At 42.2% G+C, this 72,089-nt stretch overlaps 3 protein-coding genes across 3 annotated transcripts; all 3 read right to left on the bottom strand.

Annotated features, from left to right (window-relative positions):
- Window positions 1-3,771: 3,771 nt before the first annotated feature.
- On the bottom strand, window positions 3,772-7,470 carry LOC135556227 (forkhead box C1-A-like). Its single transcript, XM_064989245.1, has one exon. The coding sequence runs from the start codon at window positions 7,207-7,209 to the stop codon at window positions 5,794-5,796; it is 1,416 nt and encodes a 471-aa protein (XP_064845317.1). The 5' UTR covers window positions 7,210-7,470; the 3' UTR covers window positions 3,772-5,793.
- Window positions 7,471-34,264: 26,794 nt separating this feature from the next.
- LOC135555094 (forkhead box protein F2-like) lies at window positions 34,265-41,323 on the bottom strand. The gene is made up of 2 exons (XM_064987458.1): window positions 39,847-41,323; window positions 34,265-34,989 (listed from the first exon to the last, which is right to left on the bottom strand). Exons 1-2 carry the CDS (start codon window positions 40,817-40,819, stop codon window positions 34,820-34,822), a joined length of 1,143 nt encoding a protein of 380 aa, XP_064843530.1. The 5' UTR covers window positions 40,820-41,323; the 3' UTR covers window positions 34,265-34,819.
- Window positions 41,324-53,614: 12,291 nt separating this feature from the next.
- Window positions 53,615-55,439, bottom strand: LOC135555093 (forkhead box protein Q1-like). Its single transcript, XM_064987457.1, has one exon. The coding sequence runs from the start codon at window positions 55,172-55,174 to the stop codon at window positions 54,137-54,139; it is 1,038 nt and encodes a 345-aa protein (XP_064843529.1). The 5' UTR covers window positions 55,175-55,439; the 3' UTR covers window positions 53,615-54,136.
- Between the last annotated feature and the right edge of the window lie 16,650 nt (window positions 55,440-72,089).

Here is a 72,089-nt window from a genome sequence, read left to right as displayed (position 1 = left end):
TTGTTTGTTAAGTGGAACTCTGTAATTGGATTTATCTCTAATAAAACATAGCAGATTGAGATTACCATCAGAAAGGGCCCCAAATACTGATGCGGTATGAACATTAATCTAAAATGTTGTTTGTTTGTCTTTTTCCTGTAAGATTATTTGTGTGCTATTTCTAAAGGCTGACTGTCACCAACTGATGAGCGAATAGAGAAGCATGAGATCGTCTCGATTACCTGAGAACCCGTACAAAAGCCTTTAATTGTTCATTTTCTTGTCACTTGGATAGCCTATATGTCTAGTTTATAGCAATACTGTATCGAGTAGCCTAAATTCATAGTTTACTGTTCGCTGTTTACATAGTGATAATTACTGTTTCGTGTTCTCCTTTTCTTGCCAACATATTGACTCATAATCATAATCCTTGAATTGGTGTTTGGCATATCGGTTTACGACAGTTGATAGGTATAAGCCTTGCTCAATTACACTATTGTAATAGAACCTATCGTGTCTTAGAACCACTAAACGTCCCCACGAAGCAGTGGCAATCTTCACCGTCACTTCTGATTTTTCCGATTGGTTTAGAAAATGGCGCGCCTTCAAGCGTTTTGATCTCCCCAGCTCCTTGGCTCCCCCGGATTTTGCACCGAGGCCTGCCCGCATAGGACGGGCCTGGGCGATGAGACAGACGTCACACTCCTGTGGTTAGATTTATCCCCACCACGACCTTAAACAGTGCTTGGTAAATTATGTCTTAATGTATCAGACGTGTGAGACAGAGCGGAGATTGAATGACCGTAGATTATTTTTTGGGACATGTTCATGCATTGACGTGTTATTGAGTGGCGTAGCCTACAGCTTTATCTTGAAGGCGGCCAGAAGTGTTGGGTTTGTAGGCCTTAACAACTTAATTGAAAGGCGAGGGGAGGGTCTCAGCGAAGCGTTACACATCCTCTCTGTGTGTGTGTGTGTGTGTGTGTGTGTGTGTGTGTGTGTGTGTGTGTGTGTGTGTGTGTGTGTGTGTGTGTGTGTGTGTGTGTGTGTGTGTGTGTGTGTGTGTGTGTGTGTGTGTGTGTGTGTTGTGTGATATTGCTGTTGCCTGGCAAATTGATTTGATAAACTCTTGCCCCTGACGCTCATACAGCCCATGTCAGTCTGTGTGCGCATTGAGCGAATGGTCATGACATTCCAACAGACATTCTCACGTTCACTCATTGCGTGTTTAATTACGTGTTTAGCTCATTGTGGAATGTGCAACACCTAACAAATGGTCAAATACAGTTTAATAGTCATGGGGAAATTGTGTTGTTGTGGTCATACTTAGGCTACTTTAATCAAGGCTATTGTTAGAATATTGCCTGCGTGGTCAGCAATCTTTTCCTATACTAGGCTGTTTGTTTTAACCTAATTCTTTCATAACTATAATGCATAATGCATAGTTTGAAAGTTCAACTCCTTTATTTCATATCTGTCCAAATTCCTTTATTTCTTGATAAAATTATTTTTCTAGGATTAAATCAAGAGTTAAAACAAGTCCGGTTATCGTTATTGCAGCAGAACTCCTCGCCTTGATTAAATATTATCTGTGTCCATAAAATGAGTATTTAGCAACCCATATTTAATTAACGTGTAATAACTTAATTTTAACCTCAATATTAATAACGTGTTCATTTGCATAACGGCTTATTTTATCTGAAAAACTGATCACATGGATTATTTTTGTCATAAAGGCAAGCACTCCCCTCACTATCTGTCAACCTAAATAAAGTTCAAATCAATAGTAGACCTACAGAGTGTATTATTTCACAACACTTGAACCTTCTTTAAAGATATGCCTGTCTCCACAAAATAATTATGTGGAGACAGGCATATCTTTAAAGAAGGTTCAAGTGTTGTAAAATAATACATTATTTTTGTGTAAACGCCTAGGCTATAGTGTAGCCTATTAGCTAGTGCTGTGCATGTATGTATTTGTGCGTGTGGAGGAGGGTGGCCAAGTAACCTAATCGATTAGTCATCTCTGTCTTGTCAACAGTAATAATCCATGATGTATTCTGAGGTTTGTGTAAACAGCGCGGGAGAGTGTTTTAGGCCAGAAGTGGTAGGCCTATAGGCACTAGGCAGCTTCAGAAAGCAACCGGTGCTCATATAGTGGCAGCACGTCGCTTCGCCTTTTTATGAAGCATTGTTGACATCCTCCCCATTGACCTCTACCTCTCGCTCTGCCTTTTCCGTCCCATGAAAAATTATTCCGCGCGCTGATTGAATTTTATTCCTTCCTGACCTGGCCCGTTCGTGACAGCGCCATCCATCTTCGTGCGCCGACTTGAAGTTCGTTTGTTACTTCGAAAGAATCTGATGAATTTTATTAGCGCGATTATGGCAACATTTGAACTATCTGCCTATTGAAATATTGCTCGGCCACTATTATATTTCAATCTAATTATATGTGTATTGTTGTGATACAGCCTATGCCAATGCATAGATCTACATGTATAGTTGTTTATTTTGTGTTGTCGTGATAAACACGGTACAGCCTCTAACCAGTAGACTACAAGGAAGTTGTTTTTATTAGGCTACTGATACACCAATAGTTTATGCGCCATAATAAAATGTGGATAAAACCATCCAGGTTAATAAGCAACATTAGCAGTGTTTATTACTACAGACTAACAGCCTGGAACAGGTCGACGGACTGGAAAGATTTTGGTTTGGGCTGTCAAGCAGCCTAGATTAAGTGGAGCATTTGTGCTGCGGTGTAGTGTTGCCTGTTCACTTGCTCCATTCTCGATCCAATAGTTTCCCAAATGCAAGCAATCACAACAATGACACATTTTCACTGACAACCAGAGATAAGTCAATCTTCGACCCAGTCCTGCCTCCCCGACTTGCCCTACAGACACACCTGCATTACATTTGGGCTTCAGCAAAGCGATGATGTCAGAGAGTAAAACTATCTCCTCTCCTCCACTGTTCTTTAATCCACAGAGCCCGGGGCCGACTGGCTGCTGGTTCTGGCTCAGCGCGGAGGTATGTGATATAATGCATATAGGCTAAATTCATTATTGTCATATGTTTGACTGAGCCCCAGGTTGTGTCCCAAATGGTACCCTATTCCCATATATAATGCTCTACGTTTGACGCCCTGGCACTAGGGAATAGGGTGTCATTTGGGAGGGCCCCCAGTCAGTTACTCCGTGTAATAGTCAGACCCAGGGCCACATGCTTAGAGGCCGCAGATTAGGGAGGGAGGGAGAATATTGTCTTTGACACAGTAAGCAAGCAGATGCTTTCTGACATCCCTGTACACTCAATTAACGAGCAAATTGCCCAAGCTGTAGTGACTACCAATTGTTACTCTATTGGAGCAACTGATGTTAGTTTTTTTTTTTTTAAGGAAACCACTACAATTTTGTTGTGAATTTGTATTAACTGCAAATTTGTTGTATCTGCAATTCAAACAGTCAAGCTACAGTAATATCTTAGCAGTGATTATTTTAAAACATCTTACATGGTACAAATTGGTGTGTATTTAATTAAAGGAAATAATAATAATAATAATAACGATATAGTAATGCAAAAGAAGATAACACATTTTCACCAGATCTTGTCCTAAAGCATTATCAATACATTTTCTTGAAACCGACATACACATTTTTTTAACAATATCTAGATTAACAATTATACTTTTAATTCCTAATTTAAATGAATTCAAAGTCTCTCTCTCTCTCTCTCTCTCTCTCTCTCTCTCTCTCTCTCTCTCTCTCTCTCTCTCTCTCTTCTCTCTCTCTCTCTCTGTGTTGTTGGCAATGTTTTATGTAATCTTTAACAAGTTGCTGCAGCAACCTAACATCTGGCAAAGATAATATTTCAGGTATGCGTGGTATAACTAAGCGTCCGTAAACACACGTGGCCACTCCAAACAACAGCCGGATACCCTGGCACCGGGGAGCTAGTAGCCTAAACAGCGACCTAGCCCTCCATCAATAGCCGTGTTACAACGTTTGGCTTCTGGCTCGCCCTGCACCAAGGACCCGTTAAACTAAAGGAGGCCTGGAGGTCAAGATGATGACAGAGTATTTCATCTCAGGGGGAAAAAAAGCCAAGCCAAGCTTACATATGTTGTCACCAAATTGACTTCACATCCCTCCTCAATATAGCCTTATGATTTTAGAATATAAATTACTACGGTATCTTAATTGCACAAACACAACATTTGTTTGTGTAGTTATGTATCTCTCACTCTCTTACCTCTGTCCCGTATCTCTATCTCAGATTGTGTGCTGTAGTTCTGTGGAACATTTCATTTCTGCTGACGACACAAATATAGGCCAAGGCAGACGAGTAGGCCCAGTAGCCTACAACTTATTTTAGATTTTTATAACAAAGCAAAAATGCCCAAATATTGCAAACCCTGCATTCAAGATAGTCCTAAATGTAGAAACAAAACGAGCATTTTGCTCATCATTATTTTGATTGGATGTTTTGGACCCACCAATCGTATTTCCCCCTCTAGCACATCCCATAGCCTAAGGAGAGGTATGTTGAAACATTTGTTATGTTACCATAACAATAGCCTATCCTTTCACAGGAATAACTAACAATTACACGGAGATATATCACAAACCCTGAGTACTTGCATAATACACTACAAGCCCAGGAACAAACATATAGCCTATATTACATCCTTTCGGATTACAGTGCGTGTAATACATCAGAACAATCGGATTAGTCGCTGTAGCCTTGTGTGTGTGTAGTATTGCTTTACGTTGTAATAATACTGGGACTCATACAATTGTCACCTCGTTGAAACGGTTTGTGTTTTTACAGGGATTTCTCAAGAAAATAAACCAATGCAACTCACTACAGACTGCAACGTTTGCTAGCAGAACAAAACTGCGTGCTGATGTACCCCAATAGGCCTCATTATTGTAGCAGGGCCATAAGGCCATCACAGTACATCAAGACAAGAAACAGAACGCCTTAATTACTCTAAATAGCCGCCGTAAATGTAGTCACACTGTGTGAGGTGTTTTGTACCATCGTTTCTGTTTTATATAATTAATTCGAAATACAGAAGACAAACGTCCCCTGCAGTTTGTTTATGTTTAGGCATACCTCAGTCTTTTAAAATGACACATGATTTGAACCATAGGCCTATATACAAATGACGTCTATGTACGAACAGAAAATGCAACATGACACCTAATTTTGCAATAATAGGCCAAACTTTTATTTTACATTGCCTCCCTTATTCTAAAGCCAGGACAATATAGGCCTCTATGGCGAGCTAATAAACACGTCAGATTTAAATCAAATAGATTGGCAATTTATTAGACAAACAATGCAATGCCTTCAGAATACTTCTAACAAATGAGACAAAACATTTAATAGAATAGTTCGGTATACAAGTTCCCCTCATTTGTTATAAAATAACAATTCCTTGGACAATTTTAGGCAGCTGAATTTGGAAACTTAGTCCAGAACATCCAACTAGAATCCCTTACTTTCTAATAATAAATTACTATATGCAATTTACAATCAATAACACGTTTATAAAATGGTGGATGTTAAAACAACAATCTTTAAAAAAGATCCCGAAGTGAGAGAGAAAAAAAACTTACGTGTTTTTTGGTGATGTAACACACCCCTCTGTCTGACATACACACCAGAACAAATCTCATCTCTCTCAATATGTTTAGTCCATTCTGTGAGGAATAATGGACCAGTATGAGGAAGGTTTAAGTACAAAAGATGAAAATATATATTAAAGTTATTCGTAAAAAAAAAAACATGGTTTTGTTGTTTTTAGAACTTGCTGCAGTCATAAACGAAAGCTCCGGAAGTACGGTAGATGGATTGACCGGAGGGGAAAGCCATTTGACAGCTATTATTCCCGTTAACCGGGGAGCTATTCAAACCGATCCGTTGAGACTCGAACATCTCTCGCACCGAGTGGAAGTTCTGTTGCTGTGCCGGGTAGCTCGTGCCCAGATGTCCCAGGTCCCCGTACCAGGACGCGAGCCGGCCCTGGTGCGCGTGGTGACCACCATCCTGTCCCACGCTCAGGTTGCCATGCCCGAGCGGGGATGTGGTCGTCGTGGTGATGGAGTAATCGGGCAGTGTCTCGTCCACCGTGGTGGAGGGCGCGAGGTGGCCGCCCCGGTCTCCGGCGTACAAGCTCATGGCTTGCATGTTGCAATGGTATGTAGCGTTAGAGTTCGTGGAGATGGAGTTCTGGTTGCAGTTTGGTGAGTTGTAAGCAGACGTCTGGTTGGGGGAATAGTTGAGCGATAGAGAGGGGGTTATACCTGTCCTAGAGGATGCGATAAGAGGGGACGTGAGCTCCGTGGTGCCCTGGGGCGACCCCCGAAGTGAGGTCATGATGTTGTCCACGCTGAAGCCCTGCGCCGCCGCCTGGATGTGATGGTGATGCTCGGGGCCCTCCATTGAGAGGGACCGGGCGGAGGGCACACTGTGAGGGCTGCCGGTGGACATACTACTACTGCTGCCAGGACTCTCTGTTTTGGGCACAGGTAAGCCTGGGGACTCGGTCTGTGGAGGAGTAGAAGTCCCGTTCTCCGTCTTTATATCCTGGATGCGCACGGGCTGGGAGCCTTGCACGGGCTGCTCGTTCTCCAGGTCAGGGGCTCCTCTCCTTGACGAGTCCTTGCCTTGCCTGTCATCCTTGTCCTTCTGAACATTACTCTTCTTGAACCGTCTGCGACGCCTCAGGAAGCTGCCGTTCTCGAACATGTTATATGAGTCCGGATCCAGAGTCCAGTAGCTGCCTTTACCCGGCTTCTTATCGTCCCGGGCCACTTTGACGAAGCACTCGTTGAGGGACAGGTTGTGCCGGATGCTGTTCTGCCAGCCCTGCTTGTTATCTCGGTAGAACGGAAACCTCTCCATGATAAATTGATAAATCCCATTCAGTGTCACCTTCTTATCTGGTGAGTTCTGTATCGCCATGGTGATGAGGGCGATGTAGCTGTACGGAGGTTTGACCATGTCCTTGGGCTGGTGCTGCGGGGTGTACGGTCCGTACGCACGCGCCATGCTGGCCTGGTACTGGTCTTGGGCCGGGTGAGAGTACATACTCATGGGAGCAGACATACCGGTGTATCCTCCACCGGTCGCGGCCCGGTAGTAGCTCTGGTCACTGCTAATGTAAGGCACAACGCCAAGGGAGTTAGGACTGGAGACGGAGTAGCGCGCCTGCATTCTCTCCTCCTCGCCTTCCCGTAAAGTTTGAAAGAATGAAGAACTCTCCCAAAAGTTTCAGCCAGACGGGGATGGGTAGCTCCGGTTTCCTTCGCAGTCTCCTTTGCTTTATTTTCTGTTTGTTGCGAAGGGAGTTTGTGGAAATATGTTTAGCCTACGCCACGGCTTGCCAGGGTGACTGGAGTGAAGGCTGCGCACAGTCTACTGAGGCGAACATTGAGAAAACTACAGCTCAAGCATCCGTCACGACAGAGAAACTTGTTTTACTCTGTTCACATTTTGGCCTGTGGCTGCTCCTCCCCGAATGCGTTCCAACATCCAATCCGATGGGAGCTCGATTCGAACGTGCACGAGGAAAAGCAAAGGAGAGAACTCCCAGCTCACGTAAGATGATTTGAGGGACAACGCTATAGTATTGCTCAATTTGCCAACGGTTTGTGCAATATTGAACCAATATTGCAATATTGAACCATTAACATAGGTCTATTTAAAGTATATGGCTTAATATTCATATTATCTGTTTTACATACATATTCACATACCGTATATGTTTGTTACAATGTGTAACCTAGTGTGTAAAATGAAAGCGTGTAGGGTAAAATGTACAATTACACGAAGTCTTCAATCATTTCACCTCATTTGAAATTAATTACTTGTTTATACATTTAAAAACGTTTTCTATATATGTTTTTGTATTACCTTGCTATAAATCTATATTGAATATAAAACCAGAAAGTTTATTTTAATTTGGTTTTCTCTTTATGGATGACAGTATAATTTTACTATAATTTTTCCGTGCCAATCTCATGGATTACAAATGAAATTAATCTATAAAACATTATATAATCAATAACAGCAATGCTAATTCAACTACACAACTAACTTGAATTTATGTTATTTAAAGCACAAAATCAAATGTTGGCTAAAAGACCAGGGGTATTTTAGGCTCCCAAGTGGTGCAGCGGTCTAGGCCCTGCATCTCAGCTCTAGCTGCACCACTACAGAACCTTGTTCGATCCCGGGCTGTATCACAACCGACGTGATCGGGAGTCCCACAGGGCAGCGTACAATTGGCCCAGCGTATTCCGGGTTTGACCGGGGTATTTTTAGTAGTTTAATAGAGGTTAAATAAAATCACATGCAATCACTGCCCTGTAATCTTTTCTGATGGGCACAGCACAAAAGAATGAGAGGTGTCAGAGATTCCACATGATGTAAATGACTAACCTGGAGGAGGGATGGATGCCAATTTTATTACCTTATTACTGTCACTGCTTCAAACGCTTTTAACAGGCTTTGATGATCATTCTTAAACTCGGCCTGTATTCTTCCTATAGCCTATAATGAAGAATGCATAGGGTCTTACCACCGGCCTACCACATATTAGCCTACCGATATCAAAAGGCACACTAGATTTAATCGACAGCAACATGCTGATATGATATCAGTGCTCTCCTCTGCTGTTTGGGTCCGTGATGCTGAGTTCATCAACATAAGCCACGATCTAAATATTTCAATACAAGCACGGATTTAGTGTCAAAAGGTGTTAACAACGACATCACTGTATTAGGAATTGCTCACAGGCCATCCCTTTATTAGGAATTAGACTACCTATTGCCTATATGAGTATTACAATATTTTGTTAACAAACAATAATTGTTGTAGGCGTACGTGCATTTTGATATAACTATCTCAGCCAAATTAACTTTTATTCTAATGTAGGCCTGGGTTACTATTACTCAGTTTAGGCCATGTTTGGGGGATATTATTGCAACTGCATTTTAGACGTCTCAATATTTTTTTTATTAGTAGGCCTAATAGTATCATTAGCCAAATAAAATCAAATAAGCTATCTGTAATAGACCATCTACATAACTGTCACATCTGTGTCATTCTAGTGTTGGATCTTGATGGTGGGAAGTAGAGGCGAGATACGCCCGGTGAAATGTCTCTAAACGTCTGTGAGTGTAAGGTTTACTGTTCATTTCTAATTGTTCATTTCACTTTTGTTTACAATCCGTTTCACTTGCTTTGGCATTGTAAACATGTTTCCCATGTCAATAAAGCTATTTGAATTGAATTGAATTGAGAGAGAGAGAGAGAGAGGGAGAGAGAGAGAGGGAGAGAGAAAGAGAGAGAGAGAGAGAGAGAGAGAGAGAGAGAGAGAGAGAGAGAGAGAGAGAGAGAGAGAGAGAGAGAGAGACATCCTAGGGTTGGGGCTAACAGAGCCGGGGATGTTTACCTAATTCACTGACTTTACTTGACTTTTAATGGGACTACCCGCCTAGTTAATAAACACACTGCCATAGTGTTCCCGAGAAAAATACCGTGATAATAGGTCTAATATTATAACTGTTGATTAAAATAAATGACTTGCTGAAATATAGAAACTTGGTAAATTAATGTTAATTTCTTAATTAATTAATATTTGGTTCGATTTGTCATAAATAATAGGCCTCGGCAAGAAATAGGTAGCCTTACAGTACATTATTGTTTCCTATAACATACAAAGCTAGGGTCAAATTACGTCTGAGCAGCAACATAATCATTCAAATAAATGAATAGCTCTGTATTCATTTAGAATAACAATTATATTCGAAGGTTAACATGTTGTTATTAATAGCAATGTTTGGGGGGCTATGCATTATTTGCATGGCCTTTATTTGAATTAGTTTAGTATTCAAAAACTGCATGGCGCATTTAATATTAGATTCAATAAAAATACAGTTATGGCTGCAAAACATTGTATTTTCTGTGTAGAATCAAGTTGACTTATTTTTAATTCACTTAAACAATTTGACAAGATATTTTCAATAATTTCCTTTACTTACAATTCAGACGATTGTGTATTGGTGTAAATTGTAATATTTCGATGGCATCGACAGTATTTTCTCCGTTATATTAGTTTGGGGATCCACATATCAGAAATAGAATGTGGCCGAGAAAGCATACACCACATCCATATTTTTATGTAAAAGTAAGCTAATGTGCTAAATGTGTTACTGTTTTATGATAAGAAAGATTTAAATTCAGATTAGCCACTGGCGTAGAACTGATCGTTTTTCAAATCTTGAAGTCTATGGACAGCTTTTTGGAACTTAAAAATCAATGGAACTTTCCACTCACTGACTGCTCTGGTCTCGGCATTATAATTGTAGTGATATATCACATTTTACGAGCCTGTTCCCTTCTCACATTTTAGGACTAAACGGGGGAGGTGTTCCCAGAACGAAACAGTAAAAGCTCAAATAAATAGACGTGGTATGCTGGTCTAGAATAGCCAAAGAGGGCAAACAGTGTAAGAGAGAAATATGAAGAAAAAAATACCAACGCGACGCAGTCTAGGCTTTTGACCTCGTCGGGATTCTTTCATAAATGCTGAGGGAGTCATAAGACCATAGACATAGCAATACGACTTGGAGGAAACTGTTCAACACAAGCCGCTAGCTCAGCCACCTGCTACAGGGACCAGTGGTTCGTGGGTATGCAGCGCCCCCTACAGACATTGAATGCCATTGGCTTGCATGTCAGTGATGGTCGATCAAGGGCGGCGGTGCTATCGTTTACATAGTTAACATTACGTTTTCGATGTGAACTTAATATTACATGTATAGGTTATGCCATTTCTCTTATTTGAGATAAACAAGATTTAGCTACTGTCGTGTCTAGGCTTAACACATGTACGCTACCCTTCTATAAAATTCGAATCCTGAAGAGGGTGAACGGTTTGACAAAAGGAGACGGGTTTTCATAATAAAAAAGTTATGGATGATGACAGGCGCGAAAATCTGATATCAACTTTGGAGGGGACAATTACATGAAATTTTCTCAAGAGCAATTCCTGAGGGGGACACCAAAAGTACTGCTGTAAAACAGCCTACGTTGTAATATGTTAAATGTATATTGAGGAACCATAATCATAGGTACAGTAGTTAACTGAAGGGTTGTTCCAACTTGTTCAAATGTTTAAATCATTATAATACTACTACTAATAATAGTTATAACACTGTTCCTTATCAGCCCAGTATGTACCTGGTTAAATAAAGGTGAAGTCAAATAAAATAAAGTTCCCTGGCGACAATTTAGCTTTTGCAACAAGACCATTAAATATATTATAGACAATGGTAGAAGAGGGTGTAGTTCTGTTCAGTTTATCGCTAACATTATCACAGGGACTTTGAAGTACTACAGCTGCATGCTGATCTTGGAATAAAATGACGATAGCAAAGATCCCATCTTTGACTACGCCACATAAATGGAATAGGTACTAGCTATCTTGATAGTCAATGTTTGCTTTAGTTTGCGCGCTACCTCTGCAAATTCAGCTAGTGTGTGAACCCTGCCAACATAAAAAAAACATTGATATGGCGCGATTGACTGGATTAACCTCACGACAATTACGTGCATTGAGAGCCTTTCGGACAGTAGATAAGAACCCTCTATTACCTTGACAGCTGAAGAACTGGCAGTGGATCAAACCATTGTGAGGCAAAGGGCGGGCGGGGTCGCATTCTTTTGAAATTTAAAAACGCGCGTGTCTATAATCAGCACAAGTGCTTTCATTGCGTATGATTAATATTATTGAAATTACATAGTTATGTTTTAAGTGATATATTTGGGGGGGACAAATCATATTTTTCCCAGGATGGGGGGGTCGTCCCCTCTCGTCCGCCCTGGGATTTCCGCCTATGGATGATGATGACAGATTTACGGGGTAAAAGGAACGAGGATTGTCAGAAGCTTGATGCTTTTCTACTCTCAGATTTCAATGGTAAGGAAAAGAAAGCATAAAAAACAACGATTCGAGGCTAAATTCATCAGCCGTGTCGGGATTCGACACAGGGTCGAGTATGTTCGATCTTGGTAGAAAATGCCTCCCGAATTTGCTACACTTGTTAATTCCTGGTGGCACATCCTCCAGGAACTAACACATCCTTGACTAATTGCTATAGTGGGTAGAGGCGCAGCTACCCGCTAGCACATCCTCGAAAAAATCACTTTCTTGACATATAAACATATTGCATGTAACTGTTTGTAACATGAAATATGTTTAGTGGACTTCACAGGACAGATGTTGCTATTCGGTTTTGTGATGAAACAAAGGTGTGGTGGAATTTATTCTGCCACTGTGTTTTCTTGTCTCGGCCTTAGGTCTATACGTCACAGAGCAAACAACGCAATCATCACAACACATAGGTTGTACTATGAAGTTTTTCTAATGGCTTGGCTTCCCGGGTGATTTTACCCAAGCACCACTACTACTACATTCACCTCGGTCACACAACTACATGAAGCCCCCCTCTTCAAGAGAGACCCAGTTAAGTACAGTATCTCATAAGGTCTGGATGACTGGCCTACTGCAACCTGTGAGTCGTCACTGCCCCCATGTGTTTTAATTCTCGTATTGCATTCTATAAAAACTTCACAGGTCACCCTGTAAAACTCTCTCAGCACTTTGGCACCCTGTAATGTTACACATGCACGCGCACGCACGCACACACACACACACACACACACACACACACACACACACACACACACACACACACACACACACACACACACACACACACACACACACACAAACACAAAGTGTCCAGTCTCCACCCACCCAAGAGTGCTCTGGAGCACAGCCTCCCGCAATGCGTTTGGGACCACCACTTGCCACCTCTACTCTCCCGTAGCTGACTCCTTCCATGCCCGCAACAGAGGTCCGGCCCATCACAACAACAGGCTCCATCCACTTGCCCTTGTCTTCTTCTGGGGGATGTGGAGTCTTGCTCCCCTGTCCATGTTGGTGGGCTCCTTCGGAAGATGGTGGTGGTTGGGAAATAGAGCCAGGGGTCCGCACTGCCCCATCTATGCGGACCCCGAGCCGTTTCCCTGAGATCTGGGGGATATGGGGCAATTCCGGCGCAGATGGCCTGGCTGGCCACACCCCGAGCAGACCCTGGGCCAGGGCGTGTGTTTCGTGCCACCTGTAACGACACAGCAAGAATGAGTTCAGCCATGTCAGTCACCCAGGCAGGCTTTTCTGACTCTGGGCTGCTCTGACCCCCAGCCTGCACAGTGGGTTTGTCTCCCTGCACCCCGACAGAAGCCCTAGCTGAAACCCCAGCCCACACAAGCTCCCTCTCCGAAGCCATCTCCAAGGCTATCTGCAATGACTCAGGATGAGCCAGCTGGGTCTTATGCACAGCTCTGTAGGAGAGAGCACCTGTATGAACTGGTCCCGTGCTAGCTCACTCTGCACGGAGGGGGGCATGTGAGCATATGCCCGCCGAGAGAGGCTCTCAATGTCATTAGCTAACACCCGTAGTGGCTCTCCAGGCTTCCTGCGTATATTACTCAGTTCAGAGCGCAGCAGCCAGGACTGTACACACTGTCCAAGCGCTTCCTCAGTGCTTCCACTAAATCCCCATAATCACGTCTAATCAATATCAAACAGGACAGAGCATCATCCGTGAGGCATAAAGCCAACTGCAGTGCCCTTTCTTCATCCGACCACCCCCTAAAATGTGCTAACAGTTCAAACTGAGCATGAAAAGCTTCCCAATCCGCCTTACTGGAGTACTTTGGGGTCTTAACAGATACAACGCAATCGGGAACTGGGTGCCACCATGTTTGTTTACATTCTGAGCCCCAGATTCCTTGTATCGTAGCGTTGAAGTCACCCCTTCGGTAAGCCCAACAGAATCCGTGCGAAGCACAGTTGACGAAGCACCCATGCCCGCTTCAGCTTTCATCATTCTAGCGGTCTCCCTCAAGCCGCCTCAGCGCTCCGATGCCCTGGCAATCTCCACAGCCAGATCCTCCGACGTCCATGCACATGCACCTCCATCATCGTCCCCTACCCCCACCTTCACTTTCGGACTTCCTCTAAGCATTTTAAACCCTCGTTCTCACGTACGTTAGCTAGCCCCAATTGTCAGCTAACTAGTTGGCTAACTTTTATCTTCGTTTTTACTTCTGACACCAATGTAATGACCGAGATAGATCATAAAGGAACAATTGTACAAACAGAGGTTTGAGTTTATGAATTTACGGTTATCTTGACAATTATCTTGTGAAGACAAGACGTAAGAGAGAGAACAATGGCTAAACATGGTCTTACCTTGCAATGCTCCACCCTCCCCCCCAAGCCTCTCCACCAACCACCAGGATGCCGGCATCAAAACATTTCAGGCATTCCCGTGATTGGCAGAAATCAGGTTGAGTGGCATGCTGGACCCCATGGACACTGGGTACTGGTAAGTACAACACAACCAACTAATAGAATAACACATAACACACATTAGTCGCTACAGTACCATAGCTAAGAGCTGTTCTTATGCACGATGCAAAGCGTAGTGCCTGGATACAGCCCTTAGCCGTGGTATATTGGCTATGTACCACAAACCCAGAGGTGCCTTATTGTTATTATAAACTAGTTACCAATGTAAATAGAGCAGTAAAAAGAAATGCCCTGTCCTATTTGTGGTATTTATTTTTTTACTGCTCTAATTACGTTGGTAACCAGTGTTTAATAACAATAAGGCTTATATGGGGTTTATGATATGGGGGTTTGTGATATATGGTCAATATACCACTGCTAAGGGCTGTATCCAGGCTTTGAGCTGATATACGCTGCCATGTTCATCCTTGGGACTATAAGGTTCTATCTGACATTTTGGTAAAAAATAAGTTATTTACATAGTTACTCTTTAGGTGGTCCTTTACGTGTCAACCTTAATGGATTATAGTTTTGAGATCTAAGGGTGGGGGGAACCAGTGTATTCTTCAAGCATGTCAGGGAACTCCTGTCTTATACTGGAGAGTATATACAGTGTGGAGAACAAGTATTTGATACACTGCCAATTTTGCAGGTTTTCCTACTTACAAAGCACGTAGAGGTCTGTAATGTTTATCATAGGTACACTTCAACTGTGAGAGACGGAATCTAAAGTAAAAATCCAGAAAATCACATTGTAGGATTTTTAATGAATTTATTTGCAAATTATGGAGGAAAATAAGTTTTTGGTCACCTACAAACAAGCAAGATTTCTGGCTCTCACAGACCTGTAACTTCTTCTTTAAGAGGCTCCTCTGTCCTCCACATTAATGGCACCTGTTTGAACTTGTTATCAGTATAAAATACACCTGTCCACAACCTCAAACAGTCACACTCCAAACTCTACTATGGCCAAGACCAAAGAGCTGTCAAAGGACACCAGAAACAGAATTGTAGACCTGCACCAGGCTGGGAAGACTGAATCTGCAATAGGTAAGCAGCTTGGTTTGAAGAAATCAACTGTGGGAGCAATTATTAGGAAATGGAAGACATACAAGACCACTGATAATCTCCTTCGATCTGGGGCTCCACGCAAGATCTCACCCCGTGGGGTCAAAATGATCACAAGAACGTTGAGCAAAAATCCCACAACCACACGGGGGGACCTAGTGAATGACCTGCAGAGAGCTGGGACCAAAGTAACAAAGCCTACCATCAGTAACACACTACACCGCCAGGGACTCAAATCCTGCAGTGCCAGATGTGTCCCCCTGCTTCAGCCAGTACATGTCCAGGCCCATCTGAAGTTTGCTCGAGAGCATTTGGATGATCCAGAAGAAGATTGGGAGAATGTCATATGGTCAGATGATACCAAAATAGAACTTTTTGGTAAAACCTCAACTCGTCGTGTTTGGAGGACAAAGAATGTTGAGTTGCATCCAAAGAACACCATACCTACTGTGAAGCATGGGGGTGGAAACATCATGCTTTGGGGCTGTTTTTCTGCAAAGGGACCAGGACGACTGATCCGTGTAAAGGAAAAAATGAATGGGGCTGTGTATCGTGAGATTTTGAGTGAAAACCTCCTTCCATCAGCAAGGGCATTGAAGATGAAACGTGGCTGGGTCTTTCAGCATGACAATGATCCCAAACACACCGCCCGGGCAATGAAGGAGTGGCTTTGTAAGAAGCATTTCAAGGTCCAGGAGTGGCCTAGCCAGTCTCCAGATCTCAACCCCATAGAAAATCTTTGGAGGGAGTTGAAAGTCCGTGTTGCCCAGCAACAGCCCCAAAACATCACTGCTCTAGAGGAGATCTGCATGGAGGAATGGGCCAAAATACCAGCAACAGTGTGTGAAAACCTTGTGAAGACTTACAGAAAACGTTTGACCTCTGTCATTGCCTACAAAGGGTATATAACAAAGTATTGAGATAAACTTTTGTTATTGACCAAATACTTATTTTCCACCATAATTTGCAAATAAATTCATAAAAAATCCTACAATGTGATTTTCTGGATTTTTTTTCTCATTTTGTCTGTCATAGTTGAAGTGTACCTATGATGAAAATTACAGGCCTCTCTCATCTCTCATTTTAAGTGGGAGAACTTGCACAATTGGTGACTGACTAAATATTTTTTTGCCCCACTGTATATTGGTCAGTAGCCTACAGAGCGGTGTGCAAGAATTAAGGCTACTGCCTACATGAAAGGCTCACTCTATGATTGAACTCGACATCTTTCTTCTCAAATCCGCAGGACATAAAACAATATAGAGGTAAGATGGATATCGGTTTGGAGTTATGACATGTATAATTCTTAAATTTTAGTATACACTTTTCATATTAATTTGAAATTGCTTTTCTTTTTTGAAGAGTTCTCACAAAAACAAGCTTTTCTCTGTGTAATGTCAATGGCTCACTGAGCATATACCAAGCATTTTTTTCAAAGCCTTTTACATATAATTAAGCCCTGTCATGCAAATTTTGCTTTGTGCAAGACTAGGAAACATTTTTGAAGACAAGGACCACAATGCAAAGTTCTCAAATGTGGTTACGAAAAAAACCTGCACCGCTGTTATGGGATTTTATGAATAATGACTAAATTATGTATACATTTAATGCAGGATTATAACTAACATAATTCTATGTTGTTTGATGAAGAATGTTTGTACATAGGCAAAGAGGAAGTGTTAATAGACAACTTGTGACCAAAGTCAAACTAACAACAGGAAAGATGTTTGGTCCCCAACCAGGGAGAGGAGAAACCGTTGATGAGAAGTACAGTATATAAACCAATGTACATGAAATGATTGGCAGAGCTCTCAAGAATAAACATCGCTGACTATTTTTGACTGGTCGCCGTCTGTTTCATTTCCCCCAGAAACTTACAAACTCTGGGTACAGACTGAGTATTTTAATCGAATTGGTTAATGAACAAATAAGAACCAAATTCATCTAACAATTGGTCCTTCGAGCCGGATCTCAATACCTGCCTCTGTCGTCCCAAGGAACTGCTGAAAACCGTGCAGACGGGATACTTAAGACGGGATACTAAATGGGTATTGTTCGATAGGACAGTCGTCTTGTACAAATAATAACTAACAGGATAACTTAACCTATTCAACACATGGATAGTGTCCAAAAGGGAGGAGAGGGAAGCCTAATATAGCGGAGTGAGATACGAGATATTGGTATACTTTAAAAGTCCTATGTACGGGTGAGACCTAATATCTGATCGAAAGTCAACTCTATAGATAAAGTTTCCAGAAAGGAGAAACACACATCAAACGTCACATACACATAGTGTGTAAATATACCATAGAACAGAACTATAGATACACATTGGTTAAAGAGACAATTAGATTGTGAGCATTAAAGACACACACACATAGTCAGGCAGAAGAGCAACAATAGTAACCAGGTAACAGTAAACAGCACACACATAGATCATAGAAATATATACACATATATAGTGATAAATACCGTAGCGACTAGTGACTGCAAGGATTTATCAAACATGTAGTAGTAAATCGGTCCCGGAATTCATGGGAGATGAGCGCTATATGGAGCAAAAGATAAAAGAAACATTGATTTTGGTCCAAAATGGAGAAAGAAGTATGAATTTGATGTGCGTCTGGATGTAGAAAAGCTAGAATTGCTTATAAACAGATACATAAGAGAAATGGAGATGAGACAGAAAAAGGTCAGACAGGTAGTAGGAAAGGATTGGGTGGCTGTAAAAGGAGACTGGACCCCAGGACAGAGGGCAGCGGTTGTTTTCCAGTGGTCTGTAGATAGAGAGCAGAGAGAGAGAGAGAGAGCAGACAGACAGGAGTCAAATATTTGATTGCTACTCTGGGGGAAATTGCAGGAAAGAGCAAGAAAGATTTTTAAAAGATAGTAGATAGACCCCGAGGACAGAAAGTGCTACAAAGGCGATAAAACAGGACACATGGCAGAGGATTGTATGGTCCCACCAAGGAACAGTCGACAGAGACAGAAAAGGGAAAGTAGGCGAAGGAGAGAGAGAGAAGTGGTAGCAGCAGGAAGGCAAGTGTAGAGAGAGAGAGACAGAGACAATGAGAGAGAGAGAGCAGAGAGTGAGTGAGTTACATGGAATTGTTGAAGTTTTTATTTTTAATTAAATACATTAATTATTTTGATAAAGGAATGTTGTTTAATATAGCAAGAAACACTTATTTGAAGGGATGGTATGACTTATGACCTCTATCATAACTTTCCTCTGTGGTCTGATCAGCCTCATTGGAAAGCCATTTGGATAGATAATGTAAGGTCATTGGTAATACTGAGTTTAAGGTAATTTAATACGACTGTGAAAGGCTGTGAAATTGATATTATAGTGTCATTATATTTTCTATGTTGAATATTGTGTGAAAATTAGCTAGGATAAGTTTTAAATATGGTAGACTCATGTTAAGTATTTAGGACATATTTTGAGTGTCACGCCTTGGTCTTAGTATTTTGTGTTTTAGTTAATTAGTTGGTCAGGCCAGGGTGTGACATGGGTTTATGTTTGTTGTATTCTTAGTGGGGTTTTTTAGTTATTGGGATTGTGGCTGATTAGGGGTGTGTGTTGCATAGGTTTGGCTGCCTGAGGCGGTTCTCAATCAGAGTCAGGTGATTCTCGTTGTCTCTGATTGGGAACCGTATTTAGGTAGCCTGGGTTTCACTTTGTATTTCGTGGGTGATTGTTCCTGTCTCTGTGTTAGTGTTCACCAGACAGGCTGTATAGGTTTTTTCACGTTCCGTTTGTTGTTTTTGTTATTTCATGTATCGTCATTTGACCACAACTCCATTTTGCTGATACCTGCCTACAGACAAAAGCTAAAAAAAAGAAGCTCCCACGCTGAGGTCTGTCCAACGCTGGTCCGACCAAGCTGACTCCACACTCCAAGACTGCTTCCATCACGTGGACTGGGACATGTTTCGTATTGCGTCAAATAACAACATTGACGAATACGCTGATTCGGTGTGCGAGTTCATTAGAACGTGCGTTGAAGATGTCGTTCCCATAGCAACGATTAAAACATTCCCTAACCAGAAACCTTGGAATGATGGCAGCATTCGTGTGAAACTGAAAGCGCGAACCACTGCTTTCAATCAGGGCAAGGTGTCTGGTAACATGACTGAATACAAACAATGCAGCTATTCCCTCCGTAAGGCTATCAAACAAGCTAAGCGTCAGTACAGAGACAAAGTAGAATCCCAATTCAATGGCTCAGACACAAGAGGCATGTGGCAGGGTCTACAGTCAATCACGGACTACAGGAAGAAATCCAGCCCAGTCACGGACCAGGATGTCAGGCAGACTAAATAACTTTTCTGCCCGCTTTGAGGACAATACAGTGCCACTGACACTGCCTGCAACGGAAAAATGCGGTCTCTCCTTCACTGCAGCCGAGGTGAGTAAAAAATTTAAACGTGTTAACCCTCGCAAGGCTGCAGGCCCAGACGGCATCCCCAGCCGCGCCCTCAGAGCATGCGCAGACCAGCTGGCTGGTGTGTTTACGGACATATTCAATCAATCCCTATACCAGTCTGCTGTTCCCACATGCTTCAAGAGGGCCACCATCGTTCCTGTTCCCAAGAAAGCTAAGGTAACTGAGCTAAACGACTACCGCCCCGTAGCACTCACTTCCGTCATCATGAAGTGCTTTGAGAGACTAGTCAAGGACCATATCACCTCCACCCTACCTGACTCCCTAGACCCACTCCAATTTGCTTACCGCTCAAATAGGTCCACAGACGATGCAATCTCAACCACACTGCACACTGCCCTAACCCATCTGGACAAGAGGAATACCTATGTGAGAATGCTGTTCATCGACTACAGCTCGGCATTCAACACCATAGTACCCTCCAAGCTCGTCATCAAGCTCGAGACCCTGGGTCTCGACCCCGCCCTGTGCAACTGGGTACTGGACTTCCTGACGGGCCGCCCCCAGGTAGTGAGGGTAGGTAACAACATCTCCTCCCCGCTGATCCTCAACACTGGGGCCCCACAAGGGTGCGTTCTGAGCCCTCTCCTGTACTCCCTGTTCACCCACGACTGCGTGGCCACGCACGCCTCCAACTCAATCATCAAGTTTGCGGACGACACAACAGTGGTAGGCTTGATTAACAACAACGACGAGACGGCCTACAGGGAGGAGGTGAGGGCCCTCGGAGTGTGGTGTCAGGAAAATAACCTCACACTCAACGTCAACAAAACTAAGGAGATGATTGTGGACTTCAGGAAACAGCAGAGGGAACACCCCCTATCCACATCGATGGAACAGTAGTGGAGAGAGTAGCAAGTTTTAAGTTCCTCGGCATACACATCACAGACAAACTGAATTGGTCCACTCACACAGACAGCATCGTGAAGAAGGCGCAGCAGCGCCTCTTCAACCTCAGGAGGCTGAAGAAATTCGGCTTGTCACCAAAAGCACTCACAAACTTCTACAGAGGCACAATCGAGAGCATCCTGGCGGGCTGTATCACTGCCTGGTACGGCAACTGCTCCGCCCTCAACCGTAAGGCTCTCCAGAGGGTAGTGAGGTCTGCACAACGCATCATCGGGGGCAAACTACCTGCCCTCCAGGACACCTACACCACCCGATGTTACAGGAAGGCCATAAAGATCATCAAGGACATCTACCACCCGAGCCACTGCCTGTTCACCCCGCTATCATCCAGAAGGCGAGGTCAGTACAGGTGCATCAAAGCTGGGACCGAGAGACTGAAAAACAGCTTCTATCTCAAGGCCATCAGACTGTTAAACAGCCACCACTAACATTGAGTGGCTGCTGCCTACACACTGACACTGACTCAACTCCAGCCACTTTAATAATGGGAATTGATGGGAAATGTTGTAAATATATCACTAGCCACTTTAAACAATGCTACCTTATATAATGTTACTTACCCTACATTATTCATCTCATATGCATACCTATATACTGTACTCTATATCATCGACTGCATCCTTATGTAATACATGTATCACTAGCCACTTTAACTATGCCACTTTGTTTACATACTCATCTCACATGTATATACTGTACTCGATACCATCTACTGTATCTTGCCTATGCTGCTCTGTACCATCACTCACTCATATATCCTTATGTACATATTCTTTATCCCCTTACACTGTGTATAAGACAGTAGATTAGGAATTGTTAGTTAGATTACTTGTTGGTTATTACTGCATTGTCGGAACTAGAAGCACGAGCATTTCGCTACACTCGCATTAACATCTGCTAACCATGTGTATGTGACAAATACAATTTGATTTGATTTGATTTGATTTTGATTTAAAAACATGAGTAACCAACACGCTGCATTTCGGTCCGACTCTCTTTCGACAAACGAAGAACGCCGTTACATTGAGCCAACAGGGCAGTGAAAAAGATGAAGATATAAAAATAGTGATTTTATAAGCGTTAAAATGAATTTTGTATAGAAATATGTTGCAGTTCTTAGGGATGGTAAATTACTGTAGATAATGGATCCCACACTGTGCAACATATATTAAATTATTGATGAGACTGATTTAAGATTAACCCATGTGTTTGTTAGACAAAATACAGTAGACTCCCGAAGGAGAGATTTCATTAGTACAGAAATCATATGCTATGTTTAGCATTCATTTTGGCTATATTTAATTATTAGAAGATTTGTATTTAAATAGTAGAAAGTTGACAGGCATATATGGCATCTGAGGTGATCCAGGATCTTTGAGAGTATCGAAATAATTAAGTTTAGCTATGTAATAATCTTAGAGATTACTACTATAGACATGTTGATTTTTCCAAGGTCCATGAATGGAAACATGGAGACAGTGAGACAGTTAATCAATATTTGGAAACAGAAACGCAATCTGGTATTGAACATAATGGAAAAGAAAATTAAATTTGATCTTCTTTGTGTAAGCTACATTTTGATATATGTAGACGTTATATTGGTGACAAATCCCTCACAGGAGGGCTGTAAAGCTGATACCCTAGCTCTGTTCCTCTTTTTCGCAGACCAAGGTCACAAAGTGAATAGGAGGAAGTCACAGCTCAGGCAGTTGAGGACTCGGCATCTGTTGTGCTTTATCATGATTTGACTTTAAAAGTTCCACATGCCGTATCCATTCTGTTGTTAGAACATACAATGACATCTGTCTTGTATGTTAATCCTTTTCAACATGCCTAATTTGACAATGGAGCGTTGTACTACTCTGAACCCCTCCACATTAGTTCCTCTTGCAACAGATGGCAGCCCACATGATTGTGTAACAGAAACCAAGAAAGTTGTCTTACTACGACCTGATTTGACTGATCTAGCTTTATCTGATGGGGAACTGACTATGTTTGTAGATGGGTCGTAGAGAAAGAACCCAGAGGGCTCAAATGCAACTGGTTATGCATTAGTGACTCTTACTGAGGTGTTGGAAGCTGAAGCATTACAAAAAATTACTCTGTTCAGCAAGTTGAAATTGTTGCCCTTACCAGAGCTTGTGAATTGAGGAAGGGTAAATGTATTACGATATATACTGACAGTGCTTATGCATTTAACACCATCCATGTATTTGCACCTCAGTGGAAAAACAGGGGTATGGTCACCACGGCGGGTAAACCAATTACCCATGTGAAGCTAATTTTGAATTAACTAAAGGCAGTTTTATTACCAAAGACAGTAGCAAATTGTAAATGTGAAGCACATACGACTTGGTAATAGAAGGGCAGATTAGGAAGCTAAGCCAGCAGCTGGAAAGTAACACCCACACACAGACTCTCACTTGAAAGAGGAAGATAGTATTGACACAGAATTACTGAAGGAAAGTCAGCTTAGAGCTCCGATTAAGGAAGTTGCTAGATGGGTTAAGATGGGAGCCGCTGATAAAGGAGGAATTTGGCACAAAGGGTACCTACCTATTTTACCTCTAACATGCTCTAACAAATTAGTTTTGACAGTATGTTCGGAAAATTGAAGAATTGCATGATTACTGTGTTGTGGGCAACTTTCAGCTGAATGAGTGTTTTGGTTCCGTGTGAAAGCTGTTTGATTCCGTGAGTGAAAGGTCTAATTTCCAGGACTCTGGAGAAATCGATGAGACCACAGATGGTGAGATACGGACCGATCCCAAGCTCTGACCAGTGGTATGATGAATACATGCCCCTAGACCTAGCAGATGGATCCGGCTCCTTCACATACGAGGAGCCTATGTTGGATGAGACCATTTTTAATGTTTAGGTTCTTTTTTGTTTTGATGTGTAGACTGTTTCTTTGATGAAGATTATAATGAAAATTCTGATAAGAAGAGTTATGATTCTGATGTAGGCCTAGAACAGTCCTTGTAAATACATATATTGGTTTTGGTGTGGTTGATTTGTGGTTGATTTTGGACATGATGGATATTTTAATTGAATTGGTTAATGAACACATAAGAACTAAATTCATCTAACAACCGCTGTCAATAGAACTCAATGCTTATTATCGGATGTATTAGGTTATGAAATCCAACTTTTTTGATATATTGCTAATGATATGTTGGAGACTGACCACACTGAATGATTCAGGAAATTAATAATCATATTTATCTCGGGGCAGAGTGGGTGGACACCCTTCATTTGGGCTTTGGTCTAACATGAATTGCTATTTGGGCCATGGAGTGGGAGCTTTTTGATGAGTTGGTTCTGGGGGTGTTGGAACCGAATCTCATGGTTGTCTAACTCTGCAGTAGGCTTATATAATTTCAGCTTTTGAATGGCACATGATTCTGTCAGATGGTTTTATGTGCTTTAGAATGACACTTCCGGTTTTGGTGGGAGGTGATTTATTCACAGGATACAAATTATGTATAGAAAACACTCCAGTCTGGTTTTAGACCCCATCATACACTACCGGTCAAAAGGTTTAGAGCACCTATGTCACGCCCTGGCCTTAGTTATCTTTGTTTTCTTTATTATTTTGGATAGGTCAGGGTGTGACATGGGGGATTTATGCGTTTGTCTGGTCTAGGGGTTTTGTATGTTTATGGGGTGTGTCCTTTCTATGTGTTTATGTAAGTCTATGGTTGCCTAGATTGGTTCTCAATTAGAGGCAGGTGCTTATCGTTATCTCTGATTGGGAACCATATTTAGGCAGCCATGTTCTTTGGGTATTTTGTGGGTGATTGTCTTCTGTCTTTGTGTCATTGCACCAGATAGGACTGTTTCAGTTTTCACTTTTGTTGTTTTGTATTTTGTAGTGTTCTCGTTTATCATCGATATTAAAGATGTTGAACACTAACCACGCTGCACTTTGATCCTCCTCTCCTTCAGCGGGAGAAAACCATTACAACCTACTCATTCAAGGGTTTTTCTTTAATTGTACTATTTGTACTACTAAAGGACTCCAATAATAAGAAGAGACTTGCTTGTGCCAAGAAACACGAGCATTAGACTTGGGGAAATTTGTCCATTGGTCTGGAGGTTTTTGCTTCCAACCACTGTGTCTTTGTGAGATGCTGTGTGGTTAAACGGATGATCTCCGCATGTGTATTTCCCACCGTAAAGCATGGAGGAGGAGGTGTTATGGTGTGAGGGTGCTTTCTGGTGACATTGTCTGTGATTTATTTAGAATTCAAGGCACACTTAACCAGCATGGCTACCACAGCATTCTGCAGCGATACGCCATCCCATCTGGTTTGGGCTTAGTGGGACTATCAATTATTTGTCAACAGGACAATGACCCAACACAGCTCCAGGCTGTGGTAAGGGCTATTTTACAAAGGAGAGTGATGGACTGCTGCATCAGGTTACCTGGGTCTCCACAATCTCCCGATGTCAACCAAATTGAGATGGTTTGGGATGAGTCGGACCACAGAGTGAAGCAAAAGCAGCCAACAAGTGCTCAGCATATGTGGGAACTCCATCAAGACTGTTGGACAGGCACTCCAGGTGAAGCTGGTTGAGAGAATGCCAAGCGTGTGCAAAGCTGTCATCATGGCAAAGGGTGGCTATTTGAAGAATCACAAACATAAAATATATTTTGATTTGTTTAACACTCTGAGAATTCAATGGTAAATTTAGGTGCTCTGTTTTAGGACCACTATTGTTTTCACTATAGATGCTACCTCTTGGTGATAAAATTCAGAAACACAATGTCAACTTTCACTGCTATGCGGATGACACACAGCTGTACATTCTGATTAAACATTGTGAAGGCCAAAGATTGGCTACCCTGGATCCCTGTGTTTCAGATATAAGGAAGTGGATTGCAGCAAATGTTTAACTAGTTCTAGGTCCCAATAAACAAAGAGATCTAGTTTTTGATCTGACAATTACTCTGAATGGTGGTACAGTCATCTAAAATAAAACTGTGAATAACCTCAGCATTATTCTTGGCCCTGATCTCTCTTTTTCCAAATATTTAAACAGCAGCTTTTTTCCATCTTTGTAACATGGCAAAAATCAGAAGTTTTTGTCTAAAAATGAAGCAGAAAAACTAATCAATACTTTTGTCACTTTAAAATCAAATCTAATTTTATTTGTCACACGTGCCAGAATACAACAGTGAAATGCTTTACTTACAAGCCCTTAGACCAACAATTCAGTTTTAAGAAAAAATAAATAAATTAATACAAGAAATAACAGTGATAAATCATTAAAGAGCAGCAGTGAAATAACAATAGTGAGGCTTCATACACAGGGTACCGCTACAGAGTCAACATGCGGGGTTCAGGAGTCTTAAGACTTGGGAATAGAAGCTGTTTAGAAGCCTCTTGGACCTAGACATGCCGCTTGCTTTGCGGAAGCAGAGAGAACAATCTATTACCAGGGGGGCTGGATTTGACCATTTTTAGGGCCTTCCTCTGACACACCTGGTATAGAGGTCCTGCATGGCAATAAGCTTGGCCCCAGTGATGTACTGGGCCGTACACACTACTCTCTGTAGTGCCTTGCGGTCGGAGGCCGAGTAGTTTCCAGACCAGGCAGTGATGCAACCAGTCAGGATGCTCTCGATGGTGCAGCTGTAGAACCTTTTGGATCTGAGGACCCATGCCAAATCTTTTCAGTCTCCTAAGGGGGAATAGGTTTTGTCGTGCCCTCTTCACGACTGTCTTGTTGTGCTTGGACCATGTTAGTTTGCTGGTGATGTGGACACCAAGGAACTTGAAGCTTTCAACCTTCTCCACCACAACCCCGTCGGGCCTCCTTTTCCTGGAGTCCACAATCATCTCCCAGCGGTGTAAAGTACCTAATAAAAATACTTTTAAGTACTACTTAAGTCCTTTTTGGGGGCATCTGTACTTTACTATTGATATTTTTGACAACTTTTAATTTTACTCCATTACATTCCTAAAGACAATAATGTACTTTTCAATCCTTACATTTTCCCTGACACACAAAAGAACTCGTTACATTTAGAGTGCTCAAGCAGGACAGAATTATGGCACTCATCAACATAATGCTTTGTCATCCCTACTGCCTCTGATCTGGCGGACTCACGAAACACAACTGCAATGTGTGTAAATTATGTCTGAGTGTTTGAGTGTGCCCCTTTCTGTCCATAATTAAAAGTAATATGATAATAATGCTGTCTGATTTGCTTAATATAAGGAATTTGATGTATAGCTTACTTTTACTACGGTATATACTTTTACTCAAGTATGTCAATTTAGTACTTTTTAAGTACATTTAAAACCAGATACTTTCAGGATTACACTCAAGTAGTATTTTACTGGGTAACTTTCACTTTTACTTGAGTAATTGTCTGTTAAGGTATCTTTACTGTTACTCAAGTATGACAATGGAGTACTTTTTCCACCACTGTCATCTCCTTTATCTTGATCACGTTGATGGAGATGTTGTTGTCCTGGCACCACACAGCTAGGTCGCCTACCTCCTCCCTATAGGCTGTCCGGTGATCAGGCCTACCACTGTTGTGTCATCCTAATGATAATTAGACTACTGCTCTACTCTCCGGCTACCCGGATAAAGCACTAAATAAACTTCAGCTAGTGCTAAATACAGCTGCTAGCCCAATTACTAGAACCCCAAAGCTCATTCATATTACTCCACTGTTAGCCTCCCTACACTGGCTTCCTGTTAAGGGTTGATTTTGCCTGGCCAGGTCCCCTCTCTCCTGGGATTCTCTGCTTCTGACCCTTTTACTGGGGATCAGTCACTGGCTTGCTCGTGCTCTCCCATGCCGTCCCAAGGAGGGGTGCATCATGTCTTGACAGGCTTTTTTTTCCCGATATACTCGTCTTGAGTGGGTTAAATCACTGACGTTGTCTTCCTGTCCGGTCTTGCGCTTCCTTGGGCTCATGTGGTGGGGGAGATCTTTGTGAGCTATACTCCGCCTTGTCTCAGGGTAGTAAGTTGGAGGTCTGTTGGTATCGCTCTAGTGGTGTGGGGGCTGTGCTTTGGCAAAGTGGGTGGGGTTATATCCTGCCTGGTTGGCCCTGTCCAAGGGTATTGTCAGACGGGGCCACATGACTCAGTCCCCAGTATCTATGCTGCAATAATCCATGTGCCGGGGAGCTAGGGTCAGTTTGTCAGTCTAGGGTCAGTCTATCAGTCTGTCCTATCTGGTGTATTTCTCTTGTCTTCTCTTGTTTGGTGTCCTGTATGATCTTAAGTATGCTTCCTCTCAGTCTCCCATCTCTCTCTCTTGCTCTCTCTTCCCAGAGGACCTGAGCCCTAGGAGCATGCCTCAGGACTACCTGGCCTGACGACTCCTGGCTGTCCCCTTCCCCAGTCCACCTAGTTGTGCTGCTGATCCAGTTTCTGCAGTTCTGCCTGCGGCTATGTAACCCTGACCTGTTCACCGGATGTGCTATCTTGTCGGGCTTCTGATCCAGTTTCTTCTGTTCTGTCTGTGGCTATGGAACCCTGACCTGTTCACCGGACCTTCTACCCTACCCCGGACCTGCTGTTTTGACTCTCTCTCTCGCTCTCTCTTCTGCAGCTGCTGTCTCGAACTCTGAATACTCATCTATGAAAAGCCACCTGACATTTACTCCTGAGGTGCTTACCTGTTGCACCCTCTATAACCACTGTGATTATTATTTGACCCTGCTTGTCATCTATGAACATTTGAACATCTTGAAGAACGATCTAGCCTTAATGTCCATGTACTCTTATCTCCACCGGCACAGCCAGAAGAGGACTGGCAACCTCAAAGCCTGGTTCCTATCTAGGTTTCTCTCTACGTTCCTACCTTTCTAGGGAGTTTTTTCCTAGCCACACTGCTTCTACATCTGCATTGCTTGCTGTTTGGTGCTTTAGGCTGGGTTTCTGTATAAGCTCCCTGGTCTATGTACTTGAATCTGTGCTTGAAATGTAATTCTTGACTGAGGGACCTTACAGATGTTGTATGTATGGGGGACAGAGGAAGGGGTTGTCATTCAAAAATGATGTCATCCCATATTATTTCACACATGTAACTTATTATATGATTTGTTACACTAAATGTTACTCCTGGACTCATTTAGGCTTACCTAAACAAAAGGGGAGAATACTTTAGCTACATTTTTGTTATTTAATCATTTGCATTAATTTGTTAACACTTGTGGTATTTTCTTTTTACCTTGACATTATGGAGTGTGTAGATCAATGACAAAAAAATCACAACTAAATCCATTTCAATCCTACTTTATCAAGCAACAAAATGTGGAAAAAAAGTTTACTTATCATACACACTGTATTTATTATGATATCACAATCTCTGTCTCCATCAATGTGAGAGGCCAGCTATCTCTCTCTCTCTCACACACACACACACACACACACACACACACACACACACACACACACACACACACACACACACACACACACACACACACACACACACACACACACACACACACACACACAAATATTCAGGAAGAATTTAATTCATTATTCATCTCCATTTGACATTATTCTTCTCCATTTGATATTGCCATTTAGATGCACATGCATGCATGGCAGTGAAAAATATCCAGACTCAACCAAGCAGTCTTTTTGTATAAAAACTACGGTATTAGACCTTTTAAGTAGATAGCCCAAAAAACATCCTCCTAATTCCATTGAGAAATAGCATTTATTGTCTCACAAATTGGATACATTTGATCACTTTTATCAATTCAAGCAAACTCCAGATTCGTCGGGATGGACTGTGAATTTCAATGTGGGCAATTCCACTTCACTCAGTCAACAACTATGTCTATAGTAAAAATAAAAATAATTAAACACAGCAGGATTCCAAAACATTCAGAACATCCATAACCGCAAACTGAAACACAAACCCAGAAATTGATTTTCAAATAAAAAACTGCCATTCAGTTTGTGTGTGAAACCTTCCTCCAGTGCAATTTTTTATTTTTTATTACATTTCACCTTTATTTAACCAGGTAGGCTAGTTGAGAACAAGTTCTCATTTACAATTGCGACCTGGCCAAGATAAAGAAAAGCAGTTTGACACATACAACAACACAGAGTTACACATTGAATAAACAAAAATACAGTCAATAATTATGTAGGAAAAAAAGTATAAATACAGTATGGGCAAATGAGGTAAGATAAGGCAGGTAAGGCAATAAAATAGGCCATAGTGGCGAGGTAATTACAATATAGCAATTAAACACTTGGGTGATAGATGTGCAGAAGATGAATGTGCAAGAAGAGATACTGGGGTGCAAAAGAGCAAAATAAATAAATAGAGTATGGAGATGAGGTAGTTGGATGGGCTATTTACAGATGGGCTATGTACAGGAGCAATGATCTGTGAGCTGCTCTGACAGCTGGTGCTTGAAGTTAGGGAGGGAGATAAGAGTCTGCAGCCTCAGCAATTTTTGCAGTTCGTTCCAGTCATTGGCAGCAGAGAACTGGAAGGAAAGGTGGCCAAAGGAGGAATTGGCTTTGGGGGCAATCAGTGAAATATACCTGCGGGAGCGCGTGCTGTGGGTGGATGCTGCTATGGAGACCAGTGAACTGAGACAAGGCGGGGCTTTACCTAGCAAAGGTAGCACCAGACCTGGCCGATTAAACAATTAAACATTGATAAGAAAGTCATTTGTTGAACATTTTAACATAGTTTGTTGAATAAATAAACGTTACACTCACGGTTCACAAAGTTATTCTTTATTATTCTAGCTCGAAAGCTTTCTCCCAAGATACGGCTGAATGAGACACATGTGTAACGGCGTTCTTGTTTAGTTGAAGGAGAGTCGGACCGAAATGCAGCGTGTAAGTTACTCATGTTTATTAAGTGAAAGACAAAACGAACGAACTAACACGAATAACTATTAAATACAAAAAACAACAAAACAGAACAAAACCTAATACAGCCTGACTGGTGAAACTAGCACAGAGACAGGAACAATCACCCACGAAAGCGAAAAAACAGGCTACCTAAATACGGTTCCCAATCAGCGACAACGAGAAGCACCTGACTCTGATTGAGAACCGCCTCAGGCAGCCAACCTAATTAACACCACACACACCCCTAATCAACTAGAATCCCAAACACTACAAACCCCAAAACGAAAATACAATACATAATAACCCCATGTCACACCCTGGTCTGACTAACTAATAAACTAAAACACACAATACTAAGACCAAGGCGTGACAACATGACAAAGATTATCCAAATAATGGACATCGTCGACTCTCATCTGAAGCCACATTTGTGTATTGTAATACATCGACAGGCGGAAAACAATTCTGTGAGCACAGAATACAGATCCACAGGCACTTTTTGAATGTGAATATGACATCCCACCGTAGTAAATGTTACCTATTTTTGTGTCAACATAATACATCAACACAACCCGAACCCTAGCTTCATGTGCACATCCCGGTTCAACCCTAACCCTAGCTCTAGCTTCATGTTCACATCTCAGTTCAACCCTAACCCTAGTTTCATGTCCACATCCCGGTTCAACCCTAACCCTAGCTTCATGTCCACATCCCGGTTCAACCCTAACCCTAGTTTCATGTCCACATCCCGGGTTCAACCCTAACCCTAGCTTCATGTCCACATCACGGTTCAACCCTAACCCTAGCTTCATGTCCACATCCCGGTTCAACCCTAACCCTAGCTTCATGTCCACATCCCAGTTCAACCCTAACCCTAGCTTCGTGTCCACATCCCGGGTTCAACCCTAACCCTAGCTTCATGTCCACATCCCGGGTTCAACCCTAACCCTAGCTTCATGTCCACATCACGGTTCAACCCTAACCCTAGCTTCATGTCCACATCCCGGGTTCAACCCTAACCCTAGCTTCATGTCCACATCCCGGGTTCAACCCTAACCCTAGCTTCATGTCCACATCACGGTTCAACCCTAACCCTAGCTTCATGTCCACATCCCGGGTTCAACCCTAACCCTAGCTTCATGTCCACATCCCGGGTTCAACCCTAACCACAGCCTGGCTGGTTACCTGAGGGGTATACTACAAAACAGGATCAGGCCGCTAACTTTGATAAACAACAATATTTCGCCATTTTTTTGTGTTTTACCTAGAAAGCTAAACTTAGTCGTTGTTTTGGTTGTTGAGTCAATTAGACCATGCCCATTTCAAGCTTATCTTTCAAAAAATATTAAGCTATTTAAGAACATTTAGGCAAGTTAACTGGTTAACTCTTGGATCAGGAGTGGCGTACTATGAATCTAGATAAAGGAGATAGCGAGCTAACTTTGGTCAACTCTGAGTTCGACTCGTGATAACCTATGACATGAAAGTGGCTCACCTTTTAGCCAGGTCAATTTCTATGGAAACAAATCCTTTAGAACGAACCACATGCTTGTGCATTAATTCCTGCCGTGTTCACGCTTCATCGCCCATGATCGCAACCCTCTATTGAAAATGAACGGGCTTCTGTTGTTTCATCAGCTCCAACATGCTCTATGGATCTCAGCTGTCAACCTAACCTCCATGCAATTGCGTCTGATAAAGAGTTTGCAAAGATCCTCCTGAAACCAGGCCCCTACCGGCACATGCTGCCCCCCGACCACTCCTCCATCTCTGGTTGTGTTGCCCGATCCTCAACAACGTTGGAATCCATCAGGTGCAGGACCAAGCACTTCCAAAGGAGCGTGTCACCATACATGACTAGGCTGCTCAACCAGGTGAGCTAAGGACTGCTACTTGTGTCTTACCCTTAGCACTGACAGTTCTCCGAAGATATGTATTGTAATGATTTAATTGTATTGATGATTTTCCTGTGCATAGTGTATTCATGTAAAGAGTGTCATAATTCAGCATCAGCTGCCATTGATACGTTTAAACAAGCAATCCAATTCTGATTAAAAAAAATAACTAATAAGTCATTTGACCAATCAGATCAGTTCTGAAAAGATTTGATTTGAAAAGATCTGATGTGATTGGTCAAAAGACCCATTAGTGGAAAAAATATCAGAATTGGGATGCCTGTCAATGGTAGCCAATGTAATGTCAAATTTGTGAAATAAACAATCCAATATATACTTATGACCACTAGATGGAGCCCTAGTCTTTTGTTTTCAGTCCCTCATCCTGACTACAGTCAGTTTACATGTCAGTCAGTGTTAGCAGTGGTGGAGCTAGGTAAGCTCATGAATCAAACTTATCATAATATATCCACCCAAAGAATGCACTGTATCTTTGTGCAGCTGATGTATGAAGTGTGATGTGCGTGTGTTTCTTTATGTCTGCAGTTTTATTCAGCATGATGCAACAATGATATGCACGTCAAACTCTCATGGCTCAAAGTGGAGGAGAAATTGACTTCATCACTTGTGTTGACAAGCTGAACGCACTGATCTGTCTGTTTAAATGACTAGCACACAGCTTGGTCACCGATGCATACCCCACAAGACACGCCACCAGAGGTATCGTCACAATCCCCAAGTCCAGAACAGACTGTGGGAGGCGCACAGTACTACATGGAGACATGACTACATGGAACTCTATTCCACATCAGGTAACTGATGCAAGCAGTAGAATCAGATTTTATAAACAGATACAAATAATTTCTCCACTTAGGTGAGATTGTTTCAGGCATGTGTGCCGCCCCCCAAAGACTTTCCACTGCATGACCGGGCAGGCTAGTTCAGGCTGTAGATGGTGCAATGAGACAATACAAACCATGGAAATATTCAAGTTATGTTTAGTAAAATATATTCATACTGCACCTTTTTACTAAACACAAAATATTATGTTTAGTAAATGTGCAGTGCAATATTTTGTTTTACATGGTCAGCCATAGTAGTACAGCACCCCTGGAGCAAATGTGGGTTAAGTACCTTGCTCAAGGGCACATTAAAAGATTTGGGCTAATGCTGTAACGGCTAAGCTATATGTTTAGGTACCAGCCTATTTAAGACCACAGGGCCCCTTTTATGTAACTGTAGCCTACTGCTGTGTTTTGCGTTTCTATTGTGTAAGCTTTAAGTTCATATTTCAGTTTCCTTAATGTTGATTATGTTCCGTTGTTTATCATGTAAACACTAATTCTCGTCTCTGTCTATTACAGAAACCATACATAGTTCTCATTTATGTTTGCCCTCTGTGCTGGGACGTTATTTGATGCTAAAATAAATGGTTGAATGTTCACTGGAGTCTTGTCCACATCACTCTCTAACCTGGAGCTGAATTTGCAGTTAACATCCAATCCACCCACTACAATCTTTCAATCAACAGTAGGCTGCGCTCCAACTCTCCTCTAACCTGGTTTTACAAGCCACAACAGTGCATCTCTTGCAGTGTATTTATATTTCTTACAAATGTCAAATATATTGCTGAGAGAGTCAAGCAGGCAGGTGTAGCCTAAAATACATCTGTTTTATTGAAACACTTCATGACAAAATTAAGCAAATCTCAAAGGGTATACAACAAGTGCAAATGTGTTTCAATTTGTTATAAAGAAGCTTTGTGTATGTGTAGGCTGCATTTATCTTTATTGGCCTATATCGGATCAGAGGCCTAGTTACATAAAATATAAGGTATTTGTTTGCACAGTTAATGACAGCAAACACATTAGTCGTTTTTGAAACTTATTTTGGAAAAAACCTTGGTTATATTGTCAGAAGATTTGGTGCCTTCCTTAATTTCGGAAACAGTTGTTGCATAATACCTATGCAACAACTGCTTTAGGCTTATCAAGACAACGAAGGCCACTGTAAATATACCCTGATGTGAGAAGTTTTCCGGCTTCTCAGAAGTAGGCTAGCCCTTTGTCCCTCTTGTTCATTCTCATCAGAAATATTAGCCAATTTATTTGCCTTTTAACTCTCATGGAATCAGTTTAAATTGTTTGATTTGGTGTTGATCAGATTCTCATCTCCGGAGCACGGTTTGGAGCCATTACGCACACTCCATGACGCGCTCACATCACGCACGGTTTGACGTCTTGACAAAGGCTTTGGTGATGCTGGTGATGATGATAGTAAGATCCGCTGGCTGAAGGACGAAACGAGGAGATGCCGTTAAAGTTCAGGAGAAAATCCTTCCTGTCACACACGGGTGAGGAGTGGCTCTGGTAGCGAGGGATCCCCACTGGAGAAAAAGGAGATAACAGTGAATAACTCATTTTTACTAAATCCATCAAAAATAAATTTACATTTAAACAAAAAAAAAGAACCCAGTTAAGTCTGAGTTTCGTTTCAGAATATAGGAGAAAGCCTTAATTCTTGTGGGTTTTTACAAATAGGAATTCTGTAGCTTAAATATTATTCTTAATAGAAGCATTAAATTGACCTTCTATAAAAAAGTTATAGTATTCAGCGTATTGTGTATACACTGTAATGTACCATTTTAAATGATACAGTAATTATGGTATTATCAACTAAACTACTCTGAAATATATTATAATTAGTAAAAAGGTGCAGTATGAATATATTTTATACTGCTGTATGCTGCAGTATGAACTGCAGCATACTGTAAATGATGGTGCATTGTGGGAATATTTTGGGGGCAGGGAAGGAATCACTGTATATGGTACTATAATTCCACCCCTCAGAATACAGTACCATACCGTATTTTTGGCACACCAAAAACCTTTTGACCACTAGTGGGTGCATGGTATTGTTTTTGGCTCATGAACATATTTTGAGGCATGCCTTATAAGAGGCTATATTTTTGTTGTAACTCTGTGTGAGAATGCTGTACCAATTTAACTCCCGTGGTTATGGTGCCCATCAGTTTGTATAGGAGGCAGCAAATCTTACCCATGAAATGTTCTTATTTTGTTTTTTTTTGCACTGTGGACACTGACAGGTTGGAAGCCTTTGTTAAAGTTCCAATGCAGCCATTTTCATCTCAATATCAAATCATTTCTGGTAACAATTTTACTGTGATTGTTTTTAAATTACAATGGTAAAAAAGACACAGTTTAGCAAAAAGCTATTTCTCAAGCAATAATTTTGTTAAGTGGTTTGAGTGGGGAGGGGGGAAATGAAAAGTACCTGTTATTGGCAGAGGTTTGGCACTATTAACTAATTTGCCGCATGGTGATGTCACCACCGAAGGCCAAAAACTCTTCCAGCAGGATTTTCAAAAAGCTCTTATGCTAAAAGGACATCTTTCGCAATATCACAGTATTATTACAACCTCATAGCATGGAAATATATATGCCTTAAACACAGGAAAATCACTTTTTTTTTTTACTAAACTGGGCCTCTAGAAGTACAAGTGACATATAACCAAATATGAATTAATATACTGCAATGTGTAAACACTTTACCAAGCAGCCAACCTGCTTGCATCAATCCCTTGTAATTACAGTAAAATACTGTAATACAAACCCCTGCCCTCAATGAATTTCATTATGGAAGCATTATGGAAGCATCTCATTTTTACAGTATAATAGTACATTTTATGATATTTATGACATTACACAGTACTTGCTTTGATGCAGTATTCATTACTGTAATATAAAATGCAGAATTTGACTTGCCACCGCCTGTAAGCTACTGTCACATTCACTGTCACCAATTTACAGTGTAGGCAATTAGGCATATACCTTTTAACTACGTTTGAGTTGACACATCTTGCAATAATTTGGCCAGTAAACAAAGTGAAGAGTCCCATAACACCACGTGCAGAAATCACTTTCAGTGAATCTAGAGATTAGACCTCAACTTTTACGGCGGGACTCGTTAATTAACTACGCCACGAAACATCCCTACCTCTGCATTTAGATGTATTTATTTATACTGTAAACTATATATTCCTCACAGTAAAGTCGCTCATACTGAACAGTTCTATGGTCACTTTTCTATGTTGTATAATATATGTGAACTTTGTCAATTAATCTGTCTGTTTCGTCTATGTTCATTGTCTATTTCTAGAAACACCAAGCAAAATTATGGGTATGCATAGACTACTTAGCGAATAATGTATTAATTAATGAAGAGGCAGGGATTGCTTTCCTTTTTAGTATAGGTAAAATAATAGAATTGCTTCCATGCTCCCCTCAGTATTCCCATTCATGAGAATACCACTAACGTTGAATCCAAAATCAAGAAACTGCATGTGTTAAGCCTATTTCTTCTTTAAAATATTCACATTTAAACATGCAATGATTTTAATGTACAATAGATTATTTTGGATGTGTTCAAATTAGATGCATAGAGCGTAGGCCTACACAAAATAGCAGAGCGAATATATGCTATGGATGCAACAAAAATCGTATTTTGGAGCAGCAGTCTTTAATTCTGAAATTTGTCTAACGTAAAACACCCATGACTTTACTTCCGAATCCTTGCTTCTGTAATGTTTGTTTAGTTGGTGCACTTTGCATTAGTGATAGGTGCATTATGTGTACACATATTTTTACATTTGTCATTTAGCAGATGTTTTATACAGAGCGATGTACAATTAGCGCATTCAGTCGTATCGAGTACTACATTTGCCTTAAATATTTAGCAGCAAAGTAGGTGCTAGTAGGTAAAGTATGTTTTTAATTGGATGGGAAGGGGGCATGGTGATAGTTTTGTAAGGTGGGCAACTCTTCAAAGAGGTAGGGTTCCAGACGTTTTCGGAAGATGTGCAGGGACTCCGCTGTCCTGACTTTGGGGGGAAGTTTGTGCGAGTGCAAGCTGGCCTCCCGTAGGGGTGGGAGGGCCACCATTATATTTAACTTAGAGAAATGTTTAGTCTTACATTTTAAGTGTTCAGTCTTAAACCAGATAAAGTTAAGTTCGTTAAAAGTGATTTGATAGTCCTATAATAACCAAACAACGTCATCGTTTCAGTGCTTTCTACCCCAATTGGCCTCCGTATCCTTCAGAGATTTATGAAAGATGATTAGGTAACGGTGCTTATGTTTGATTGTCCGTTTCTCTTGAGGGCATAGACATATTACACTGTTTATCCCCGAGTGCTGCAGGAGCAACATCACAAGTGTTAATTCATCATTATATGGCCTTATATAATTTTCTGACAAATAATTGAATCTGGAGAATTAGAACAGCGGTCCTTTGTCATAGATCCTTATGTGCCAGGTCAGCAACACAGTCAGAGCGAGAAAGAGGGAGGAGAGGGAAAGGGGAGCAAGCGAGCGAGCGTGAGCCTCATCAAGGTCATAAGGACTCCAGATGTGACGCATGCACGCGCAGTGTCGGTGTTTTCTCTCTAGGAGGCTGCAGGCCTCTATCCTGAGGGTGCTGCCCTTGTGCCCCATTTTCAGAGACAACACACCGGCCGTGACTGACAATCCTTATGGGCCGTGTAGAGGCCCGTGAGAACAGATAAAGGCTTGTCTTCTAAATAGTTATGAGAAGTCTAGCGAGGTCGAGGCCTATTCGTTAGTTGAAATCATCTTCAGTGTGGTCCGACTCGCACAGCCTTTGTTTAGATAACCCCTGAGACCCCTCTAGCTTTAGAATAATTCCCCTCAGAAATCCCTTGGACTTTTGTTAAAAGCGTCGACATATTAGAATCATGTAAAACAAGGTTAACATGAACTAAATTACATGGATGTGAAGACAATCAACTGGCCTAAGGAGCGATAAGTAAAATGTACACAAAGGGGGCTACAGTTTCAATTATGGCCCATTGCACTAAGCTCCTGAGGTGGAGCAGTCCAACCACAGCTCCCACTGCAGGTTGAAGTGGACCTGGTGAAGGACATGTACACTCTTGACCATCCACTGAATGACCTGCTCCCTCCAAAAAGAGGTAACAGCACCACCAGGCTCATGAGAAACAGCCACCAACTGTCCTGTATAACTGCCCGTACGAACCGCCTGCGAAACGCCACTCCACCCACTGCTATCAGACTGTACAATAATTCTAGCTCTTAAATGGTTCTAAAAAAAACATTTTTTTTAATATCACATTTTCATATTACAATTTCCATCATGAAACATGTCCTGTAATGTTTCAAGTCTTCAGTATTTTATTTGTGTCACGTATTATGTGTTGAATATTTCAAATGAGTGTTTTGCAATTATTAGTAATGTAAATTCTGCATTTCTTCAGTTTTATCTGTGAACATGAATAAATAAACTCAAACTCAAATTCCTTTCTTAACATTTATGTAAACAAGAACACAGCCACCGCATTATTCTTCCTAAGGCCTAGCCGATATATCAACAACATTTTAAACTATTTTGTTAATTTCTGTCATTAGAAGCTGTTTGGCCCTTATATTTCCCACCTCAGTGTCCTTCTAATTACCCATGCATATTTGTAATGGAGTCCCTTAAAGAGCATTATTTCACCTGGGGTGATTCAAACTGATACCTTAGTTCCACGACAGAATATAGTTTCAAACTAATCATCTTAAATCCAATCAAATTACTTTAACCCACAACATATGGAAGACATTTTGCCAGAACACAACATGAAATTTGAAGGAAATGCATCCACGTCAACCAGTCCTTTAAATTAGGCCTAAATTATCTGAGACCTATCCATCTCCAACATAGTTGTATAGATGCATTACGAATGTAAGTCGTTCCATATTTAGGCTGTAACAAAACACACTAGACTACCGCTGGTAATTTTCTTTGCCAAAGCTTTGTTTAATCTGCGTATGTGTCACGTAGCCCAAGTAAGAGTGAATTTCTCTATTGACTATTAGAGAGGCCAAATATAATTTTAATATACAAATTTAGCAATATTATAGAATATGTATTTACACATTCCGTTAAGTTGGAGTTTTAGCCTCAAGAAAACAGCCTGATCAACGAGAAAATTTGAGTTAGTAAATTATCAACCTGCAAAGGTCTGTTACCCGTGTATGTAACAAACTGCTTTTATATGACACTTTTTACAGTACTTGCTACGCTTGACCAAGTGTATTTGGAATGGCAAGATGCATATGCTTAAACTCCCTGTTACGCATGACATTTCAAACGGTTAATTAAGGCGTTATGGACTTAACGTACACAACGTTTATTGGCCTACCTGAGATATCGGCGGTGTCCCTGGCGTTCTGGTGGAGGTAGCTCTGCTCCAGGGAATAGGGGGACATGCCGGAATTTAGCCCAGAGGACGCCGAGCTGCTGGAGACCAGAGGCTGCTGCTTTATGTACGGGGAGCCGCCGGGAGACGCCCAGTGTCCGGCGCTACTGGCGTATGGAGAATGACCGTCCAACGCGCTGGCCATAGCCGGAGACGAGGGCACAGGGCTGCTGCTACTGTCCGGTCCACCGTAGTCCCCGTTGGACGTTACCGGACAGCTGGCCATATATGTGGACCCGGGGCTCGGGGACATGTGAGGTACGTGGTGGCCACCGCTCAGTCCGTCGTAGCCACCGGCCATGGAGTTGGTCATCATGTCCAAGTTGTAACTGTTGCTATGACACGCCAGAGACCCAGTGGGCGCCTGAAAATCAAAGTTCTGCGGTAAAATGGACGTACCGAAGCCTATCCCGTTCATCATCCGGTAAATGGGCTTCAGAGCTTGGCATTTTCTCCGGAAGCCCCTGGGTCTGCGGCGGAACGAGCCCTCTTCGAACATGAACTCGCTGGCCGGGTCGATGGTCCAATAGTGGCCTTTCCCCGGCCTGCCTAGCCCTTTGGGCAGCTTGATGAAGCACTCGTTCAGGGAGAGGTTGTGCCGGACGGAGTTCTTCCAGCCCTGGTAGGATCCTCTGAAGAAGGGGAACCGGGCCTGGAGGAACTGATAGACCTCACTGAGCGTCAGCCTCTTGGTCGGTGAGCTCTGTATCGCCATGACGATGAGCGCAATGTAGGAGTAGGGAGGCTTCTCTGGTCGCCTCAGGCCGGAGCTCGCCTTCTTGCTTTTGGCCCCGGCTAAGGAGCTGTCCACCTCGGTCTGTGGGCTCATCATTGCGGGGTGCAGGACTCCGGAGGTCGGGCTGGACCTCAGGGGAGGCGGCGGGTCCAGCTGCTGCTGAGAGAGCTCGGTCGTCATCTCTGCTCCGCTAACGCACAGCAGTGGCGTAGATGAGCAGTGACCTTGTGGGAGAGGGGGAAGCGGAGAGCAAGATGTGGAGCAATAGATCTTTCAAAATAACTAATAGGATTCGAAAAAGTTGATCACAAGAAATGTTGCTTATTCTCAACGTCCTCCTCAAATCACACAAGCATTTGGTCTTCGGAATTCCACAAAAAGTGGTTGGAGATTGAAAATCCTCGTTGGACTCTCCTATTTCGCAGAGAATGTGCAGCGAGTGCAGTGTCAGAATGTGGGAGAGACGGTGGGGTGCAGAGTATCCAATGAGGGCTCGGTATAACGCAGCGTTTTGCGGGGTTCAGTCCGACTTAGGCTCCGGTATGGTTCGTTGTCACCGTGGCGGTGAGTGCAGCTCTGTGGCGCACCGGGTGGGCATCGCCCTCCTTAATCCCTGGGGGAGGAAACACGGAGACTACTCGATTTAGTGTGCGCTGCCGCTCAGCCAAACAAAAAGCGACTACCTATCATTTCTTAAATCTAACCCCCCCCCCTACCCAATCCCACTGAAATCAGTGACGACTAGAGCCCCCTCCCCTTCCTGTCCAGTCGTTGCAGCAGAATCATGCCCCTCGCTCTTCATTTCTCCATCCCTCCTTCCCTCTTCCACCCTCTCTCTCCTTCCCATGCTCTCACTCTGACATATCAAATAGGCTACACGCAATTACGCCATCTATCAAACCTCACAGATGTTCTAATCAACAGCGCCACACGGAACGCGCACAAGGTAAATAAAAAACAACCCCTTCTTGCATGTTGTTACCAAACATTCAGATTGTTGATAAGTGTCATGACGCTGCAAAGCAGAAACATTTTCTGTAATGAAGAGGGTATAACTGTGTATGCCAGGGGTATTCAGCACTTACCCTACAAGGTCCGGAGCCTGTTGGTTTTCTATTCTATCTGATAATTAATTGCACCCACCTGGTGTGCCAGGTCTAATGGTAGGCCTACATATTTTTTTGCTGGCATGCAACAAGATCATGTTAGATATCAGACCCAGTAGAGGTAGCGATACATCCCCTAGCTGATAAGGTAAACATCTGTTGTTCTTCCCCTGAACAAGGCAGTTAACCCAAGGCCGTCATTGTAAATAATAATTTGTTCTTTAACTGACTTGCCTAGTTAAATAAAAACAAATAAAAAATATAAATATATTTAACGGTGCATAGAACAAACTGTGTAGGCTCATAGAAATCTCGTGAAAGTAATCCCATCTCGTGTTTGCCTAGTTCTCTCAGACCCAATCGTGAGAGTCACTACGGAACCGACCCACATAGAAAACAAATTGTCGCGCTGAACCAGGGAGGGGAGAGGAAGAGGTGGTGCTCTTTCGCCGGAGTGCATGCGTGTGTAAGCGGGGGTTGTTCTGAGTAAATGACTTTGACATGAGTGGAAGCAGGCTTTTTCCATCAAGTCCAGCCCTGGATACCACACACAGCGCGCCAGTTTCAGTTTACCGCCCCAGGCTCGAGCTGGTCCCTGGCAGGGAGATTCCCCTGGGCCCCGCATTCATTAGAGCGAGAGAACCGAAATTAGGCTCACGGGCGTCGACAGCTTCCCCCTTTATGAAGACCGATCATAATACAGATTTGTCCAACATGATGCAATTATTTATTTAAAAAATATATATTTATGGTCAACAACCACGAGAGAAGTACTGAATGTGTAGATCACTTATCCATCCCATTGCGATGTTCAGTGTTATTGAAACTAATGACACTATTTATTGCAGGCCTGCATCATGCGTTTAACAGGCTATTTATGTGTTTTTACTAGACAAGTGAGTTAAGAATTCTTATTTGCAATGACGGCCAACCGGGGATTAGTGCCTAACTGCCTTGTCCAAGGGCAGAATGTTTACCTTGTCAGCTCGGGGATTCGATCCAGCACTCTTTCGGTTACTGGCCCAACGCTCTAACTAGGCTACCTGCCGCCCCATTTATATATACTATGATGAATTTTCCTTCATTTCGAAATCGTTGTCTGCGTTTGATAGGCTACACTCTCTCGTTTTCCATTCAGCCACCCAAATGTCATGAAAAATAACACGTTTTGGCTCAATTTCTATAAAGACGAATATTAAATAATTTCCCGTACTTTCCCCCCCTATTCCTTTTATTGTATAGGCTTTGCTTTTGTAAATAGAATGTCTAATATATAGGCTAGTTGTTTACGTTTTTAATCAATATTTACAGTTTAGTAGGTATATAAGCTATACAGACATATACAAATAGACCTACAATCTTTGTCCAAAAATGGTAATGGGTTTAAAATAATGTTATAACGTACGATTTAGATGATTCATCTTTATTTGGGCTGATAAATCACATAACAATATCTCCTTTGTTTGCTTCTTCTCCCTCATTACATTTCTACCATATGGATTTGGTTTAGACTGGGCTCTATTTCGTATTGTGCCGCTGAATCGAAACGACGAGAAGGAAAGAGTGAACAACCGTAAACAGTAGACGAGGCCTAATTACAACCTTCGATCAGAATAGAAGAATCTTGCAGCTGGGCCTAATGGATTTCATTTCTGCATTTACGATGTGAACGTCTTAACTTTGGATAGTTGAGATATAGAAAATAGACAGAAAATAGTATAATAATATAATCGCCTCCTAATCTCTTTGTGCATGTGCGTTTTAACATTAGGATACCCCCTGTCATTTGACACCAACAAAAGCCTTTGCATTAGACAAAAAATAATTTGCGGATAAAATCATTTTCCCACCATACACTAGGCTTCCATCCTATTGGCGAGAGATTTTCATGCGAATATTCTAAAATCCACATAAAAATTATGCGCATTTTCCACTACAGATGTTTCCATTAAATTGGCTTGTTGCAGATGAAAGACTGTGCGTGATGACGTAGTGCACATAAAAATACATTTTGCGGTTAAATTCCCATGTACCGAATAAAAAAATACAAGTTAAATCTGTTTCCATCGCATTTACAACTCTACTGATAGTTTTTGTCACAAAACATGTTGCGTTTTATAGCGAATGTACTTACTCTGGTATTGGCAAGTGCCAATAGAGCGCAGATTGTAAGGGGGGGGGGTCAAACGGCAGTCAAGCATGTCACGTCACAAGAATAAGACCCTCGATATTTCTTGGAAAGCAGCATCATGTTCATCACCGTGCACTTTCACCACCCTGTGAAGTTCGTCATCTATTTAATCTGTAGTCTAATAAACTGCATGGTGTGCAAGGTCCTCACAGCCCATTTCGTGACTTCGATATCATGGATATTATATCAATATTAGAGGCATAAAGTCGTTTCCACCGCCATTTCCCACGTCATTAATTTTACGGACACAAAAATAACCCACAATGTCAAACAAACAAATGGTCTCTCAGCATTGATACAATTACGTCGAAACTTCCTTTTCCCATCACACCTGTTATGGTTTTTGTTTTATTACGATATGACTATACTTGCATAAAAACTGTGGATGGGAACTTAGAAAAAAAGTAACCACAAAAAGTGATATATAGAACCCTTCTATAGGGTTATTTGATCAGAACCCTAGAGGTTCTTCATGAACCAACATGGTTCCATATATAACCATGCATGGTGCCATTTATGAATTATGGCTACTTACTATTAAATAGTCATATTTTAATATAAAAATAAACAAATCATGGCCAAAAAAATACCAGCATAGTTTTAGAATATATTGTCATTATATGCAAACATATTTTGGAAATATAAACTGTTGGAAGGCATCTCTTTGTTTGAATGATGTTCCATGTCACCTCTGTCTGACTTCTTTATAAGACAATATACTTTGTCCATTTAGTTACAATGAACAACAAAAATGTGTCTTCTGCTCTGTTCTCAACTCCCCCAAAAAGCAAACACATGCAGTAGTGACCAGCGCAGGTTCAAGCTGTATGCAGCGCCCCTAGATATAAAGCGTCTTGTGGGATTGGGGACCTTGCTCAAGGACCAAACAGTAGGGGACATTTTTGAGGATGTGAATCCAGCAGCCCTCCAGTTGTCAGATCAATTCCGCCTGTTTTCTTTTCTTTTCTAGCACCAGACCCAGGATTCGAACCAGCCACAACTCCTTAGCCGCCTGCCTACCAACCTACTTGACCGGTTCCAGAGAAGAATGAAAAAAGGAGGGGAAAAATGTATTAATCTACAGAAATAAACATGAGTTAATCTGCCAAAATGAAGTCAAAATGCTCTGCAGACATAATTATTATGTAGAATAACAATTTATATGTAGTTGTCAGCAGCAGGTGAAAGAGGGATCTTCTGCCTCTGATTGTTCTTGGTTACTACCAGACTGAGAAAAACATAGATAGTGTTAAAAGTAATGGCGTGATTTTAACAAGGCTATTGAATCAAAACTTATTATGCATAATTTTTCATAAAAAATGTATACATTCCTCTGTCAGCAACAGTGTTCTAGTGGCTTCATGAAATATAGGCTAGGCCCATCGATTGACTCCACACTGAAATAAAATAAACAATTAGCTAATGGCCATAGTCAGGCTGGATCTGTAGCTCTATTTGGCATATCCCATAATAAAAAAATAAAATGTATTTGAAAGTCACTTGTAAAGTTATTAATTAAATTAACCTAGCTTTTTCGGTTTAGCTAGCAATAGCTAGCTTACAAAAGTGCTCAAATTTGATAATGTAAACTTGATTTATTTAGCATATAGTCTCATATGAAGTTGAATTCATATGTTTGAATTAAATAATTAAATAATTAAATAATTTTGCTTACATTGAATAATAATGTGCTTATTGGTAGGCTACTTGCAAATTGGTTCAACCACCATTCTCTTGTATCATCATGCTGGGATGGATTGGCAGTTGGTTTTAAAATTGGAATTTTGAGGTCACCAAAATATTCAATATAGAACCCTTTTTACATTTTTGTTTTTATCTAAAGCCCTTTCATATTTGCACTTAAAATTAGGGCCAAATTCTAGCTAGCTCAAATGGAATTCTCATTCGAGCTGGGTTGAGGGAAACCAAGGCAAGCACAGCCCAGTTTCACAACTACTGCCAGCTCAATTAGAATTCACCCTGGTGACAGTGTTACTATGCAACCACCTGCTGATCACAGCTGGATACTAACACCACGTTTAGCTAGCTTGTCTGGGCTTGTTCCTGTTAGCTAGCATATGGAAAAGCAATACGGCTGTAGTCGGACATGACACAAATTATCACCACAGCTGGATCCTTAATTTATTTTTGCACAACACACATTTTTATGAGAACAGTCAGCCCTCGAATGCTAAGTAGCTACCTGACGTTAAATCAAATCAAACATTATTTGTCACGTGCCAAATACAAGTGTAGACTTTACCGCAAAATGCTTACTTACAAATCCTCCAGTGCAGTTCAAGAAGAGTTAAGAAAATATTTACCAAGTAGACTAAATTAAAAAGTAATAATATAAAGTAACACAATAAGAATACATTTTTTTTGTTTTGAGCAAGATGGCACTGACAGAGATGGTTGCCTCACTTCAGGTCCTTAGGAAAGGCTGCAGTTGTTTTTTTTAATGTATTATTTTATGTATTATTTTATTATATTTCGCTACACTCGCATTAACATCTGCTAACCATGTGTATGTGACCAATAAAATTTGATTTGACAATAACAAGGCAAAATACAGGAGGCACCGGTACCGAGTCAGTGTTGTGGCTTACAGGCTAGTTGAGGTAATCTGTACATGTAGGTAGGGGCGAACTGACTATGCCTAGATAACAAACATCGAGTAGCAGCAGTGTACAACATGTGGGGGTCAATATAACTTGTCTGGTGGCAATTTTATAAATTTTACAGCAGTCTAATGGCTTGGGGGTAGAAGCTGTTGAGGAGCCTTTTGGTCCCAGACTTGGCTCTCCGGTACCGCTTGCCAGTCAGTAGCAGAGAAAACAGTCTATAACTTGGGTGACTGGAATCTATGACAATTTTATGGGCTTTCCTCTGACACCACCTATTATATAGGTCTGGATGGCAGGAAGCTTGGCCACAGTAATGTACTGGGCCGTTCCCACTACCCTCTATAGCGCCTTATGGTCAGCAGTTGCCAAACCAGGCTGTGATGCAACCGGTCAGGATGCTCTCGATGGTGCAGCTGTAGAGCCTTTTGAGGATCTGGGGACACATGCCAAATCTTTTCAGTCTCCTGAGGGGGAAAATGTTTTGTTGTGCCCTCTTCACGACTGTTTTGGTATGTTTGGACCATGATAGTTCGTTGGTGATGTGAACACCAAGGAACTTGAAACTCTCGACCCGCTCCACTACAGCCCTGTCGATGTTAATGGGGGCCTGTTCGGCCTGCCTTTTCCTGTAGTCCACGATCAACTCCTTTGTCTTGCTCACATTGAGGGAGAGGTTGTTGTTCTGGCACCACACTGCCAGATCTCTGACCTCCTCCCTATAGGCCGTCACATTGTTGTCGGTGGTCAGGCCTACCATTGTTGTGTCGTCAGCAAACTACACAGTCGTGGGTGAACAGGGAATACAGGAGGGGACTAAGTACACACCCCTGAGGAGCCCCAGTGTTGAGGATCAGCATGGGAGACATGTTGTTGCCTACCCTTACCACCTGGAAGCGGCCCGTCAGGATGTCCAGGATCCAGTTGCAGAGGGAGATGTTTAGTCCCAGAGTCCTTAGCTTAGTGATGAGCTTCGTGGGCAGTATGGTGTTGACCGCTGAGCTGTAGTCAGTGATCAGCATTCTCACATAGGTGTTCATTTTGTCTAGGTGAGAAAGGGCAGTGTGGAGTGCAATTGAGATTGCGTCATCTGTGGATCTGTTGGAGCGGTATGCAAATTGGAGTAGGTCTAGGGTGATGTGAGCCATGACCAGCCTTTCAAATCACTTCATGGCTACCCATGTGAGTGCCACAGGGTGGTAATCATTTAGACAGGTTACCTTTGCTTCCTTGGGCACAGGGACTATGGTGGTCTGCTTGAAACATGTAGGTATTACAGACTCGGTCAGGGAGAGGTTGAACATATCAGTGAAGACACTTGACAGTTGGTCCACGCATGCTTTGAGAGTTGAAACTAGCTAGCTAATGTGAGCTAGCAGGAATTTTAGCTGGCCAAGTCATATTGAAGCCAGCTAGTAACATGTCTAAACTGATGTTGGGTTTGCTTGCTTAGATATCTAATAGCCAATGCCATGGCAAGCAAGGTAGGAATTAAGCTAGCTAACCTGTTGTGCTAGTAACAACACTTACCATTTAACTAGCTAGCTAACTTTAGCAAGCTACATACATGGCTCTGAGTCTGGCTGGTACTTGCAGGAGCATGGGGTAACGTTAGTGAATTCAATTCTTCAACATCTTGCTGGCTAGCAACATTTGCTAAGCCAACTGCACAGTCACATATTGGCTACCTAGCTACATTATATAATTTCTAATTTTGGAGGCAGTGTAAATGCAATTCGAGCTAGCCCACCAAGGCCAGCCCAACCAAATTGCCAATGTAAACTGGGCTTAAGTGCGTAAACTAGGGTTCCCCAACTGGCGGGCCGTATTTGGCCAGCAGATGGTTTTATTTGGACCCCCAAGTTTTCTTAGCAAAAAATAAATAAGTAAACATTTTGGGGTGGTGTTTTCATTGTTGACTGTAAAAACACATTGAAATCAGGTCCATTTGAATTTAATTTAAGAAATCCCATGCATAATAGAGACACGTGATCGTATGCAAATGTTGGCAAAGTTTGAAATGATTATGTTTAAGTCAAACATATCTGTTTGGGCTTCTTGGTCAATTTGCAGTCTGCAAATTATTCATACTTCTATTATGGCCCCCCAACCATCCGCTCATGAAAAAATTGGCCCGCAGCTTAATCTATTTGATAATCCCTGGTGTAGGCTATGCATTTATTAAACACATGATTTCCTCTTGCTTCTAGCTAGCAAACACTGCAGTTAGCGATAATACATTTCCATGAAGAACAACCAAGACCTCACAAACCACAGCCGATAAAACATTTTTTTTTGAACAGTAAGCTAGTTATGAACCCAAAACATACATGTAAACATAAACTTAGTTCCGCATGCTAGCTAGCATTAAACTCGACTGACAACATTGTTGTTTCAAACATTTGTAGAAAAAAATTCCAGCCCCCGGCATAAACTTTCTCCTGCTGTCTTGTCATTCATAGAATCCAAATTTGTGCTGACTGATCAGTGTCAAGTTACTTTTCAGTTTGTTCACAGAATATCGGAAATCGCCATGCAAAAGTAAAAATTCAGGGGGCTGCACATGGTATATCAGAGTTAAACAACATCACTCTGAATCACTGCTTGCCTGACATTGCGTGTGCCAGCCTGGTCTCATAGACTAGATGTAACATCGCAAACGTAAAGCCGGGACACTGAATTGACGATATATTACGATTGGTATGGTTACACAAGACGGGTTACTTAAAACCCTTTCCTGTAGTCAAATGACCAAATAGCCCTCTAGTGGCCTCATGAGTGGAATGTTATGAATATTTTCCATAATTTCATAATTAATCAACATTATATCAAAACACCGGCTGAAATTCCGGTGTTTCTATTTCAAACGGTTTTGTTATATTTCAGTCTTCTGTGATGTATATAAAGTGTAATGTTGGGATTCCAAATCAAAATATAATACATTTCAATCCTATCTGATATGGTACAGGTGTTTTATTGTTTTTTAAAATAAGACCATAACCATGTGTGTTAGGTGGATACCTTTGTTTCAAAGTAGATAGGCATTTTGCAATGAATCATACAGTATAATGGTTTAAAAGCGGGATTTTGATAATATCATTGTATCCACACACTCTAAATCCCTTTGGCACAGTAGGCATCAAGTTCCTTTCCAATAATGTTGTATAAAACATTATACCTTTCAATCATTTTTACAGAACACAAATGCTTTCAATTGCCCACTTATAGATAGGCATGACCAATTTAGGCATCTTTTTTAACAATGCGATATTCTGTTTAAAATAACACATGGGCTTATGAATTAATCAAAATAAAATAAAAATTTGATTATTTATTAGTCTAGTGGTTAAGTATTTAGGCATTTATTATGTGAATTAGGCCTCATGAAATCATTGTCAAATGTGCAACAGGTACTGTTGCATGTAGGTATAAATTATGTATGAGTCATGTAGAAATATCAAAACATACTTTCAACTCCAAAACAATTGCCTGTCTATGGTGCAGGAACCACTGACTCGTAGCCTTTTCCTATACTCAAGACACCTGCTGGTTTGGACAGCTTATGAGGTGTCCTAAATATACCCATAGGAGTAAAATGTTTATTACGCTCGGGAACTTATTACCAATTGTCTACTGAGACGTATTGTGGATACTGGCCCACCTCACAGACTATCAAAGGAAGAGGTTATTGCCCTACTCTGTGAGATGCATGCCACCCCTATGGTACTGCCCAGGGACACAGTGCTTTAAGGCAGAGGTGGCAGATTGTGGAAATGCAAACACCAGCTGGTTGAAAGTGCGCCGGGCCATCTCTATACGCTTTGTTGATGTCCTCCTTCCACCAGAACATACAACTACCCCACTGTGTGATGTCAGAGTAAACAAAAATTGTCCCAGGGAACATTTGGATTAATACCTCCAAATCAGACAGCATCTGACACACCAGTGCTGTCCCTTTTGTGTGTCCCAAGTCGTTTCCACCGAGGTGGATGACTGTGATATTCACGGTCACACCTTGGCTTGGCGAGAGAGAATATTTCAGAACTCTTCCATTGAGAACAACTCATCCATATTTTGCGTTCCTGTAGTCATCCAGCCAGCTATATTGTGAAATGACATAGTAAGTATTTGCTTCAGTCTTTGTTCCCTTGCTCTCGCCAATTTGCTTTGAGCAATGATCAGTGGGTGTATGAGCTGGGATCTTATCAATAAATAAAATGCACAACACTTTGAGGGTTCACAAGGTGAGCATGTGTTAAACTGTATTACAAACTCGGTGGTTTGAACCCTGAATGCTGATTGGCTGTCAGCCGTGGTATACCACGGGTATGACGAAACATTTATTTTTACTGTTCTAATTATTTTCTCGTAGAGCCTCTCTCATAATCTATTTTAATAAGTGCCTACATCTTTTCAGAGACTTTTTTTATTATATATTATTTTACTTAAAATAAAGCTATTTCCAACGTACTATAACGTTAATATGGGTCTTTATTTCCTCTTTCAGGCGCCCAAATGCACGCTTCCTGTCCAGGTCAGCCCTTTGTGCTGAGAGCACCGGGTTCTTTCTCTGTTTGGACTCCCTAACATTGTGCCAAACACACACCGGACGAGAACTACAGCATATTCAGTCTCTATGGTCCTCAGACTCCGACATGTATTTGGTGTATTATGATACGCCATCTCTGAGCTAGTTTTTGTTCCACAACCCAGAGAGATAGGCGTAGCCCATAGAATGAAAACATAACCGTACACTGACGGGGTGGTTTGACCGTCAGTGCTGGTGCTCTTCACAGCGTACAGGTGTGCTGTTCCGGTGTTTCACCTGCAGGTTGCAGCATTGTTCCTGGAAACGGTCTCACACCTGTCACCTGGACCATGCAGACTGCGTTTTACTGGTTGCGTTTACACAGCCAGCCCAATTATACCTTTTTACTAATCAGATCAGCGCGCAAAAATATCTGATGCGAAAAGATCTGGTATGATTGGTCAAAAGACCAGTTAGTGGGTAAAATATCCGAATTGGGCTGCCTGTGTAAACGCATCTTCTGAGGTATCAGGATCGTACAAGTGTCACCTGTAACGTGATTTTTGTTAGGCTACCATAGGCCTATGCATCAATATGCATGATTGAGGAGGACGGACAGGTAGCCTAATATCTTATGACGTCAAAATATCTGTACACTTGCATTGCAGGCCTATTTGTAGAAACATGTAAGGCCGAAATAAGAATGTTCTTCCTTATTTTAGATTTCCTTTGCATTGATTGCCATTGCATTCAACGCTGAAGAAGGGTTCATACCCGAAACTCATACCAATAAAAATATGTCAATTTATGTTAGTTTTTTTTTTACCGGAGTGCTCTCCTATTTCTGTTTCATTTATCATTGGCCCACAATTCAATAATTTACTTATCTTTCTCCATTTATAGCCTACTCCTTTGCAATGTTTGTCTCGATACAGCACTTCGTAGCGATAGTCTACCACTTTTTTTCATAACATTAGTAGTAAACATTGTTAGGGGAAGGTGAAGTTTAAACATGACTTCGAGGTTCTGCTTCAGGACGGTGGGGAGCTCGAGACATAGCCCATGGACTGCACGGACCTATGGATACCCCCTAAGCTAATATCACAAGTGTATTGTGATAATTAATTCATGCACTTGAAGTAAGCCTACATTGCTTATCAATATTTTACAGATTACATAACTAGTAATTTATTATGAAACATTGAAACGGTTTTGGTCTGTATATCGTTTAGAATATGCAGGTCGGTGTCTTGGTTGTTGTTGTAATTCATCCCACATATTTTTTTATATTCAAAAGATATTGTCAGTTTAATTCAGCAAATCAGGAAATTGATGCAACGTGTGTCATGTTTAAAAATCAAATCAAAAATCCTGAACATACAGCATGGTAAAAAGGGTGGGATATATTTTTGATCCAACTATTAAAGTGTTTATGATGAAGAAACAAACCTTAAATGCACGAATGTATTGGTTACTATAATTCACATTTATTTCAGTATGACACAGACATTTTGAATTGTGTGACTGAAACAATAATTATTGTGTAGCCTACAAGGTTTATGTACAGAGTAAAGTCAAATGTCATATTTGAACACTCTACATTTGATTGTGCATTGTTTATAGTTGACCCGGACCCCGGGCACATTACCCATGTGAACGCCACAGAACAGAGAATGTTGAATGAGTAGGGTACGCCATATTTTGATTGACATGCTCTGTTACAATTTACCCTAAACCATAGGAGATGGAGCAACATTTCCCCAAGTCTGAGATTCCATCCTCGAATTGGAGGACAAATATGAATAATGTTTTAGTTTACTTAGAGCTTGAGGAGACGTGTATATTTTAACTGTACTTAATATATATTATATATTATAACTACACATGATCTGCTATTGTGAAGCGAAATGTCCGTACAACGCAAACCCCATCCTCACTTGGAACGTCCTTTCCAGACTTGTGTTGTAGTTAATGTTAATTATCCTTGTTGACTTATTTGAGCACTCCCTTATATTCAGCACTCCCCATTCCTGGGACGGATTTCACGAGCCTTAAATATTTAGAAATAGCTTAACCGACCTGTAATTTGTGCCTAACAATCCTGCAGGCAGAGGAAGACAGAAGGGTGAAATGTAGATCTGTATGTGTATACCCCTTTCTACATAATTTGTGCCTTACACTGCAGCTTCCTAGCTGTGCCATGCTATGCAGAGTAGGCAAAGGGGTGAAATATAAGTCTGAAATGAATGTATAACCTTCCTTCCTCTGGAAGTTAAGTGGTTTAAGTGGGATGAGAATGATGCCAAAACAGCGCGAGAGTTGCAGGCGCTATATGCACTTATTTCCTGGCAGATATGGGATCTTCCCATTCCTTCCTTATGCACATGCAAACCTTTTCCCACCCCCTGATTCCGAACACACTTTAAGTATACTTCATGGAGAAAAACACAATATTTACTTTGTATTGCCCTTGTCTTGGCTTTAACCAAAGGAAAATAAAGAATACATACTTGTGGTTTGCTTTGATAATTCTTTCCAAAATATTTTTATTTATTTTCGCTCAGAAAAATATCGTGCATGAATCAATGTTTAGGAAAACAGACTGTATTTCATTTCTGTGCAGTAGTCAACAATCGAACAAATATTTTAAATGAATATTTTGCAGCAAGTCATACAAAACTAGGCTACAACACAAATATTTATATATTTTCATATTTGGCACATGGTAGCCGTCGTTTACAGTAGAAATCACCTTACACACACACACACACGCACGCACGCACGCACACACACACCAACACACACACACAGGGGAATGTCATGTCATTCGATTGCAACTGATTTGCTCGGTCCTAGGAATAACCAGACAGAAATAAAGTCACTTGACAACAAAAATATTACGTTTTTCATTCTTGCTAAACGACTTCTCATTGGAAACTGTTCAAACCCCTGAATTCTTTTTTAAAACTAGAAAAACGTAGAGCGTATAGGAGAGTGCACATGGCAAATCTAAGATACATCATTACAGTATTGTCCCTTATGTTGACTTTAGGAGAGCAATGAGTCTATCTGGAAAGGATGACAGCAGCCACCTTGCGCTGTGTGCATCTTCACCCGGGAGAAAGCAGCATCGGAGTTTGGCATGTAGCCCTGTGACGTCATGTGGACAGCTGTGCGTGGGTCCCTGCTGTGCTCGGCTTGCTCCGCGAGGCTGCACCTGAATGCGTGCAACATGCGCGACGCGCCTGAGCTGGCCTGCTGGTACAACTGCTGTGCATGTGCGTGCACCATAGCAGGGGATACGGGTGGGTAGCCCAGTGTGTGGGGCAGCATGTGGTGGGCACCGGCGGGCCAGTAGCACCGGTGGGCACCGGGGTTGGTATATGCACTGTCTGCATCAGTGTGGTCTCTATCCTCCCTCCTTATGAAGGGCTTACTGAGGATGCTATCGATGGAGAAGGAGCTGGAAGAGCTGGAGAACTTAGCTCCCATAACCCTCTCCTCCCGGGAGGGCGCAGATGGAGTGTTCGAGAAGCGAATCTCCTCGTCTGGGGTCTTGATGTCCTTATTGGAACCAACGCTGGATCTGCACTTACTGATGCGCTTCCTCCTGCGCCGGAACACCCCGTCGGCGAAGGTATACTCGCTGTTCGGGTTCAGCATCCAGTAATTGTCCTTGCCCCAGGGCCTGGACGGGTCCCGGAGCACCTTGAGGAAACAGTCATTCAGCGACAGGTTGTGGCGCACCGAGTTCCGCCAGCCAGTGTAGCTGCCACGGAAGAACAGGAATTTATTCATCAGGTAGTTGTTGATCTCAGCTAGAGTCAACTTGCCGCTGCCGGAGTCCCGGATGGCCATAGCAATGAGTGCGATGTAGGAGTAGGGTGGCTTGGGTCTGCGGGTGTAAGGCTTCCCCTTGCCATCGGCGCTGCTCGTGGTGGCAGGTGTTGGACTGTTGGCCACGCAGTCCCCGTCTGAGCCCAGCTCATCCCCGGATAGGGGAGAGGGGACAGTTCCCTCTGCATCACTGTGACTGCACACCTCCAAGGGAACGAAGTGGGTTGCGGAAAACACTTCAAGTTTCATGTTTAAATCTTTATTTGGTAACTTCCTCCTCTCACCTGTCAGTGGAATTGTCAGAGTTCCTCTCAGTGCAGTTCTCCTCGTCTAAAAGTTAAACAAATAGATTGTCTGTGGTGGTTCTTCAGAGAGGCGCAGGTGTAGCCGGTGAATCTGTTTCTGTAGTGGGGTCAGTGCACGTGTCTTTGAAAGCAGAGGTCGCTTTCCGTACAGGAGCTCGGTTGTACAGAGGAACTCGAGGCACCCAAACTAATGAGGAGTCGAGAGTAGATTTGTCTCAGGAGACGCGCCCTGTTATAATATAATTCCTCCGCGAGGGACTGCCCACAAGGGGCGTGGTCTATCATCTCGAGCTCAGAGTAATCTCAAATCCATTGAAATGATTGTGGGATTTATGATTGCACGCTCCTTCTATTAAACGTATAAAAAGCTTAATTTACGAGGAAGAGATAAGAACTGTGTTTTAAAAATAATATATTTTGGAAGGCTTCAACAGCTCTCTCTCTCTCTCTCTCTCTCTCTCTCTCTCTCTCTCTCTCTCTCTCTCTCTCTCTCTCTCTCTCTCTCAAACACACACACACGCACGCACACCTGCAATATTGTGTGCCAGAAAATAATTTTTCGGGAGGTGGCGTGCGTTTGCCAGACACACACACACAGATGTGTTTACGTTTGTAATGTTTGTTTGTAGAGAATTTCACATCATGATACATGTATTTACAAGTCTATTTCAATGATACATGTATGAAGATTCAGAACAAAACACCGTAGACTACCTCTAGGTCTAATACAAACAAATAAAACTGTGATGATTATTAAACCGTGATGATTATGTCAATGACAATAATCGGGGGGACAATTAAACAACACAACTTTTCTATCCAGAAACGGTCACGTGACCCCACAACACGGCTCAAAGTTTAAATTCACTGCAAGCTGAAGTCTCTTGTTGAAAGTGGCGACCTTATGTAAAAATACTAGTAGTTCATGAAAATATACAATCCAGCCACGAGGGTTATCCATGCGAGCCTAATCCACAAGCCTTGTGCCAAAATTCCCAAATAATTGGATAAGCTCTCAGGGAGACCTGTTTTGGCTGCCTTTGGCTCATTGACTGAACATATTTGTGCTTTTGAAGATTTCTTTCGAAAACAATGTGTGGTGTCACTCCCTGCACATCTACACGATTATATGGACACGAGTAACACCCTTAAAACAATTAAAACAGTTATGGGGAGATGCTTATGGCTTGCTTTGTTGTTGAATCCCTGTATACAAACATTTCCACCAGCGAGGCCTAGAAACTATGGTACACTATCTTAGTTAACGACCCACTGGTACACTTCCTAGCACTAACTGTATTGTTGAATTTGCTGAGGCAACTGCTATGGGTAGTAAAATATACTATATATACACAAAAGTTTGTGGAGAACCCCTTCAAGTAAGTGGATACGGCTATTTCAGCCACACCCGTTGTGAATAGGTGTAGGAAAATCGAGCACACAGCCATGAAATCTCCATAGACAAACATTGGCAGTAGAATGGCCTTACTGAAGAGCTGAGTGACTTTCAATGTGGCACCGTCATAGGGTGCCACCTTACTAACAAGTCAGTTGTTCAAATTTCTGCCCTGCTAGAGCTGCCCCAGTCAACTGTAAGGGTTGTTATTGTGAAGTCGAGACATCTAGGAGCAACAACGGCTCAGCCGCCAAGTGGCAGGCTCAACAAGCTCACAGAACAGGACCACCAAGTGCTGAAGTGCGTAAAATTCATCTGTCCTCGGTTGCAACACTCGCTACCAAGTTCCAAACTGCCTCTGGAACCAACTTCAACACAAGAACTGTTTGTTGTGAGCATCATGATATGGGTTTCAGTGGCCAAGCAGCCGCAACACAAGCCTAAGACCACCATGTCAGCTGGAGTGTTGTAAAGCTCGCCGCCATTGGACTTTGGAGCAATGGAAACACGTTCTCTGGAGTGAAGAATCACGCTTCACAATCTGGAAGTCCGACGGACGAATCTGGGTTGGCGGATGCCAGGACAACCCTACCTGCCCCAATGCATAGTGCCAACTGTTAAGTTTGGTGGAGGAAGAATAATGGTCTGGGGCTGTTTTTCATGGTTCGGGCCCCTTAGTTCCAGTGAATATAAACATTAACGCTGCAGCATACAATGACATTCTAGATGATTCGGTGCTTCCAACTTTGTGGCAACAGTTTGGGGAAGGCCCTTGCCTGTTTCAGCATGACAATGCCCCCATGCAAAAAGCGAAGTCCATACAGAAACGGTTCGTCGAGATTGGTGTGGAAGAACGACTGGCCTGCACAGAGCCCTGACCTCAACCCCATCGATTACCTTTAGGATGAATTGGAACGCCGACAAATAACAATAACTATAGCGACCCTGTGTTTATAAACGTAGATATTGACTTTGCCACTTCAACATGCTTTTGAGGCAGAGTCGATGCCACGCAGGGCTACGGGCCAGTAGGTTCGCTGACCACCACAGACAAGCTCACTCTACATCCCTTTTTCATTACTTCACTATCAGAGCCAGTTGCAGATATTGATCAGCTAGGGGAATCAGATTGTCAACATTTTGATGCCATATTTATAATTATAAAACACACATGCAAACATTTTCCACCAACAAGCTTCTCTACCAATCAGGGCCGACCCTGGGCATAAGTGATATAAGGGGATGTTTAGGCCCCCGGCCGCTAGGCCCCCCCCCCCAATGTGCTTTAAAACCACACTATACTCTCTATGCCTCAATGCAAAATGAAGAGAATTACAGGGAATAAAACAAATAAAAAATAAAGATTATCTCTGCTGTCAAGAACGGGTCCACCAAATCTCACTTAGTGCCCCCAAACAGCTATGGCCGGCCTTGGTGCCGATGCACCACACAACCAATAAACAAAACATATTGACTTTGGGCACTTAATATCATGGTTTGCGTTTTCAACACCACAAGAAATAGACTATGTCAATCTCAACAAACAGAAAACACATCCCACCCTACCTTAACCAGTATGGAAGGCTTGGCTTGACAATCTCCAAATGTCATTAAACTTGTGTGGCGTTTTGTAATAGATGTCTCTTTCCATTCATCAAATTGTAGATTGCACAGTTTGGATTGATTGATATTATTTGTCAGTAAAAGAAAAACTTAAATACACAAATAATTGACTGGGATTGCACAGTAAAGTCATTTACTTATTTACAGTGTGGTCCCTACATACAGCAATACAGTATAAGGACTAAATGCACATCTAATTTAAACATCTCAATCTGTCTTATGGGGGTCACCTCATTTTGTTATTGTAAATTCAATGCAGTTATTAGTCTTATATTTAGCTAATTAATTATCGGCAATGCATAAACTTCTAAATTTTTGCTTGTTTCTTGCTCAATAAGCACAGTGCGCTCTGCTGGCCTCTCTCCGTAAAAAACACCCCTTAGCTCTTGGAGTCCCAGGAAAAGCTTGACTAGAATAGTTTACTGTAAGATTTTCTTTTTAGCATTTCATATACTAGTAGACAATTGGAAGAGGGACGCAAGCTCTTGTTTGCTGAATGTTAAATACAGCAGCCAATAGAACTCATGGCCACAGGCAGGAGATGTTGAAAGAAGAGAGCGCACGGGATGGCTGTAGGCTAGAGCAGTTATTTGTGCAGACCCATAACCATTCAATCTTCATGAAGAGAAAAGAAAGCCATCTCCATCTTATTCTAGTCCTACGTCATTCAAGCATGTCATTACAATAATGAAGGATAACCAAACATTTCATTTAACTGTTGAAAGTGGGGAAGGAATGAAGCAACAACAGGGAAAGAGGAGACAGGCTAATAGTGCACGTTGCGCCACATTGGGGGAAATATAATGAAAGGTATGCATGCAACAGCCTACTTATTATAACACTGTAAAATAGACCCTAGTATATTTCAAAATCAAAATTGAATTTCTAGCCTGTAATTGTAACTTTGTAGGCTGGATATCCTGCACCAGCATCATGTGTTGTCTCCTGGGTTCATGGTTTAAAAGAGGTGTGTAATTCCAGTCCATATAATACAGTATAATACAAGACAGTAATACAGTCCATATGAAAAAATATTACCTTAATGGAGCTTGTTTCATTTATTTACTCAAGAGAGCATAGTTACATCAATGAGCGTGTATGTTTTTGTGTCATGCATAATAATATATGTCATGCAGTAACCTATCGTATGTGTTGGATAACTGCACAGTCATTTGGCCTATTTTGGCCTTTTTTGGACGTTGGCCAATTGTCTTTAGTGTAGGGATCATAAAATGTATTTAACGTATGGCTCATTAGGCTTAGGTAACATCAGAAATGGTCATACCATCAAAGCCCTACTCAAATCCAGACGTGCTTTAAATGCTTTAAATGACATTTCTGCTTTGTGCGGGACATACCGGGTTAACTGGGAGAAAAGTGATTATTCTCAGGATGTAACATTTGTAAATTCCAGGGAAAAATATTCACCCCTAATCTGTATCTTATTCTTTAGATGTTTGGGGCTGCTGGTGAACGTGCAGGCACAATGTGTAGGCATAATCAAAGTGACACTGGACTAGTGCACTTGCCAGTCTTTACGGTGTCTGTAGCTAGGTTTCCATCCAATTGGTGACAGATTTTAATGCAAATATTTGAACATCTGCATATAAACAATTGTAACGGCTGTCTTGGGTGGAAGAAGGAGAGGACCAAAACGCAGCGTGGTTAGTGTTCATCTTTTTAATAAACAACTTGAACACTTCAAAAACACAAAACAACAAAGTGACAACTGACACAGATCTATCTGGTGTAGACACACAAAGAATGAAAATAATCACCCACAAAACACAAAGGAAAACAGGCTACCGAAATATGGTTCTCAATCAGGGACAACGATAGACAGCTGCCTCTGATTGAGAACCATATCAGGCCAAACACAGAAATAGAAAATATAGAAAAACGAACATAGACTGCCCACCCCAACTCACACCCTGACCATACTAAATAAAGACAAAACAAAGGAAATAAAGGTCAGAACGTGACAACAATATGAGTATTTCAGGGTTTCTTTAGGACAATTTGGCACTGGACAAAATGACCGGCAAGATTTTAATTTACTGGACATTTGAGAAATTTGGTGCAGCCAGTGCCATCAGTAAACATAGGATATTGGCCAAATGTTCTTAAAAACAGCCTATAACAAATTACAAAAAAACCAATTCCTTGTGTTTGAACGTGTAGCATATAGTAGAGATATGCAAAACTTTTTAGCATGTGTAGCATATTTTTTAGGCTACTTTCCTAAAACAATAATTGTCCACCTCATGGTTCAGCTGTTGGAGATTTGAGCATGAAATTAGACCAATAGGCTTAGTTATAAACTGTATGATATATACTGTATATGCCTATATAAAGGAAGAGAAGCCTAAGCCTATCCCCAGAGAGATAGAGGGAGAGATATAGACATACCGGTGGCATACATTTCTATATGCCAGATGGCTACTGCATCTGCTATACAGATTTAGGGCTCCATTTTCGGCTGGAGTTATGGCAGCACTGTTTCAGGTGTAAACTTCTGACCCACTGGGAATGTGATAAATAAAAAAATACTCTCTCTACTATTATTCTGACATTTCACATTCCTAAAATAAAGAGGTGATCCTAACTGACCTAAGACAGGGTTTTTTACTAGGATTAAGAAATTGTGAAAATCTGAGCTTAAATGTATTTGGCGAAGGTGTATGTACTCTTCCCACTTCAACTGTATTTTTTCCTATTCTCATGGGTTAGGTGCATTCCTCCTGGGAATGATGGAACAGGGTGAACCGTAGGCCTTTTCCTACACACCTGGTCTATAGCTACGTAATCTGTAGACATGATTTAATATGAGTTGATGTCCATGCCCCACGGAAATCTATTTAGCATAATAAAAAAATCCCCATATAAATCTGTCCGTTTATGCTAGATATATGTTTTTTTCTTTGTTGCATCTCAATCCACCGCAGATGTCGCTCTTCTGCATCTGCGGTGAAAGGTGACCGAGCTAGAGCAGTGTTTGCCAGACCATGAGTGTCACACCCTGATCTGTTTAACCTGTCTTGTGATTGTCTCCACCACCTCCATGTGTCGCTTATCATACCTGGTGTATATATCCCTGTGTTTCCTGTCTCTCTGTGCCAGTTCGTCTTGTAGGCTTTCAAGTCAACCAGCGGTTTTCTCGTACTCCTGCTTATATTCACTTTTCCTAGTCCTCATGGTTTTTGACCCTTGCCTGTTTTCTGGACTCTGTACACGCCTGCCTGACCATTCTGCCTGCCTGACCATTCTACCTGCCCTGACCCTGAGCCTGCCTGCCTGCCACTCTGTACCTCCTTGACGCTGAACTGGTTTTGACCTTTTGCCTGTCCATGACCATTCTCTTAACCCCTTTTTGGATTGTATAATATGGATTGTTTAATATCAAGGCTCAAACCATTTACCTCCCATGTCTGCATCTGGGTCTCGCCTTGTGCCCTTACATGAGACGTCCCAGAAATTCTCATAATATTGTCTTCAGCATCCAAACAGCTTGGCCTAAAAACTAATATAGGTGAGACTCTCACAAACACGTACAGGCCTCACAAGACTCGTCTGACAGTCCCCCGGTGCCAGTTAATGGATTAAATTAAATGAATGGATCAACTGGGCCTTGCAAAAGTATTCACCCCCTTGGTGTTTATCTTATTTTGTTGCATCACAACCTGTCATTTAAATACATTTTTATTTGGATTTCATGTAATTGGCATACACACAATAGTCCAAATTGGTGAAGTGAAATGAAAAAAAATTACAAAAAAATAAAAACAGAAAAGTGGTGCGTGTATATGTATTCACACCTTTTGCTATGAGGCCCCTAAATAAGATCTGGTGCAACCAATTACCTTCAGAAGTCACATAATTAGTTAAATGAAGTCCACATGTGTGCAATCTAAGTGTCACATGATCTGTTACATGATCTCAGTAAATATACACAACTGTTCTGAAAGGCCCCAGAGTCTGCAACACCACCTAGCAAGGGGCAAAACCAATCAAGCGTCACTATGCAGACCAAGGAGCTCTCTAAACAGGTCAGGGACAAAGTTGTGGAGAAGTACAGATCAGGGTTGGGTTATGAAAGAATATCTGAAACTTTGAACATCCCATGGAGCACCATTAAATCCATTATAAAAAAATGGAAAGAATATGTCACCACAACAAACCTGCCAATAGAGGGCCACCCACCAAAACTCATGGACCAGACAAGGAGGGCGTTAATCAGAGACCAAAGTGTCCAGAAAAAAGCCATTGCTTAATGAAAAAATATGCAAACATGTTTGGTGTTTGCCAAAAGGCATGTGGGAGACTCCGCAAACATATGGAAGAAGGTACTCTGGTCAGATAAGACTAAATTTGAGCTTTTTGGCCATCAAGGAAACGCTATGTCTGGCACAAACCCAACACCTCTCATCATCCCGAGAACAACATCCCCACAGTGAAACATGGTGGTGGCAGCATCACGCTGTGGATATGTTTTTCATCGGCAAGGACTGGGAAATTGGTCAGAATTGAAGGAATGATGGATGGCGCTAAATACAGAGAAATTCTTGACCCAAACCTGTTTCAGTCTTCCAGAGATTTGAGACTGGGATGGAGGTTCACCTTCCAGCAGGTCAATGACCCTAAGCATACCGCTAATGCAACACTGGAGTGGTTTAAGGGGAAACATTTAAATGTTTTGGAATGGCCTAGTCAAAGCCCAGACCTCAATTGAATTGAGAATCTGTGATATGATTGTGGTATGATTGCTGTACACCAGCGGAACCCATCCAGCTTGAAGGAGCTGGAGCAGTTGTGCCTTGAAGAATGGGCCAACATCCCAGTGGCTGGATGTGCCAAGCTTATAGAGACATACCCCAAGATACTTTCAGCTGTAATTGTCGCAAAAGGTACAAAGTATTGACGTTGGGGGGTGAATAGTTTTGCACGCTCAAGTTTTCAGTTCTGCTGTCTTATTTCTTGTTTGTTTCACAATAAAAAATATTTTGCATCTTCAAAGTGATAGTAGGCATGTTGTGTAAATCAAACGACCCCCCCCCAAAAGCAATTTTATTTACAAGTTGTAAGGCAACAAATAGAAAAAATGCCAAGGGGGTGAAGACTTTCGCAAGGCACTGTATATATGGAAACTATTTAGTGCCAAAACTAAGGGATTAAATACATGGGAAAAATACAATTAAAAATATTTACTGATCTTTCTTGTATCTTTCGGATATAAACACCGTTTAGATTTGTTTTGGGGGACTCTCTGTTGTTCCATGTAGTTAATCTGTAACAATGTGTTTGTATTAGATAATACTAGTAAGGCCAAATACATTTTTCATCAAATACTTTAAAAATATATATTTTGATATTTCAAGGGGTAATACAATTCCAAATCAAATAGTAAAATGATGCTTGGTATGACCTTCTTGAAACAATTCCACATAGCTTGTTATAACCCCCCATTCCAATCCACCCGTAAATGTAAAGATGTAAATAATTTGTGCATAACATTCCAACTGACAAATGTGAAAACATTTAGATTTACAGAGCAGAGGGAATTGAAATATGTATTTGCATTTGGATAGAAATAGCACATGAACAGTACCAAGCTGTCATGAACTTGTTTGCGCTCCTGCACCCTGCAGATCTGCAGGAACTCATTCCACAAAGACTCTGAACCATGTAAACAGAAGACTATCCTTTAGACCACAGTTGGCATCATTTTAAATATTGTAAGGATGAGAATAGTCTCCGAACCCTCTGAACAGCTCGTTAAAATATCCTAATACTCCAATCAGTATATAATCTCATCCAGTCCCTCTAGATTTCATGTTATGTGGAACACTCTTAGAATTAGTGGTGACTCAAGGAACCCTGGAGATCCTCAATGAATCTCTGGAGTTCCTCAAGGAACCATTGCTATTCAATGGTTCATATTTACACCTTTGGTTAGTTGATGGGTTCTTGGAATAACTTTTAATGTGTCAATATAGCAAAGGGTTCCTTTATGAACCCTGGGCTTGAAGCATGGCTTAGAAGGGGCGTGTCTTTCAGGCAGATCTTTTTAGGCCACCCGTGAGTATAAAGGTAATTCCTGTTCACCTGTTATTTTGAAAAAGCATGTGATCAAATTAAGCTTCGGACATCATTGATGATGTAATTCTGATAAAGTAAGACACGCATCAGCACAATGCTTCTCAGTGATTTCGACACATGCCTCGAGGCTCCCGTATCAAACATCACTAATAATTACAACTTTATGTAATCAGCATTGTTATATTTGAATATACAATATGCATAAATATTCGGAGAATGGACAATGACACAGTGCAAACTTAAAATGATGAAAAGGAATGACATTTACTCTAACAGGCGGCCAAAAAGCATTAGCTGAAAGCCAAACCTCCATTGAACAACGCATCCAATATTCTGATAGGCTGCCACCTGTACAATATATTATTAAAAAGGTTCAAAATTGAACAAAAAGGTTCCAGTTGAGACTTTTACACAAGGTTCCCCCTGTGTGACAATTTTTTGAACCTCGAAAGGTTCTTCCAGGCTCGTTTATTTTTAAGAGCGTAGGCTATATCAAAGAAAAAGATGGCTATTAAAGACCTTAGTCCTATTTTTCCCCCATATGGTGCATCCCACATGTTGTTAAGTTACAGCCTTATTCTAAAATTGATTAAATTCATGTTTTTCCTATTCAATCTACACACGAAACCCAACAAAGATTAAACAAAAACAGGTTTTTAGAAATTTGTGCACACTAATAAAAGATAAAAAACAGAAATACCTTATTTACTTAAGTTAACATTTGCTACGAGACTTGAAATTTTGCTCAGGTGCATCCTGTTTCCATTAAAGATCCTTGAGATGTTTCTACAACTTGATTGGAGTCCACCTGTGGTAAATTAATTTGATTGGACATGATTTGGAAAGGCACACACCTTTGTCCCACAATTGACAGTGCATGTCAGAGCAAAAACTAAGCTATGAGGTCAAAGGAATTGTCCGTAGAGCACTGAGACAGGATTGTGTCAAATCACAGATCTGCAGACATATCAAACAATGTCTGCAGCATTGAAGATCCCCAAGAACACAGTGGCCTCCATCATTCTTAAATGGAAGAAGTTTGTAACCAACAAGACTCTTCCGAGAGCTGACCGCCCGGCCAAACTGAGCAATCGGTAGAGAAGGGCCTTGGTCTGGGAGGTGACCAAGAACCTGATGGTCATTCTGACAGAGCTCCCGAGTTCCTCTGTGGAGATGGGAGAACCTTCCAGAAGGACAACCATCTCTGCAGCACTCCACCAATCAGGTGAAAGTAGAATAGAGTGGCCATATGGAAGCAGCCAAGACAACACAGGAGTGGCTTTGGGACAAGTCTCTGAATGTCCTTGAGTAGCCTAGCCAGAGCCTGGACTTGAATCCGATCGAACATCTCTAGAGAGACCTGAAAATAGCTGTGCAGCGACGCTCCCCATCCAATCTGACAGAGCTTGAGAGTGGAAGAAACTCCCCAAATACATGTGTGCCAAGCTTGTAGCATCATACCAAAAAAGACCTGAAGCTGTAATCACTGCCGAAGGTGCTTCAACAAAGTACTGAGTAAAGGGTCTGAATACTTATGTAAATGTGATTCAGTTTTTTTTTAAATTGTACATTTGCCAAATATTCAAAGAATTGGTTTTCGCTTTGTCATCATGGGTTATTGTGTGTAGATTGCTGAGGAAACTATATGCAAATATTTCTTTTATTTAACCTTTTTTTAACCAGGTAGGCTAGTTGAGAACAAGTTCTCATTTGTAACTGCAACCTGGCCAAGATAAAGCAAAGCAGTGTGACACAAACAACAACACAGAGTTACACATGGAGTAAAGAAACATACAGTCAATAATACAATAGAGAAAGTCTATATACAGTGTGTGCAAATGAGGTAGGATAAGGGGGTGAGGCAAAAGATAGGCCACAGTGGGGAAATTATTACTGTATGGCAAATTAAACACTAGGGTGATAGATGAGCAGAAGATGAGTTTGCAAGTAGCGGTACTGGAGTGCAAAGGAGCAACATAAATAAAATAAATAACAATATGGTGATGAGGTAGTTGGATGGGCTATTTACAGATCGGCTATGTACAGATGCAGTGTTCTGTGAGCTGCTCTGACAGCTGGTGCTTAAAGCTAGTGAGGGAAATATGAGTCTCCAGCTTCAGTGATTTTTGCAGTTCGTTCCTGTCATTAGCAGCAGAGAACTGGAAGTAAAGGTGGCAGAAGGAGAAATTGGCTTTGGGGGTGACCAGTGAAATATACCTGCTGGAGCGCATGCTGCATGTGGGTGCTGCTATGGTGACCAGTGAGCTGAGATATGGCGGTGCTTTACCTAGCAAGACCTGAGCCAGTGGGTCTGGCGACGGATATGAAGTGAGGGCCAGCCAACGAGAGCATACAGGTCGAAGTGGTGGGAGGTATATGGGGCTTTGGTGACAAAACGGATGGCACTGTGATAGACTGCATCCAATATGCTGAGAAGAGTGTTGGAGTCCATTTTGTAAATGACATCGCCGAAGTCAAGGATTGGTAGGATAGTCAGTTTTACTAGGGTATGTTTGGCAGCATGAGTGAAGGATGCTTTATTGTGAAATAGGAAGCCGATTCTAGATTTAGTTTTGGATTGGAGATGCTTAATGTAAGTCTGGAAGGAGAGTTTACAGTCTAACTAGACACCTAGGTATTTGAGGTTGCCCACATATTCTAGGTCAGATCCGTCCAGAGTAGTGATGCTGGACGGGTGGGTAGGTGTTGGCAGCGATCGGTTGAAGAGCATACATTTAGTTTTTCTTGCATTTAAGAGCAGATGGAGGCCACGGAAGGAGAGTTGTTAAATTATACAATTGTAAATTATACAATTATACAAACTGTACAATTTAATAATCTATTTTTGAATAAGGCTGTAACGTAACAAAATGTGGAAAAACTCAAGGGGTCCGAATACTTTCCGAGTGCACTGTAACTCAATAAACTAAAGACCTAGGTTTCAGGATTCGGGTTTACTGTAGGAAAAGGGCTATGCTCAAACTGGAGCCAGAACTACAGTAACAGTACACGCCCCGAGCCTAATGTCTGGATAGAGTTACAGCTGCTTCAGGTCTGTAACTCCCATCTGGATGAGGGTTTCCACAAAACAAAAGTGTTTCCAGCAATTCTGAGTGAAGGGGCGGACAAAATACATAAACAGTGCTGCTTACAGACAGATTCAGACAGAGAATGTTTTGGGTCAGTGCAAACCTGCTAGATTATATGGCCTTATTCAAGCAAAACCACGATCCGGATAAGGTTGAACAGCCTTCCTCTGGCGTTGATAGAGCGTTGAGAGTGCTCAGCTCAGATGATTGCTGGGGGTGGTGGTGGTTGGAGACTTTCAATAAATCAGCATTACAGAACTGTAATGCCACGTTTTTAAACCACCTGTAGTTTCTTTGAGAAGATATATAAAGTGATGTGTGCATTTGAACAACAGGATAAATATTTCACTTTTACATAAAAACAAAAACAAATGACCACCGCCGCACTTGCCTTCACTGTTTTGAACAGATTAGATGATACCATTTAGAATGAGCAGCCAGCTCACGAACAAACGAGTGCACCAGGGAGACCGCAACAAGCATACAGATGCAATAAGTGGAAACACATTGTCTAACTGGCTAGCATGATGTGCTAGCCAGTTAACTTTTGTTCTGAAATAACTTAATCCTTTTTTGTTAGTCGTATATTAGCTTAGATATACTTTATAATGGCTATAGCTATAGCTATAGTTGCTAATCAAAGGTAGATAACTGGTTAATTTGACCAAAAAATTGACATGAATATTTCTTAATGTTTCTCAAATTTACTGTAGCTGGCAAATTCATTTCATCATGCTTTGTGATATGTTTTATGCTGTTTTAGTCCAGACAACCTACAGTAGAATATGATGAACACAACGGTGGAAGCAATAAAATTGGCCAATCACAGTCATGCTTTTTTGTCCTACTGGATCCGTGATGAGAAGGTTCTAGCTAGTGTATCTCTCTGTCCTTCGACTCTTGTTGGCTGTAGGTGTCCGGTTTATCAGGTCCCAGGCTCCCGTGGCTGTTATGAATATTTATTTACAAGGTCATTACAATTAGCTTTTTGCTTTAATGCCAGCTGTACCTGATAGAGCAGATTAAGTCTCACTTGCAGAAGAAGTAAGTGTCACACCCTGACCATAGTTTGCTTTGTATGTTTCTATGTTTTGTTTGGTCAGGGTGTGATATGAGTGGCCATTCTATGTTACATGTCTAGTTTGTCTAGTTCTATGTTTGGCCTGATATGGTTCTCAATCAGAGGCAGGTGTTAGTCATTGTCTCTGATTGGGAACCATATTTAGGTAGCCTGTTTGGTGTTGGGTTTTGTGGGTGATTGTTCCTGTCTTTGTGTTTGTGGCACCAGATAGGACTGTTTTGGTTTTTGCACGTTTCTTGTTTTGTAGTGTTTGTGTTTTAGTTGTTTTATTAAAACATGAATCTCAATAGCCACGCCGCATTTTGGTCCGACTCTCCTTCTCACCAAGAAAGCCGTTACAGAATCACCCACCACAACAGGACCAAGCGGCGTGGTAACAGTCAACAGCGGCAGCAGGAGCAACAAAGAGAGGAAAGGACATGGGAATAGAATCTGGACTACACTACGTGGGAAGAAATAGACAGGTGGGCGGCCGACCCAGGAGGAGTGCCCGAGCCAGCCTGGGATTCGCTGGAGCAGTGCGAAGAGGGGCATAGAAAAATGGAGTTATTGAAGCAAGCATGGTGGCGCGATACGAAGCCCGGGAGTCAGCCCCAAAAATTAATTGGGGGGGGGGCTCACAGGGAGTATGGCGACGCTAGGTAGGAGACCTACGCCAACTTCCTGTGGTTACCAGAGGGCGAGAGAGACCGGGCAGGCACCGTGTTATGCTGTGGTGCACACGGTGACTCCAGTGCGGGTGCATAGCCCGGTGCGTTCTATTCCAGCACCGCGTATCGGCCGGGCTAGATTGAACGTCGAGCCAAATGCCTTGAAGCCGGCTCTACGCATCTGGTCCCCAGTGCGTCTCCTTGGGCCAGCTTACATGGCACCAGCCTTACACTCGGTATCCCCGTTTCGCCTGCATAGCCCAGTGCGGGCTGTTCCACCTTGCCGCACTGGCAGAGTGACCGGGAGTATTCAACCAGGTAAGGTTGGGCAGGCTCGGCGCTCAAGAGCTCCAGTGCGCCTGCACGGTCCGGTCTACCCAGTACCACCTCTACACCCCAGCCCTCCGGTGGCAGCTCCCCGCACCAGGCTTCCTGTGCGTATCCTCGGCCATAGTACCACCAGTGCCAGCACCACGCATCAGACCTACTGTGCGCCTCGCCTCTCCAGAGCTGCCGGAGCCTTCCTACTCTCCTGCGCTGTCGGAGTCTCCCACCTGTTCTGCGCAGCCAGAGCCTTCCTCCTCTACAGAGTTGCCAGAGTCTCCTGCCCGTTTAGCGCAGCCAGAGCTGCCAGTCTGCATGGAACAGCCAGAGCTGTCAGTCTGCATAGAGCAGCCAGAGCTGTCAGTCTGCATGGAGCAGCCAGAGCTGTCAGTCTGCATGGAGCAGCCAGAGCTGTCAGTCTGCATGGAGCAGCCAGAGACGTCAGTCTGCATGGAGCAGCTGGATCTGCCAGTCTGCATGGAGCTGCCAGTCTGCATGGAGCTGCCAGTCTGCATGGAGCTGCCAGGCTGCAAGGAGCTGCCAGTCTGCAAGGAGCTGCTAGTCTGCATGGAGCATCCAGAGCTGCCAGTCTGCAAGAAGCCGCCAGAGCTGCCAGTCAGCATGGAGCAGCCAGAGCCGCCAATCTGCATGGAGCAGCCAGAGCCGCCAGTCAGCATGGAGCAGCCAGAGCCGCCAGTCAGCATGGAGCAGCCAGAGCCGCCAGTCAGCATGGAGCAGCCAGAGCCGCCAGTCAGCATGAAGCAGCCAGAGCTATCAGTCAGCATGGAGCAGCTAGAGCCGTCAGTCTGCCAGGATCCACCAGTCAGCCAGACTCTTCCAGATCTGCCAGTCAGCCAGACTCTTCCAGATCTGCCAGTCAGCCAGACTCTTCCAGCTGCCCCTCTGTCCCGAGCTGCCCCTCTGTCCCGAGCTGCCCCTCTGTCCCGAGCTGCCCCTCTGTCCCGAGCTGCCCCTCTGTCCCGAGCTGCCCCTCAGTCCAGTGGGGTCATTAAGTAGGGTCGCCGTTTTGTGGGTGATTGTTCCTGTCTTTGTGTTTGTGGCACCAGATAGGACTTTTTTGGTTTTTGCACGTTTCTTGTTTTGTAGTGTTTGTGTTTTAGTTGTTTTATTAAAACATGAATCTCAATATCCACGCCGCATTTTGGTCCGACTCTCCTTCTCACCAAGAAAGCCGTTACAGTAAGCTGTCTTGCACGAGAGACTCATTCCGAAGTTATTACTGATCTCACATTTGAGCATCCCAGGATGGTCCATTAACTTTGTGCTGTTAAAATTTATGCTTTGAAGTCCTGCGATTTCATCGGGGCAGTTCTCCCTCATAGCAAAAAAAATAAAAAATCCTATGCGACTGAGGAGCTCCTGCTGCTGGCCGAGTCACTCTTTTTAAAACACAAAAATTTATACATTTAACACACTTTTATGGGCATTTAAAACAATCAATGAATTAGATAATATATATTTACTGATATGAAGGCACAACACAGACACACACAAAAACAATATTCTCACACAGATCTATTCAAATTGTATACTCTGGTTAGGTCACACAAATGTTTTAAGACACAATTTATAGTGTGGTAATATCAGTGAAAGTGTTTTTTGGATTTCAAAATGCCTACCACTGAGTCAGTAATTGCACAACGAACAATGTGTACACTCTGATCGAGTTTACAGAGGGTGGCTGTACCGAGTCTATGTGTGGGGGTACAGGTTAGTCGAGGTAATTTGTACATGTAGGTAGGGGTAAAGTGACTATGCATAGATATTATACAGCGAGTAGCAGCAGAGTAAAAACAAAGGGGAGGTCAATGCAAATTGTCCAGGTGGCCATTTGATTCATTGTTCAGCAGTCTTATGGCTTGGGGGTAGGAGCCTTTTGGACCTAGACATGGCACTCCAGTACCGCTTGCCGTGCGGTATCGGTCGAACAGTCTATGACTTAGGTGACTGGAGCTTTTGACAATTGCTTGTTCCTATATACACTGCATCGTATATAGGTACTGGATGGCAGGAAGCTTGGCCCCAGTGTTGTACTGGGCTATACGCACTACCCTGTGTAGCGCCTTACGGTCGGATGCCGAGCAGTTGTCATAGCAGGCGGTGATGCAAATTGTCAGGATGCTCTCGGTGGTGCAGCTGTAGGTGTAGCTGTAACTTTTTGAGGATCTTGGGACCTATGGTCCTGCCAAATCTTTTCAGTGTGTGTGTGTGCATGAGTGGGTGCATGCGTGCGAGCACGTGTTGGTTTTGATTACATACACTCTGCTCAGATGGCTACACAACTGTGTGGGACAGATCTGGCGTGAGAGAGCGAGTGCACCTGTTTTCTCGACTGTTGTTGTGTCCCCATTTTCTTACGTGAAGATGAAGCGACACCATTCATTCCAACATTGGCTAAATCACAGCCCACTTGTTTACAGTGAAATCGGTACCATGTACATTTACGCATAATTTCCCAATTGAATAGCTCTGAAGGTGTTCTGCTTTGTTTTTCCTTAAAGGATAATGCTGCACGCTTAGTAACACGATGCAGTGAGTGGAGAGTGTGCTCAGAGGATACATGAGAGCTGAGGGTCAGT

The sequence above is a fragment of the Oncorhynchus masou genome, chromosome 15 (genome assembly GCF_036934945.1).
Source record: "Oncorhynchus masou masou isolate Uvic2021 chromosome 15, UVic_Omas_1.1, whole genome shotgun sequence".
In the NCBI taxonomy this organism is placed as follows: domain Eukaryota; kingdom Metazoa; phylum Chordata; class Actinopteri; order Salmoniformes; family Salmonidae; genus Oncorhynchus; species Oncorhynchus masou.
Note: the sequence above shows the minus strand (reverse complement) of the source record. Positions and strands in the feature narration are given on the sequence as shown.

What these genes read in the sequence shown, in the direction of transcription:
- LOC135555093 (XM_064987457.1), bottom strand. Translation starts at nt 55,174, where the DNA reads ATGAAACTTGAAGTGTTTTCCGCAACCCACTTCGTTCCCTTGGAGGTG.
- LOC135556227 (XM_064989245.1), bottom strand. Translation starts at nt 7,209, where the DNA reads ATGCAGGCGCGCTACTCCGTCTCCAGTCCTAACTCCCTTGGCGTTGTG.
- LOC135555094 (XM_064987458.1), bottom strand. Translation starts at nt 40,819, where the DNA reads ATGACGACCGAGCTCTCTCAGCAGCAGCTGGACCCGCCGCCTCCCCTG. An exon ending in GGACACCGCCGATATCTCAG is followed by an intron (nt 34,990 to 39,846) that starts GTAGGCCAATAA and finishes CTTTTTCTCCAG; the next exon opens with TGGGGATCCCTCGCTACCAG.